Source organism: Mytilus edulis, chromosome 14 (assembly GCF_963676685.1).
Source record: "Mytilus edulis chromosome 14, xbMytEdul2.2, whole genome shotgun sequence".
In the NCBI taxonomy this organism is placed as follows: Eukaryota; Metazoa; Mollusca; class Bivalvia; order Mytilida; family Mytilidae; genus Mytilus; species Mytilus edulis.
Genome location: NC_092357.1, coordinates 33,076,324 through 33,148,412, shown reverse-complemented (window position 1 = coordinate 33,148,412; position 72,089 = coordinate 33,076,324). Strand labels below are relative to the sequence as shown.

At 32.4% G+C, this 72,089-nt stretch overlaps 4 protein-coding genes and 1 long non-coding RNA gene across 8 annotated transcripts in view; 1 reads left to right on the top strand and 4 right to left on the bottom strand.

Moving 5' to 3' along the window:
* The window catches only part of LOC139502545 (acidic skeletal organic matrix protein-like), a 16,688-nt gene extending 10,803 nt beyond the window's left edge, over nt 1-5,885 (bottom strand). For all 4 annotated transcript variants that reach the window (XR_011658877.1, XR_011658879.1, XR_011658878.1 and 1 more), the window contains exon 1: nt 5,031-5,885. Coding sequence is in view for 1 of the 4 variants with exons in the window: in XM_071292037.1 (XP_071148138.1) it covers nt 5,031-5,717 (687 nt within the window). In the remaining 3 variants the exon portion in view is untranslated. The remainder of the gene's footprint in view (nt 1-5,030) is intronic.
* A 10,966-nt stretch (nt 5,886-16,851) lies between these two features.
* On the bottom strand, nt 16,852-30,212 carry LOC139503818 (uncharacterized). The gene is made up of 3 exons (XM_071293750.1): nt 30,050-30,212; nt 23,395-23,627; nt 16,852-20,979 (listed from the first exon to the last, which is right to left on the bottom strand). Exons 1-3 carry the CDS (start codon nt 30,126-30,128, stop codon nt 17,623-17,625), a joined length of 3,669 nt encoding a protein of 1,222 aa, XP_071149851.1. The 5' UTR covers nt 30,129-30,212; the 3' UTR covers nt 16,852-17,622.
* Nucleotides 30,213-34,216: 4,004 nt separating this feature from the next.
* LOC139502954 (uncharacterized) lies at nt 34,217-36,011 on the bottom strand. Its single transcript, XR_011658984.1, has 2 exons — nt 35,921-36,011; nt 34,217-34,693 (listed from the first exon to the last, which is right to left on the bottom strand). It is a non-coding gene; the product is annotated as an uncharacterized lncRNA (long non-coding RNA).
* Nucleotides 36,012-46,766: 10,755 nt separating this feature from the next.
* LOC139504130 (uncharacterized) lies at nt 46,767-48,802 on the bottom strand. The gene is made up of 2 exons (XM_071294191.1): nt 48,670-48,802; nt 46,767-48,140 (listed from the first exon to the last, which is right to left on the bottom strand). The coding sequence occupies exon 2, from the start codon at nt 48,135-48,137 to the stop codon at nt 46,767-46,769; it is 1,371 nt and encodes a 456-aa protein (XP_071150292.1). The 5' UTR covers nt 48,138-48,140; nt 48,670-48,802.
* A 3,964-nt stretch (nt 48,803-52,766) lies between these two features.
* Nucleotides 52,767-53,832, top strand: LOC139504129 (sex peptide receptor-like). Its single transcript, XM_071294190.1, has one exon. It carries the CDS (start codon nt 52,777-52,779, stop codon nt 53,830-53,832), a length of 1,056 nt encoding a protein of 351 aa, XP_071150291.1. The 5' UTR covers nt 52,767-52,776.
* The last annotated feature ends 18,257 nt before the right edge of the window (nt 53,833-72,089 follow it).

Here is a 72,089-nt window from a genome sequence, read left to right as displayed (position 1 = left end):
TTTTTTAAAACCAAAAATGTTAAAAATAAAAATGTTAAACGAATAATAGTAATGTGAGGTTTTTTTTTTATTGAAATAGACAAATCATATTAATTTCAATGCATGGATGGTATAATTGTGAAAAATTGACAAAAATGTAAAGATATTATTTTTTTTAATACTGGACCATAGTTTTTTTAAGTAGAAAATGTGAATGACTTCACGGTTGAGTTCCTGAACGATTTAAAGTCCCATATTAGGACTGAAACCGGTCAATTATGACAACATGTTACATCCGTATGAATGAATTTCAAAGGAATGTAAATAAGTGCAGCTATCATATTTATTTTTGTTTACTTTCGTATTTAATTTTTCTATATTCCTCGTCATCATTTCATTAAAAAACACAACAAAAAAGGGGTCTGCAAGCCCCGAAGGTCACGATTATAAGTGATATGAAAACAATTTCATTTTCTTCAGAAAAATCATTCAAATTCTATTTGAACTGGGCGAGAAATTTGAAAAGAGAAGATCTGAACTGTTTCGCCCAACCGCCTTTCTCTAAGCTGAACTCAAATAAATCATGAAAATCAATGGCCTTTTTCTCACTAAATCCGGGTAACAACCTAATTTCTTTTCCGGTATCTTCTTATTACAGAAAGTGAATTGTTTACGTTCAAGCAGTATATGAAGGGGTGACACGGTGTGCTCTTTTCAAAATCCCGCTTGTTTGTTTTTTTTCCACACCCCGTCTTTCTTTTTCCTCCAGATCCCACTTTTTTACTCCATACATCGCACATCTCCACTTTTATATCCCACATTACAAAAGTAAGTCATATCTCTCGTATTTTGCTAAAGTAAAATTCACACACCTTCTTGTCGATTTTTGATCATGGCGTTATACGCCCAATATACAAAGAAAGGGCTTACGACATGTATGTATTGTTTATTTAACAACATCAACCACAATAACATCAGTTGTCAAACACAACACTTAGGACACAACATTACATCCTCAATCAATAGATAAAACTCGGAGAAGTGTGTGATCCTAGTTCCTGTGGTATAATAATAAAATCCCCGACTAAGTCACTTCCAGTCAATACGAGAAGGCTAGAGAAATGGGATTTCAAACCAATTTTGATGCAATAATTATATTGCGAGTTTTATATATATTATTTTGGTAGAATTATGCACGGTAGGCCAATATATCACAAAAACGAAATCAAAACTTTATAAACTACAAGTAACTAAAAACACGGAGGCGATGTTTTTACAGTGTGTTCATTACTTTTATATGTTTAATATACTTCAACTATGCGGTATTGGCTTTGCTCATTGTTGAAGGCCGTACGGTGACCTATAGTTGTAAATGTCTGTGTCATTTTGGTCTCTTGTGGACAGTTGTCTCATTGGCAATCATACCACATCTTCTTTTTTATATATTCAGTTATATCGTGCACATGTTCATAGTCTACAAGGTTCTCGTCTGTTTTGTCTGTCACTCTTGATTCTTGAATCTATTCTCAAGTTTGTAACAACCAGCCGCTACCCAACGCAAAATTACAACTAAAGAGAAACCAAAAAACAACAAACAACAAAAAGCGAAAAAATAATAATCAAAGGCAATTACTAGTACAAACAAAAGTAATTAAAACAAATAAGTGTTCATCACAGCATTTGTTATAAATTATAAATTGATATGAACATCTTTAAACGAGTAACGCCTACGTAATCGTGCTTAGAATTTAAACACTTGTGATACATGTTTAGATCTAAACGTGTTTAGGATTGTGTTTAATTTCTAAACACATTTTTCAGTAAGGCCATAATATTTAAACATGACGTGAATTTAAACAGTTTAAAAATGGAATTAAACACACTATTCTAAGCTAGACACGATTCTAAACACAATCATAAACACGTTTGGATCTAAACATGTAAAAAAGTGCATAAAAGATGTGCTTAGGATTGTGTTTAGGATCTAAACACCATTTTTACAGTGTAGTGACTTAAAAATTGCGTATTTATTTGTAATTTTAAAAAGATGAAACACATTTACCTTTCGAAGCGAAAAAAACATTAACCATTAAGTAAAAGTACATGTAACAATTATAATTTATGAATATAGGCTAAAGTACGGGTATCAACAAACTACAGTAACTAGTATACAGATGTGCTCTGCTTAATTTAAGTAAATAACTTTTCAAATTTGTTTTCATCCAAACACTTTGATAGCAATGTTTATTAGATTTCTTAAATGAGGATGCCGAATTATAATGGTGTACTTTTACAAATTGTGACATTGGCACTTATACCACATCTTTTTATATCTTTCTATAGTTCCCCATGCAGTTTTACTACAGCTACGAATGGACGATCACTATAGCCTATCACCGCCGTAAAGTTGTAACTTCGGTTCAAACCCTCGTGGAAAGGTGCGTTCAACTCCGATATTTAAAATTAGACTGTTAGTTTGTTTGTCGTAGAACGGTGGTTCTTATCGGGGAGTATACAGTGTAGCTTCCTCCAAATCAATCAAAAAAAGCACACCAATAACAAAATAAGGACGTAAGACTTCATGGGCAACTTACTATATAAGGACATAAATAGGTACACAGATAAATATCTTCCGTTCCAAAAATATTTAGGTGAAATGTTTCAAATTTCCTTTTTTCTATTAGGTTTTATCTTAATGCACTAGTTTTCATTCATTTGAAGAAGAAAATATACCTATCTTCCGAAATGTTCATGAAATAGTTGCCACTGGAAATAAAGCAAGCAACGACGAAAAAATCTTAATGCTATCATAAAAGGTATTTATTGTCGATTTTTGTTGTGAAACGAGACAACATTGCAGGGGGTCCCTAGATATTTATGAAGACAAATTGAACAAACTCTATTTTAAAAAAAAATGGAAAGGGAAGCAACTCTAAACATGCAGTACAGTTTTTGTAATGCCTCAGCAAAGTGCCATGTCATCCTTTACCATAGTGTTTCAATGAAGGATAAAGGAAACGGAATAAGAAATATATATGTGGCAAAACACGACACTAATTATTTTGAAATATTTAATGTATCAAATTGTAAATCAATAAAATTGTATTGTAAACAGAAATTAATGGGATCGTAAAATAGCGTATAATTTCAAATACCCATGCATGTCATAAATGTTTACTCTGGTGGATATTTGTCTCATCGGCAAATTTCATACCACATCTCCTTATATATATGATAAAGTCATTTACGCCTATTTTTAGATTTGGGTGTATTTCATCAATAAACAATGAATGTGTTTGCGTTAAAAATCCAATTAAGTTTGGGTTGAATGAAGAAAAGAAAACTTTTTCAAACCAAAAAGGTAAACAAAACAAAAAAGAATAGAAAATGTGAGTTGGTTTTTCAAATTAATTTCAATGCATGAATGGTATAAATCACAGGCACTTGTCTTAGAATTTTTTTTCCTATATACCTTTATATAACACATTAAGGTATTATTAGGAAAAAAAATTCTGAAACAAGTGCCTGTGGTATAAATGTGAAAATTTGACAAAATTGTAAAGATATTATTTTTTCCGGACCATAGTTTTTTAAGTAAAAACTTGTGAATTACTTCACGGTTGAGTTTATGAACGATTAAAATCCCATATTAGGTCTGAAACCGGTCAATTATGACAAAATATTTACATCCGTATCGATGACCTTTCAAAGGAATGTAAATTAGTGCAGCTATCATATTTATTTTTGTTTACTTTCGTATTAAATTTTTCTATATTCATCGTCATCACTTCATTAAAACACAACTTGGCCAAAATAAATGGGGTACGCAAGCGAAGGTCACGATAATAAGTGATATGAATACAACAGAAAACTAATTCAAACTCTATTTGAACTGGGTGAGAAATTTGAAAAATGAAGATCTGAACTGTTTCGCCCATCCGCCTTTCTCTAAGCTGAACTCAAATAAATCATGAAAATCAATGGCCTTTTTCTCATTAAATCCGGGTAACAACCTTTCTTTTCCGGTATTTACTTGTTACAGATGTTCATGTGTTTAAGTTCAAGCAGTATATAAAGTGGTGAAATGAGGGTGCTCTTTTAAAAATCCCTCTCGGTTTTTTTTCCAACTCCCCCATTTTCTTTTTTCCTCAGATCCCACTTTTTCACTCCATACATCGCACATCTCCACTTTACTATCCCACATTACAAAAGTAAGTCATACCTCGTATTTTGCTAAAGTAAACTTTATTCACACACCCTCTTGTCGATTTATGATGGTGTTAACATAATGTTCGCCCAATAAACAAAGAAAGGGCCTGCGACATGTATGTATCGTATATTTAACAACATAAACCACAATAACATCAGTTGTCAAACATAACACTTAGGACACAACACTATCATTTTCAATCAATAGATAAGGAATAACAATTAATTAACTTAAACATAATATATAACGCTACGAGATTTTTTTTCAGTTTGGTAAAACATTAATTATAAAAAGGATATTTGATTAGATGTACATTGTAGTATTTCTAGCTTAAATAGGAAGAAATGTTTCAGTTTATTAGCAAATAAATGTATATATAGAAAAAAAAATCTGGCGTAGAAAAAAATGTATAAAAGTATACTAAAAATTAAAAACCTCAAATTACTTGTCCAGAAGAGAAGTTGAAATACATGTTTTTAAAAATACTTTTTTACAATGGGTTGCAAGATAATTAATTTCTTAGTGAATAACTTACGAAAATGTCTGAGACGTTACATTTTTTTTTACTGTACATAATACGTTGGTGGTATTCATAATTCGGTTCAAAAGAATAATCGTTTTGAGCAGGTGCTTTGAAAAGATAAGGGTGTGGATGGGGTTTACAGAATATAGAAATATAAAGACTCGAAAAAATGGACTAAAACTTTAAAGAATAGAGAATAATGGGCAAAAAGTATAAAAAATAGAGAAAAGTTGCCTAAATAGAAAAGAATACAGAAAGGTAGTATCGCCCGTACCGACTATTATAGATAGACACAATGATTGATATCTGTAATCTCACCTTGTCTGATATTATTACACTGCTACCACTTCCAAGATCGTACTCGTCTGCTGTTGTCTTTTTCCCGCCACCAGTTTTCTTTTGCGGAGCTGCTCCTTTTCCTTTAATGGCAATTGTAAAGTCTACATATTTCCCAATTTCAGTTGTCGATCCCTTACTACATGTAACGCCGGTGTCTCCACAAAATTTCCAATTTTCAATGAAAATATTAAATTTGACAGTTCCTTCTGAAACTGTCGTGTTTTCTCCATTAAGACTATAAGTCCCATTTTCGGTAAAAATGTACACGTCAACAACAAGTTTCGCCCCATTATCTATAGTAGCAGAAAAATTGAAAGTCTTGGCTGAAATATTCTCAAATTCTCCATCTCCAACTTCACTATACTCGAATTGTTGATTGGCAAAGGTGTTGAAGCTATGTTTCGTTGCTGGAGAACCACCGGCTCCCACTGGGTTCCCGCTCAAATCCGTTTCTTTGATTTCGTCCATTTCTACAGTTACCCTATTTTCATCAGACTCAATATTCTCTGACCGGCTCATCATAATTTTCCCAGACTGACCCAATACTTTAACATATACACCTGCACCAGAGATGGTTCCATTCCCCTCATCTGCTGCTGCTGCTGATGGAAATAAAATTCCCAAAATAATCAAGAAAAAGCTACTTATTTCAAGCAATTTCGCCATGATTACAACTTTCAACTTAACTACAATTTTCTAGAATATTGATATTACTTCAATTTACGATTTATATACAAACACAATCAATACAAGTCAAACATATATTACAGGTAAGGCGTATGAATATATGACCGATTGGGCGGATGCACAAAGCTTGTGTGATAATGAGTAACTGATCTATAATACAGTTTAAGTTATGGAAGTGCGTATTTCCCTTCTATGTCCTATAATCAGTGAATTGTAAGGTAACCGACCTTGAAAACAAAATTACAAATATTCTAAAAATACACAGTGACTTAAAAACTAGTCCTTAGTTCGCTAATGCTAATGTTAATTCAAGAACTATGGTCTACTTAAATTAGTTAGATTTTCTTATAAAGTTAGCATTTTAGAGACCAAATAGTGGTATGTAAGACATTACCATTTTATAAATAAGGAAAGAGGTTTTGTGAATAACTAAATTCAGTTTTAACGGAATGGACGTACAGTATTCAGGGGCGGATCCAGCCATTTTAAAAGGGGGGAGGGGGGTCCAACTATATGTTCCCATTCAAATGCATTGATCGGCCAAAAAAAAAAAGATGGGTTCCCCCTGGATCCGTTAATGGTATGTGTGATAATAAAATAATCTGAAATTTGATTGTAATTAAACATTTGACACAAATTAAATAGCTGTAGTAAAAAAAAAACATTTGAAGAAATTTGAAATGAGAAAAAATTGTCCCCTCCGGCAATTTATTATTCACAACCCTCCCCCTTAAAAACGTTTCACCCGCTACCTTTTTCCCAAAAAGTCTGTCTCTATTAGTATGCTCATAATTTCAATTCAAAGTTCTAATGGAGTTTGCAACCACAACTACCCATTTAAATCTTAAAATGTGATTGGATTGCCTCCCTTACATTGCTTTACAATTGTCTTGTCTTTTAACTAGGAAACCCTTGTTTGCCCCCCTTTTTTGCACCATTTCCTTAATGGTTTGAGCCATGACCCCTCTCCCCCCCTTTAAGTCAATCCTAACCATCTCTATGTGGTATAGAAACTTGTGGTATTATTTCATACACTTAAACACAAGTTATTGTCTAGAAACTAATAAAATGCTTATTTGGGCCCATTTTAGATTTCTCATGGATTTCTATTTTATTAAAAAGTTATGAAAAAACTGACAAAAAACACAAAGTTGCGATCTTTCTGCTTATGTAAACATCGGCAATTGTCTCATTTGCAGTTTTACCACATCTTCATATTTTTAACTATATATGTAGTTAAAGCTCAAATTTCCGACGAGACAAATATATCCACATAATTGACAAAAGGACGAGTGTTCAAAGAATGACCTTCAGCAATGAGCAAAGCCAATACGTGTATAATATGCTACAGCATGACAAAATTTGAAACATGTAATTTTTAATGACAAAATTTGAAGCATGTAATTTTTTAAGACAAAATTTGATCTTAGAAATCACAGTGGCTTGTTTAGTGGGTCAGATGAAGTTTTGCTGCAAGTTTTGTTAATCTAAAATCGATTTTACATATATCCATATAGGTAAATCAATTTTTCCCAAATTAAGTTAAGAAGGGGGGTAGGGGGGTCAGCGAAAAAACTATGTGAATTAAGTTTTTTATCCTACATTGAACTTTTGATGTCGTCCCTAAGGGACATATCGTGCAGCTTACATTTGAGTTGCATAGTAGATCTGATAACAGAACTGCAAAAGAATCAACAATCTAATTAATGTTAATGTTTTAAAAACGAATTATCAGAAAACGTATGTTCTATTTGAAACTTTTAAAGCAGTATGAAGATACTGAGGAAGAAACCAAAGCAATAACAGACAACGCCGTGGTTAAAAGGAAAAGACAAGAAACATTCCTTTAAAAAGTTGATATTAGGCAGCAACCATTTGATTTTCTGGGGGGAGGGGGCTATGTTTTTTTTTTCTGGACAATTTATTTTTTCCGCCTGCGGCGAAAAACAATCTATTTTTTTTCGCGACAAGTCGAAAACAATTTTTTTCTTTCAATTTTAGCATAACATATAGTGGCAGCTGAGGATGAAACAAACAATTTTTTTTTCTCAGAATCAAACACAAATTATTTTTTTCTTCAAAAACTGGAAACAAACTTTTTTTTCCAAAAAAAACCATAGCCCCCCCCCCCCCCCCCCCAGAAAATCAAATGGTTGCTGCCTTAGGCAACACATTATATAAGTAAACCGACAGCGGACGACGTGTATTCCGGAAGGTCTAGTTTTCGATTCACTTAAAGCACCCGACGTGAGCCAGATCACAAATAATTGATAGAATATATATATATAGGGAATTGTTGAGGGTCCTTCATTTGTATTCTTTATATTTTTCGCTTATTGTTTCTTTTAAAATGTTGGCTATTCTGTAATTACCTGACAACTGTATTCAAAACATTATAAAATCTTGGAAGATATGGTATGATTGTCAATGAGACATCTCTCCACAAGAGACCAAATCAGCAAGAAATTAACAACAATATTGCGCTTTTCGGTAATCAGTATATTTTTACCCAGTTTCATATAATTTGTGCAGTTAATCGTTATATTTTAGCACCCAAATGTCGGTCACTAGGGGGACAGCCGGTTTGCTGGAGGACTTTTATATGCACATGATAGTTATTCGTTGTCTTACTGATCATGTTTGCTACTTTTGCTTTAACTACCATAGCTGCAATAGTGTTCACGAAAACTAGGAAAACTGCAAAAATACAAAGGGAAAGGTTGTCTAGGTTTTTATATCTATATATTATAGATTTAGGCTTATTGTTCCAGCCATTTTCACTTTTAAAGTTAACAATGTTACTGGCGGGGGTTCGAACCCTCCCCGTTTATTTTGACTATCAATGCATTTGAATTAAGACATATTATATATATAGTTGGAACCAGCACCCCTTTTTAGCCTGATTTGGGAAACTCCCTTATAAAAATGTCTGGATACGCCCCTGAATGTACATAAATCTCTAATTACTACGTTTAACGAAACGCGTGTCTGGCGTATTAGATTATAATCCTGGTACCTTTGATAACTTTTACACCACTGGGTCAATGTCAATGCTGGTGGTCGTTTCGTTCTCCGAGGGTTTCACAAGCCTAGTAGTCAGCACTTCGGTGTTGACATGAATACATGTATCAATTATATGGTCATTTTTAAAAATTTCCTGTTAGAAACTTTGCATTTCTCGAAAACTAAGGATTTTCTTATCCCAGGAATAAATAACCTAAGACGTATTTGGCACAACATTTTAGAATTTTGGGTCCTCAATGCTCCAACTTTTTACTTTTTTGGCTCTATACAGTAGTTTCAGTGGAAAATGTTAGTAAAATTTACAAATTTTATGAAAATTGTTAAAAATTAAATTGACTATAAAGGACAATAATTCCTTAGGGGGTCTATTGACCATTTCGGTCATTCTGACTTATTTGTAAATCTAACTTTGCTGAACATTATTGCTGTTTACATTTTATCTTTATCTATAATAATATTCAAGATATTAACCAAAAAACAGCAAAATTTCCTTCAGATTTGCTCTTAATGCTTTGGTTTTTGAGTTATAAGCCAAAAACTGCATTTTACCCCTATGTTCTATTTTTAGACGTGGCGGCCATCTTGGTTAGATTGCCTGGTCATCGGACACATTTTTAAACTAGATACTTCAAGGATGATTGTGGCCAAGTTTAATTTAATTTAGCCCAGGAGTTTCAGAGAAAAAGATTTTTGTAAAAGATTACTAAGATTTACGAAAAATGGTTAAAAATTGACTATAAAGGGCAATAACTCCTAAAGGGGTCAACTGACCATGTCGGACATTTGACTTATTTGTAAATCTTACTTTGCTGAACATTATTGCTGTTTACAGTTTATCTCTATCTATAATAATATTCAAGATAATAACCAACCAGGTGCTCCGCAGGGCGCAGCTTTATACGACCGCAGAGGTCGAACCCTGAACAGTTGGGGCAAGTATGGACAAAACATTCAAGCATGATACAGCTCTGAATTCGGATTGTGATCAAATTTTTGACATTACATGGTTTTTTTTTACACAAAACAAATGCCAAGATTTTACAAATCAATTAAAGATTTCTTCTTCAAACTTTTTAAATCTAAAATTAAATAGTTGACACAGCATAGGTTTCTGACACAGAATGAATGTGGTCTAATGAACTTAAAAGGTTTTTTTTGCCTTTGAGCAAATCACTATGCTGTTGAATATTAATCCTCTCAAAAAAATGTTTGAAGAAATTTTATTTTTATTTATGAAATCTGAAATGAGAAAAATTTAACCCCCCCCCCTTTTTTTTCACATCCCCGTTTCCCTTTTTCAAAACTGATATCAATTCAAATTTCTAATGGAGTTTGCAACAATAACTACTCATTTAAATACATCATAAAATATTAAGATGTAAAAAAACTGCTTGTTATCACTGAATGGTAAAGATTATTTAAATTTATCAGTTGGTAGTAAAAAGTGTATATACATTGTATATTGTATATAACAAAGATTTAAGTTGATTCTGGACAAAGAAAGATAACTCTAATTAAAAAAAATTCTTGCTATTGCACAAATAGGATATTTCTTGCTTACTATTCTGGACAAAGAAAGATAACTCTAATTAAAAAAAAATTTGCTATTTCACAATATTGTGCAATTAGATATTTCTTGCCATTGCACAATACTGTGCAATTGAAAAGACTTGCTATTGCACAATACTTAATATAATAATTTTAGATCCTGATTTGGACCAACTTGAAAACTGGGCCCATAATCAAAAATCTAAGTACATGTTTAGATTCAGCATATCAAAGAGGCCCAAGAATTCAATTTTTGTTAAAATCAAACTTAGTTTAATTTTGGACCCTTTGGACTTTAATGGAGAATTTGAAATTTGAAAACAGGACCAAAAATGAAGAATCTACATACACAGTTAGATTTGGCATATCAAAGAACACCAAGGATTCAATTTTTGATGAAATCAAACAAAGTTTAATTTTGGACCCTTTGGACCTTAATGTAGACCAATTTGAAAACTGGACCAAAAAAACTTCAATAATCAAGAATCTAAGTACATTTTTAGATTCAACATATCAAAGAACCCAACCGATTCATTTTTTGTCAAAATCAAACTAAGTTTAATTTTGGACCCTTTGGACCTTAATGTAGACCAATTTGAAAACGGGACCAAAAGTTGAGAATCTACATATACAGTTAGATTCGGCATATCAAAGAACCCCAATTATTCAATTTTGATGAAATCAAACAAAGTTTAATTTTGGACCCTTTGGGCCCCTTTTTCCTAAACTGTTGGGACCAAAACTCCCAAAATCAATACCAACCTTCCTTTTATGGTCATAAGCCTTGTGTTTAAATTTCATAGATTTGTATTTACTTATACTAACATTATAGTGCGAAAACCAAGAAAAATGCTTATTTGGGTCCTTTTTTTGGCCCCTAATTCCTAATCTGTTGGGTCCTAAACTCCCAAAATAAATACCAACCTTCCTTTTGTGGTCATAAACATTGTGTTTAAATTTCATAGATTTCCATTTACTTAACCTAAGGTTATTGTGCAAAAACCAAGAAAAATGCTTATTTGGGCCCTTTATTGGCCCCTTATTCCTAAACTATTGAAACCAAAACTCCCAAAATCAATCCCAATCTTTCTTTTGTGGTCATAAACCTTGTGTCAAAATTTCATAGATTTCTATTAACTTAAACTAAAGTTATGGTGCGAAAACCAAGAAAATGCTTATTTGGGCCCTTTTTGGCCCCTTATTCCTAAAATGTTGGGACCAAAACTCCCAAAATCAATACCAACCTTCCTTTTATGGTCATAAACCTTGTGTTAAAATTTCATAGATTTCTATTCACTTTTACTAAAGTTAGAGTGCGAAAACTAAAAGTATTCGGACGCCGGACGACGACGACGACGACGACGACGACGACGACGACGACGACGCAGACGCCAACGTGATAGCAATATACGACGAAAATTTTTTCAAAATTTGCGGTCGTATAAAAACAGTAAAATTTCCTTAAAATTACCAATTTAAGGGCAGCAACCCAACAACAGTGTTGTCCGATTGATCTGAAAATTTTCAGGTTGGTAGATCTTGACCTGATAAACAATTGCACCCTTTGTCAGATTTGCTCTAAATGCTTTGGTTTTTGGGTTATAAGCCAAAAACTGCATTTTACCCTTATGTTCTATTTTTAGCCATGGCGGCCATCTTGGTTGGTTGACTGGGTCACCGGACACATTTTTTAAACTAGATACCCCAATGATAATTATGGCCAAGTTTGGTTTAATTCGGCCCAGTAGTTTTAGAGAAGATTTTTGTAAAAGTTAACGACGACGGACGACGCCGGACGCAAAGTGATGGGAAAAGCTCACTTGGCCCTTCGGACCAGGTAAGCTAAAAACGAGAAACAAGACACGTATAAATTACATAACCAAACGACAACTAATGTACATCAGATTCCTGACTTAGGAAAGGTGCAAACATTTGCAGCGGGATTAAACGTTTTAATGGTACCAAACATTCTCTCTTTTTTCTGAAACAATAGCATAACATCACAACATAGAAAAACACATAATTTTATAACTATTTTGATCTGAGCGTCCATAATGAGTCTTATGTAGACGAAACCCGCGTTTAATATTATAATCCTGGTATCTTTGATAACTATTTACCCCATTGCTTCTAACCTGGACGAAAATCACAAACTACATTGTATATACAGGCGTATTTTGTAATCAATCTATTCAACAGTTTCAGATGTTTTAATTGCGAAGCGAGTATATTAGCATGTGGTCATATCCGTATTGTCCAAAGACTCAGACAATGTATGGCTTGGAACATAGACACTCAATCTTTGTTTCGATTACATTGTGTTAAAATACAAAATACTAAAAGGAAAGACAATTTTTTCTTTAAGTAGAATGTCACTGAATATTGCTGAATAGATTGTGTAATGGCCAGTGGCAAATACTAAAATTGAGCATGGAAATGGGGAATGTACCAAAGAGACAACAACCCGACCATAGAAAAAAACAACAGCAGAAGGTCAACAACAGGTCTTCAATGTAGCGAGAAATTCCCGCACTCGGAGGCGTCCTTTAGCTGGCCCCTGAACAAATATATACTAGTTCAGTGATAATGAACGCCATACTAATTTCCAAATTGTACACAAGAAACTAAAATTAAAATAATACAAGACTAACAAAGGCCAGAGACTCCTGACTTGGGACAGGCGCAAAAATGCGGCGGGGTTAAACATGTTTGTGAGATCTCAACCCTCCCCCTATACCTCTAGCCAATGTAGAAAAGTAAACGCATAACAATACGCACATTAAAATTCAGTCCAAGAGAAGTCCGAGTCTGATGTCAGAAGATGTAACCAAAGAAAATAAACAAAATGACAATAATACATAAATAACAACAGACTACTACTAGCAGTTAACTGACATGCCAGCTCCAGACTTCAATTAAACTGACTGATAGATTATGATTTCATCATATGAGCATCAGGCACAATCCTTCCCGTTAGGGGTTTAGTATCATACCATCATAACATATATGAGAAGAACATAACCCGTGTCATGCCAACAACTGGTTTTTGAATAAATGTGTTTAGTTCCGATGCAAAGACCCTATAAGTGAATCAATATTAACGCCAAAATATGCAATCTTTAATGACCTGACAACAGTATCGTAACTATATCCCTTCTTAATAAGTCTATTCAAAGGTTTGTTTGTTAGTTTTTGAGGTGAATACTGACACCTTTGTGCTTTATAAAGAATATTTCCATAAAAAATTGGATGTGAAATACCTGAACGTATAAGAAGTCTGCATGTTGAGCTTTATTTACGAATGATGTCCTTATACCGATGATAAAATTTAGTAAATGTTTTGACTAGTTTGTGATATCGAAAACCCTGGTGTAATAATTTTTCAGTAATACATAAATTTCTCTCGTTAAAATCTAAAACATTGTTACATACACGAACGAATCGTACAAGTTGAGATATATAAACACCGTAAGATGGTGACAAGGGAACGTCACCATCTAAAAATGGATAATTAACGATAGGAAATGAAAAATCATCTCTTTTATCATAAATTTTAGTATTCAGCTTTCTGTTAGTGATATAGATATCAAGATCGAGGAAAGGACAGTGGTCATTGTTAGTATTAGCTTTATTTAAAGTAAGTTCAGCAGGATAAATTTCTTTAATATACATACTGAAGTCGTCATTATTGAGAGCCAAAATATCATCCAAATATCTAAAAGTATTATTAAATTTGTTTATCAGATGTTGTTTCGATGGGTCTTTGCTTATTTTTGTCATAAATTGTAACTCATAGCAATACAAAAGCAGGTCCGCAATAAGTGGTGCACAGTTAGTCCTAGGCTACATGTTTACAAGAACACGTAAATATGATAGGCATGCCAACCCAGTGTGTCTATCCGAGTCGGATGTTAATTTGCTAGTTTAAATGGTAACATTCCACAGGAGGGTATGGAACAAGAAAATTTCTAAAATTTAAATAATCAGATGTATCAAATGAAGTTGTAAGAATCTCAAAGTACACAAGTGAAGCAGCAATAATAAGAATATTAGTAAAGTTGAAAAAATCTTTTGAAAATTCACGAGTGAGCATAAAACAAAGCAATTTCTCTGTTTAAAATTGTTCCGCTTTCTTTTTGATTGCACATGAACTACTTGCCACTGGTTTTTAAACAACACAACACCAATCAATTAAACATGTTGAGGTTATTAATAACATTGTTCCTTTTGAAAGATTTGATTAGTGCATTCTGGAATTCTCATCCAACATGACCAAAACCTATTTAGAAGTAAATGTAGTTCTTGAATCTTAATCAATCCATAAACACTGCCCTGTCTGGCTCTGACAGCCATCTTGGGGTTTAGATGTTAACAAACTTTTGTCCACTCCATTTTACAATCAGAGCTAGTTTTTTCTCTTTTTCATATAGATTAGACCGTTGGTTTTCCCGTTTGAACGGTTTTACTCCAGTTATTTTTAGGGCCCTTTATAGCTTGATTTTCGATGTGAGCCTAGGCTCTGTGTTGAAGGTCGTACATTGACCTATAATGGTTTACTTTCATAATGTGTGACTTGGATGGAGAGTTGTCTCATTGGCACTCATACTACATCTTCCTTTTTCTATATATAGGTTAAGATTGGCCAAAAATGTCAGTTAAATATCTGTTAATCTGAGATATCATATCAGTGTAAATGCATCAGATAAGGCCTAAATTAATATATTGTTTGTTTCCCCAATCCCAACCCTGCAAAGTCAGGTGTGGGTAGGTAGGTAGGGAAATTATTTTATTTTTCCCAAAAGCTTGAACATTATCGGACAATCAGGCAAGCCTGAAAATCCAAAATGAATAAAATATAATATTTGACTTAGTTTTGACAATAAAATTTTATGAGTAGCACCATTTTTGCAGGGTCGGTCAGGATTGGGGAAACAAACAATATTTTATTTTAGGCCTTAAATAAAGATGTTGTATGATTGCCAATAAACTTCAGGCTCCAGACATTGGACAGGCACATAATGATGGGGCCATGTAAAACATGTTTGTGAGCTTCAACCTCTCATTGTTGAACCAGTATGGTGACTTATAGTTGTTGATTTAGTGTTATTTGGTCTGGTGGAGACTTTTCACATCTGCTTATCCTTTTATATTAACTCAAAAATTAGCATGAGGCACAAAATCAACTAACATAAAACAATAAGACACAAAACACAGAAACCAGGGGGTGCTTGCAGTATCTGAATGATAGTTCAAAGCCAATTACAGTGTTTTCCCAGACTAAAATATTAATCAGTACACATCCAAGTGATTTAGTGTACAGACATCATAATCAGTATGAGAAACTCCTGACCTTGTGCCTATATACATGATATAACCACATAACTTTCAAAAGAGTACAACTGTTACAGTTTCAACTCATTGTCTGACATTTGGTCCTTTATTCATGATGTAGGGTTAGGATATCTAGAATTAAACACTAAAAGCCATACAACTTCTCCATTATTTTTTATATAAACAATAATTACAACAAAAACTTAAATGTCTTTTCTCTCTTTAGACATAACATGTTATTAACTTTAACAAATAAAAAATGTACCGGTAGCACTTGGATTCAGTCAAACTTGCATCAACATCAGTTCAGTTTTGAAAATAGAACTCCTTTAAAAATAGTTGAAGGAGGCTCGCGGGTATAAGATTTTCAGAAAAAAATTAAACATTATTTTTCATTACAAATTTTCTTTATTACCTTAAGTAGTTGTTACTTTATCATATGGTACAAAAATCATCCCAAAAAATCAATTAGTGTTGGCCCCAAGTGACTTTTAAAATGTAGATATCATTGAAAAGGCTCCAAATTATCTCCCTTTGATGCAAAAATGCCATTTTTTGGCATTAAAATTGAAATATCGAGCATAAATGAACGGTGACCCCATTTTTTTATTTCATTTTTCTATTAAGTACAAGATAAATTTCATTTATAGAAAAATATAGAGAAATCCTATATTAAATAAAAAATTTGATTTAGACCTGCGAGCCCCCTTAAATTTAAATTTTGAATACTGTGGATTGATTTGTTTATGTGGGTGTCAATTTTCATGATATTCATGAATTATATGGAAAATTTATATTTTAATGAATTTTTGATTTTGTGGTTTTACAGAAGTCTGCTTACAAGTCTAAAGAAAATGGTGAACATTTAAATTTTTGTTTCATATGCAACCACTAAATCCACAAAAAATGGTATCCCACAAATAATAATGAATCCACAGTATCCTTTAATTAGCACTTGCAAGTAAAAGCATGATATAAGGGGGATAACTCAAATAATACATAGAAAATGCATACAATGTCATGTTACAAAAAAAAATGTGTTATAAAAGTGTGGATCTATAAAGTGTTAAAATTAAAAAAAAAAACACAAAAAAAACATCAAAATAACCAAAAAGTTCTGATTTCCTTAATCATGTTAAGAAATGAATAAAAGAATCGTTTCTGTATAAACTACATATATGCATGTAGCTATAACAAACAATTTTTGTCATTTTCTTTTTATCAAAATCAATAAAAACAACATAACATTAATCATGTTAATCATCTTAAACAAATCATGAACTTGTAAAAAAATTGTATTTTCATACACTCCAACTTGAACACGTTGCCTCAATATCATACTTTATTTAAAAAATGTTAAGGGGGCTATTTAAGAACCTGCCGTATTTTAATACACATGAATATATATTATGATGTATAACATTGACATCTACTGATAAACTTATAAATAATATTTTGCTAATTTCCTACCAGCATTTTTTTCTTTATCCCCTGTTAAAGGGTCAGACCTTTGTTGGTAATAATTCATGAACATCATATCAATTTTGATGAAATGTAAATATTAAATAAAGTCTGTCTGAAAGTATGATGGCATTGAACAAAACACAAATTTCTTCAAAATTTTAGTAGAAAAACTTTGTATTTAAATGCTTAAATTTGGCCAATGTGGTACCAATCCATTCCTTCTCTCTCCTAATTCAAAATGTAAATTTTTTAATCTTTTAAAAAGCGAGTTTTAATTAAAAAGAATTTTATACTTGATCAAATCAACACAATGGAGATGATAAAAATCAAGAAACAATGTTAAAGCATGAATAAATCTTTTTAAAAAAAATGTGAATTTTGGCTCATAATTTTTCATGTAAACTGCTTTTTGAGTGGGTAGATAGGACAAATCAAAAAATCTATAAACAATTTTTGGCCCAAGTCACCTTTAACATTCTAATAAAGTACATTCTTTTAACTATTTTTTATGTTGGTTTTAATCACTGTGAGTAGTTCCCTCATACTCATCTGATTCCACATCTGAATATCTCCTCTTATATTGACTAACTGAAGAAATGTTATGCATCTGGTATGCATCTTCAACCACAACATTCGGTCTTCTCTCTTGAGACAATAAATCAAAATTGGAATGAAATGATTTATTTAAATTGGAATGAAATGATTTATTTAAATTGGAATGAAATGATTCGTCTAAGTTGGAATGAAAAGATTCGTCTAAATTGGAATGAAATGATTCGTCTAAGTTGGAATGAAAAGATTGGTCTAAATCAGAATGAAAAGATTCATTTAAAGTGTCTTCTTCATCCTCTTCAGATTGACTTTCATTCATGTCATTATGGGTTTCCGAAGGTGTAAATTGGTATGTGTAAGGATCGTCATCCTCTTGTTTTGAATCATGACTTCCAACAGCCTTAAATGACTCTGAATTATACCGAGCTGAGTATGAACCAAGCATCTCCTGTGATGATAATCTCTGATCAATTAAAGGAGGCATTTTACTAACTGGTAACTGGTGATACTGACATTGAATTGTCTCCCTTTCCATAGACTGACAACTATATGTTGCCTCCCTTTTCATAGATTGACAATGGGTTGCCTCCCTTTCCATTGGTTTATATTCAGTCTGATTTGGGATTGAATTATACAAAGGGGAATAACTCTCCAAATTTTGTGATGATGGACTTGTATTTTCAACTATGTGCATCATGACAGGATTAATTTGAGGAGAGTAAGCACTATCTGTTTCCTCCGTATCCTTACTCAAAGACGATGAACGGACATCAGTGCTATAAATAGATTCATCATCACTTACAGAATCATTGAAACTACGATTCTGGTTCCACATTTCAGAAACATTACTATGCGAAAGAAAAGAACTGCCATTATTCATATAATCGATTGAATTTTCTTTTGATTTGACCTCTAGGTCAGGTGTTTTGTCTATCATTTGTGTCGCTCTATTTCCCATCTGTGCATACAACGATAAAAGAGCATTTTTTTCACTGTAGTCTTGAGGAAGATCAGAATAGGATTTAGTAACATCAGGCTCTATTAAATCTGATGGATATAATGCTGCTTTGTTTTTATGATAATACAACTGTGATAACTCACTAATTTTAGTTTGATCATACTGTTCACGAAAAATAACTTCTTCAGTAACCTTTTTACTTGGTAGAGTGCTTTCCCCTGAGCTAGATTCTGTCAAAGTAGGCATTTTCCTTGTAGAATAATCTATTCCCACAGAACTCTCTGATTTTTCAGTGTCAGTTGCCTCATTTTGTCTCACTTGCTGAGCATGTTTCATCAATAGATCCATGTATTGACTTCTAGAAGGCCAATAACTGTCTTCATGATGAGAATGTCGAGCGTCTGTAATTCCAAGATTTTTGTTGGTATTTGACAAATCCAATGAATTTTCTGAATTGACTATATTATTATTAGAATCAAGTTCATTGTTTATTGAACATGGTAGGACACCCAATGACTTTGGTGCTTCAATTGGTCTAAAGCAATACTGACTGTCTTTTGTTGAAGGGTTTCTGACCTGAACTACATCTTTTTGGGTCCAAGGATACACATTTCCACTAACCTGCGTCAAATGGTCATTTTCAATACTTTCTCTAGAGTGCTCTTCAGAAGTTCTGGCACATCTAACAGAACTTTGGTCATTTTCATGAGTCATTATTGGCCTAATAGTTGAATTATCTGTGTGAGCTTGGTACATTTGTCCTGTATCAAATTTCGAACCTAACATAACATTTTGATCTATTGATGTACTGTTTTGTCTTTCAATAGGTAACTGTTGGTGCATTACTTTTAATGCTGCCGTTACCGGTAGATTTGATGCTGCTAGTGTCGACAGATTCGAAGCGGCTATCGTCGGTAGATTAGATGTTGGTATTAATGTCGGTAGATCTGAAGCTGCTATTGTCGGTAGTTTTGGTGCTGCTATTGTAGATAAATTTGCTGCTGCTGGTGTTGGTAGTTTTGATGACACTGTTGTTGGCCATGGTTTACTGCCAATTGCCTCTGCAAAAGTTAACTGCTTCACAACTCCAGTGTTATTCATATGACATTTCATATTGGGTAAAGCAGTTTGATTGTCCTTTTTGTTCATATTTTTGTCAATATTAAACTTACTTTTTAACAACTCCGCTTCTTGACTCATCTCCAAATTGGGTTGTGTCGGAACAATCCAATTGTGATTTACAGGCATTCTTGATTCCTGTCTTTGGAAACCTGTTTTCATTATATTATTTTTATTATTTTCTGTACCTCCTACATGTCCAACAGGGCTTGGATCTGAAATATTCCTTTGACTGACTACAGGAACTCCAGCCGCTAATCCAAATGTGTTGTTTGCATTGTTCGAGCCTCTGATTGGCTGTGATTGACATGTGACAGAACTCTGTAACAATACCTGCTGCTGATAAGCCATCAACCAACTGCTCCATGGAACATTTAATGTGTTATTATTCATATTCACCACATTTGACCAGTTGGCCGTTGGATTTGTTGGATTGAGCTGAAGCTTTGCGGACTGATACCACTGGTAATTATTTGGTACAGTGTATGGCGTCATAAAACTTAAGTTGTTTCCGCTGGCTGCATAATATTGGAGAATTGATTGATAAAGATCAACACTTGGGGATCGGAAGTTCTGGATTCCTGTTGGATGAAATGAAGAGCCTCCAGGTCTCAACATTCCAGTTAGGGGAAAACCAAACTGAGAGGTGTTCATGCTTTGTCCAGGGACTGTTAGTGGAGGAGTTATTGTTCTTTGATAATTATCAATAGGGGTCCATGTGCTTTGGTAATTTTCACCTGAATTTAATTCACTTTTCACTTTTGTTTGATACTCTGCATTTTTAGGTGTTTGAAAAACTGGACTATTATTTCTCACAAAATTAGAATTGACAAATGGGTAAACAAAATTGTCATTGGCTACGTTAAATGGTCTGACATATGCCTTCTGATGAACAGGTCTTTTACCTGGTGACTGAGATACAGTGGCTGAAGCGTTTGGTCCCACTGTATGAGAAGCAACAGACAATCGTGGATGATAAAATACATTTGAATATGTCTCTTGGCTCTCACTATTCAGAAATGTGGTCTTGTCAGTATTGCTCTGCATATTAATTGGTGTGGTATAAAAGCTGCCAGGTGCATTACCTTTAACAGTTGACAAAGATTGAGGAAGAGTTATGGGACTTGATGATGCAGGGGTCATTCCTGAAGGCTGTTGCAATGTTTGTAACATGGATTCTTGCAATTGTTGTTGCTGTTTTTTGTACATTCTTTTCAGTCGTGCTCTGCGATTTTGAAACCAATTCTGAAAAAAAAATGTATAATAGTTTTTAAAGCAAGCAGTTATTGCCCTTTATATTAATCATCATGATTATGTGCAAGATATTACTAATCACTATTTTTAATGAGGCTAAGAAATAAAGTCGGGCTTCTCACTAGTCAATACATAAGTGCAGGTTTTATCATTACTCAAATCTGTAGAATTCATTTAAGGCCAGGGTTTTTTAATTTGTTGGTTTACGGATTTTACCAATGAAAAAGTTGGGTCGGTCGGTCGGCAAAAAAAATAAAAAAAATATGCTATTTTGTCATCATTTCTTAGATTTTAGTTCGATGAAATCAGCTGTCATAAACATCGCATGACATTCTAATAATTTCCCATAAACAAAAAGTGGACGGGGACTGCTTGGATATCATCATTTCACAAACATGAAAAACAGATTCGCGTAGCTCTTAATCAATTCCCAATAACTTGGTGGGCTTGGTGAATTACGATCTTCAAGCACGAAAACTGATAAAGAAGAAAAATGTAAAAACGTCGTACGAAAATAAGTTTCAACACACATGTCAACAAACATAATGGACTCGTCCACTGGAAAAACGAGATTATCGGATTAATCTGTTGTCATGCATTCCCGTTTTTTTTGGCCAAATGGACGATATTTTTTTATGATCTATGAAGCAAGAAAATTTCAAATGATTTTTTAATATTTAGTACTTTAACTTGACGTCTTCTACCTGTCCACATTTGGACAAGTCTATTTCTATCAGATGATGCATCTTACGGACTGATGACAAATACGGTAAACGAATTGATTTTGTAATTGGTTTTAAACACAGGTTTTGTTTCGCAAAATTATTTGCGCAAACCACATTTCAAGGTCAGTTATAATTGATTTGTCTATTTTTAGAAACGTAAAATGGAAGTTTTATTTTTTTCACTACAGAAAGTGTTATCAATTTTAATAGTGATTAATGCATTTCATTTCATAAAAAAACTAGTATTTTAATTATTTTTTAGGGATAATGCATTTGTTACGGTCGGCTGGAATAAAAAAGCATGAAAAGTGAATTTTATTTTTATTCTGGAAATCGGCAAAATCGGATCGGCGGATCTGTAAACCAACAAATTAAAAAATTCTGGCCTAAGGTTTAAATATATAATACAATGTATGTTTTTCTTTTTTAACATAAAATCACATTCACTATCAACATGATCAATTGTAGTTATTGACCTGTAACTGAAAGTAAGAATCACTCCTCTGACAAACATGCCTTGTTGATATTCATTTCACTATAATTTTTTGAAAGTGTCTTTTTTTAGTTTCTTTTCAAATTATTTACACAGCTAAAACATGTTAAACAATATGAAATAGGCTGTTTCAAAAAAATTCAATCTAGTGTACTCAAGTAAGCTAGCTAGTGCACATGTAAAAACTATCTCCAAAAATCTTAAAGGGACACTAGCTGCCAAATTCATATTCACCGATTTGACTCAAATTCTCATATTTTATTTATAACACTATAAAACGCTTTTCCAAACTATCAAAAATATAAAATAAACAATTTACAGGACATGGTCTCAATAAGATGTAGCTTCGTTTCTTGTGAATTTTAGCCAAGACGCCATCTAATTAACTATCAAGTTGACCTTATATGACCATATAAGCAATGTAAACATAAACATAGATATAAATAGATTAAGCAACTCGTGGAATTGGGGTTTCATATGTCTGTTAAATTTTGTATTGTAGATGTTTACCGCTGTATTTATCTTTATAAGAATGATATTGAAAAAAAGTACCTCAACAAAAATGCATGCTGCTTTAGAAGGCAGATTGTGAGCTTAAATAAACGGTGATTCCATTTCTTAAATTATATTGTCTCTTTAAGTGACATATCTCTATTTTCTTAAAACAAAATAATTTATTTACAAATGTACTCCCCCTTTTTCTCCACTATTTTAACACCAACAAACAGCTAAAACATCATAAAATTATATGAGGACACCAACCTATATATAAGAGGTCATTTGACAATTTAAAGGAGGCTCGGGGGTATAAGATTTTCAGAAAAAAATTAAACATTTATTTTTCATTACAAATTTTATTAATTAACAAAAATCATTCCAAAAAATCAATTCGTGTTGGCCCCAGGTGACTTTTACAATGTTACTATCAATGAAAAAGCTCCAAATTATCTCCCTTTGGTGCAAAAATGCCATTTTTTGGTATTAAAATTGAAATATCTTTTTTAACTCATCATTTTTTTATTTCATTTTTCTATTAAATATAAGACAAAGTTCATTTTATATAGAAAAATATATCAAAATCCTATATTAAATAAAAAAATCGATTTAGACCCGCGAGCCCCCTTAACGTGGAAATTCCTATTTAAAGATCCAACTGTGCTGATCATTTTGCTCTAAAATAATCCTTACCCTCACTCGATCTTCTGGTAGATTTAATCTCAATGCAATGGCTTCTAATTTCTTCTTGCAAGGATAATTTGAGATGATAAATACTTGTTCAAGGAACTCCACTTGTTCAGCTGAGTAGTTCGTCTTTTTTCTTCTTTTAGGCATGGAGTAATAGCTTGAGTCTTGAACATCACAGGCTTTAACAGGAATGTTTGGAATGTGTGATGGCTGGTGCAACTGCATATTTCTGGGTGCTAAAAAAATAATTTATATGGGGACGAAGTCCCCAATAACAGTAGAAAATTCAATAAAAAAAAAAATTCGGGAAAATTTCCCGAATTTTTCATTGTACTAATGAACTCAAAATCGTTCAATTTTTTTTATGTCATGTTTTGAAATCCCGGACCTGCGCAGAAATGTACAATATACTTCCTTTTTCCGGTCTCGTTTGTATGAAACTTTGAGTAAAATATATATTTATCAGTCTAGTATAAAATAGGAAGAAACGCGCAATACCAATTCCATTTTTAATAATTCCTTGATATGAAAAAACGTTACCTAATGATAGCGTTTCTTTGTTTACATTGCATATGACGTCATAATTTAAATAACGTCACAACTAAAATCCCTAACAACAGAACCAAACTCGGAAACGTTGCGGTATTTCCGTTTCTTTTTTTTTGACAAATAATTAAGTTACAAAGAATAATTCATACAGACTTCGTCCCCATTTACAGGTAATGCCTGCCTCATATTATATATATATGTAAGGCCAACTAAATCTAATTAGTAGATTTTCATCCTAATTTTTTTTTTAAAATGGGGCTGATTGGAGGATTTTATTTTCTAAATCTTATTTCATATGAAACCTTCTTATCATGTGTTATTCATATATGCAAGTGTAATTTTAAGCTTACATCATGTAATAAGGTATTGTGTATAAGACAATAACAATCAAAACCAAAGAGTAACCAAAGACTCATAAAACCAAAAGACATTTACATAAACAGTTACAAATAATTAGTAGGAAACAACACAAACTCCACTAAAAACCAGGAGTGAAATCAGGTGCTCTGGAAGGGTAAGCATTTCCTGCACCGTATACGGCACCCATCATGTTATTTCTTTGTTCAGTTCAGTAATGATGGAAGATTGTTATGACTAAGGAAGAATATCATGGAGATATGATTTCTGACACACTTTTGTCATAATGACCAATCAGCTCATGATGGGACCATAAAATTGATTGAGTGATGACCTCAATTTGATTGATTCATAGCCCTCGTCTTAGCAACTTTTTAGAAAGCACTGCAGTATTCCTCGTTCAACAAAATCAACATACTTTGAGCTAGCTCTAGAATAACGTATCAATTGAGACACATATACTCCATATGCTGGTGCCGCTTTTTCAAATTCGTAAATGTATATCTCTGATTGGCAACCACTGTTTTACATGTAATTGCCGCTTTAGAAACCTATTTTATAGTAAACAGCAGAAATAGGGAGAAATGCTCTCTTCAGTTGGACTACCTACATCAAATACATTTGGCTTTCTTGTGTTGAAACAATAGGGTTGGTCCTGAATATACAAGATGCAAATATAATGATTACAATGTAGAACATGCTGTTTTTCTACAAAAAACGAAAGGCATGGCTAAATCTAAATTTAAGAGCTTGCTATAAATTAATAAATTAAAAATGCGTATGTTTGTCGATTTTCTGAATTCAATATACAGATACCAATCTAAAAAGTTCATGATTGTGTCAATTTCTTTATTCCAGTCAAATGTGTTCCACGATTCTTACGCTTTTGTGTTTTTAACAGTCCAAATTTCTTGACATGTTGACACAAAGTCATTGCATTTATTTATCAGTCAGGGGACTTACTGAAATAAGTGATTTTTAACTCACTTATTTAAGTAGCAAAATCAAAGTTTTGTCACAAATTGGGATTTTGTATTTTTTTCAATTTTAAACACATAGGTTTAAATAATATCTTTTAATTAGTAAAATTGAAAAAAAATGAACTTTTTGCTTCTTTTAAGTAGCAAGGTTTATGCCTTTGATGCTATCATTTAGCTGAAAATTCTATTTTAGTTGAAAAAATGCTATAATAATGGCTTTACATAATGAACTGATACTTTCTTCACAGATTTTTCACAGCAGTGGAAGTATTTTTCCTGTAAAGTAATCAAGGTTTCATCTTTCAGATTATGTAATAAAATTCTACTGTTCATGATAAAAATTTCACTGTTCAGGGGTGTTGAAATTAGTTGGGGTTATTAAAATAATTATACTTAAATAAGTGATTTTTGGGAAGGAAATTGAGGTATGATACTAAAACAAGTGATTTTAATGTCATTATCCTAGATTCAGTACAAGGTCATAAACTAAAATGACCTGGTCATTCTAGACAACACAGATGTTGGTTCTGATAAGTTTAGAAACATAATTAGTCCCTGGATCATTTGTATTCTATATTTAAAGCTACAATAAGATTAAATCACTTCTATTGATTAATTTGTACTACTTGAATAGGTGATTATTAAAGAAAGACAACTCTTACTTCCAACTTTTATGGAAATAATGTTATTTAAACCAGTGATTTAGAAAATTACTCATTTAAGTAAGTCCCCTGACTGTTTATTAAATAAAATAAATCCAAGGTGTTTTACTCACAAACATTTGTGTCATTTGTGACACAGGGCGATAAATTTTTCACGCCCTTCTGGTAATCAATCTCTATTCTCGGTAAATGATGTTATCATCATAGATCAGCAGAATATATCGAGGTAATCATTCAGTAAGAATACTCTAAGAAATACCAAGGATTTGTATAGTAAGACTTACTATATATATACAAATCCTTGGAAATACGAAAATCGAAATTTGAAACAGGAAGTTTTACATGAAATGAAATTATCGACGATTACCAGTAACGGAAATGAACAAAATCCGGAAATCGTATTTTTTTTCAAAAATAAAAAAAATCAGGGCGGGCGGGGATGAAAATCTATCAATAAATTTTAATTGGCCTAATGACATACAAAAAATATATCAATAAATTAAGTGTCAGCAACATGGGGAATATTAACGAGTAGTCTACTTTTAAAAGATAAAAGACATCGATGGCTTATTTGCATATATATATATTATGTCTTGCTAGGTCATATAATCATGATAATTATCAAATTTATTTCCTATTTTTCAGGTGAAAGCCTTTTATAGAAAATTATCTGGGTTGAATTTTTCTCAGTGTTCAAGGTTGTACAGTTGCCTGTAATTACATGTATTTACCTAATACAGTAGACTCCGGCCAATCGGATACCCAAAATGTCAGCTAAAAATATCCGATTGTCCGATATATTCAATTAGCCGATGAACTATATTCCTCCAAGTTTTTTTTTCAAAATTGACAGACACAACCCTAAGATATCAATAGCTATTATAGCTGCTTTATTAATGGAAATTTGTAACTAATCTCATTGTTTTTTCAGGTACAAGTTCGGATAATTCGGTTGATTGAGCAACAGATCGATCAGTTGATAATAATGTATTTTGTTTATCTGTCAGTCTATTGATTATTAATTATTAATTATGTGTTGATTATCTGAATAAAATATGTACCATTTAAATAATGTGACTTGTTGTTTTTGCGTGATTTGTTTCATTTGTGTGTTAAAACAGGTAAAAGCTAAAAATAGCTATGAATTTTCGGAAGTAGGCCACAGGTAAATTCTATTAATAGGTACAAATTCATGCCGACTATAAACTTCAACTGTAATCGTACTCAGATCTGGTGGAAAGTTGTTTAGTGGACTATAATCTACCGCATCTTTGATTAATTTTTATATTTATCATGTTTATATTTTTCATTTTTGCTATTTACCATAAGACCCACCTGCTTTTACATGGCCTTTTTAATTAAAAAAAAAGTTAAGGACAAAATGCAACAACATATATATGGTAAGTGATGGCCCCTGTGAGGAGGTATACTGCATCAATGTAAAAGTTGATAGATGCATGTTTGAATTTGACTTAAAAACATATTAGAATTTTCAATACATAATATCAAAATGTGGTTAATATTAAGCATAAAAGAAGCATAAAAAAGTTATTTGTCAAAGAGCTTAATTCAGGTTGAAAATCAATGAAGTTAGTGCAAAATTATGAGAGTTTATTGAAAATCCATATTTTTGTGTGAATAGAAATAAAGGAATTTCAACTAATATGCAGAATCTTAAATTCAAATATGAGCTCTTATACTGTAAAAATAAAATTAAAATTGGGGTCACCGGGTGAGTGAGGCACACTTTTTCTTAAATTAACTGTACAATCCTTATCAAATCAATTTATGGATTATCTCCCCTTATATAAATAATTTAAGTTCAAAAATAATGAAACAAACAAAAAACTATTCAGTTGCTTTTAATGATACATGTACACTCTTATTTTCAAAACTGACTTGATAAATTTTTTTTTTACAGAAGACACACTGATAATGGAAATAAAAAGGTCAGATGAACTTTATCAGAGCAACATGAACACAAGCAATCATTCTGTACAAATAAAACATCCAAAAATATCCATATTTTTACTTGTCATGCTTGTAGCATTTTTTCTAGAATTTTACAATTGACATTTTGTCCCATATTCTTTATATTAAACAATTTCAACACAAATTATACCTATTTAAAGTAAAATACTTTGGGTCGTCAACTTTCAAGCATTTTAAAAAAGAGTTAACAAAAAATATTGTAAAGTTTTGACAGCAGTTTAATAATAAAATTTCTTTTGATACAGTATGTTAATGTAAGTAATTTAGTGACAAATATATTTATTTTACTATGTTTAACTATCCCTTACAAAGTACACCATTATACATCTGATTGTATTGCACATTAGTTGAAAAACTATATTCCCATTAGGGAGCTACCATTTGATTTTTATGGGGGGGCTAGGATGAAAATTTTTGTCCTGCATTTTATTTAAGCTGTAATTTCTGTCCTGCCTTTTTATTTTTCACTCTGTTCGGTCCTGTCTTTTTTTTTAGTTTATCCTGACTTTTTTTTACCTAAATTGTCGTTCTGACTTTTTTTTTTTGCAAGTGTCTCATCCTGCCTTTTTTTTTTACTCAAACCTGCCTATTTTTTCAAATTTCATCTTAGCCCCCCCATAAAAATCAAATGGTAGCTCCCTTAGGGATCAACCATTTAACTTCAAAAAGAGGAGGTGGTGTATGATTTGTCCAGTCAGAATTTGTTTCTGTTCTATCAAGCGGCAATTTATTTTTCTAGTTTTTCATGGCTATCAATCAAATATTATTTTCAACATAAACCATATTTTGGTTGGTGAAAATCTGGATTCAGAATATTTTTGTTAAATGGCATGAGGAACAGAATATTAAAAAAAAACAAAAAAAAAACATTCAAACCCACCCTACCCCTTTCCACATACATGTATATGCAAGTTGATTCACTTAGGCCAAATAAAATACTGAAAATTTTAATTTGCAAAATACTGCATGCTTAATTCATTATTGTGATTTTGCAGTTTTAGACTAAAATGCGATTTAAATTTTTGCGATAATGTGAAAATTTCCTGTTGAACTCGTATAAAAAAATTTCAAAATGCAAGTTCAAATTATTGCAATACACCTTATTGCTATTTAGTCCAATCCGAGAATTTACACAACTTCCTGTTTGGGTCATGCTGCCGAAAATAGAGGTCATCAGTAGTGAGCTGAGGGAGGAAAAACTTTAGAAAATGGACCATTAAGAAACTTTGATAGAGTATGATCCACACTTTTTCAAAATTAAAATAGAAGTAAAAAATATTTTGGTTTTAAGTTTTTACGGTAGTTTAAACAGGTCTCATTAAAAAGTATCATGCATGGTGCATTGTTTAAACAGGGTCCCAGATAAGCTTCAACTGGATGAAAAAGTTGTGTAATTTTAGAACTTATCCTGAGTGGAATAAATAGCGATTAGGTGTATTATAAACCTGTCACATTTTTCACAATAATTAAAAATATCGCAATAATTTCTTAATTTACAGTAAATAATATGTGTGTTCCTTTTAACATTTTTGATAAAAAAAAAATAAGGGTAGGTAGGAAGGGATTTTTTTTCATTTTACAATCTTTTTTTTACATGGAGTCTATGGGTGAGAAATTCTGACTTTAACAGAAAAATTACCATAAAACTTTAAGGTGGCGGCTATTCCTGAGGGTTTGGATGGGGTTAATTGATTAAAGAATAATGCCCTTAAAAAAATGAAGATTAGAGAATAACAGGCCAAAAAAATTAAGATTAGAGAAAAAAGGGGTTAATTTTTTGAAGATTAGAGAAAAAAGGGGTTATTTTTTTTAAAGATTAGAAAAAAAAGGCGTGAAAATTAAATGTTTACAGAATAACAGACCCCCATCCAGCCAGACCCTCATTCTTAAACTTAAAATATATGGTAGGTGGGGAAATAGAATATACATGTATATTTATTAGTGCGACAGTTGAAAGAAATGAAAATATTTCCAGCTGAAATAACTAGGACTAATTTTGTCTCAAGCAATACACAGGCATGACATTGCACGACAGGGTCAACTGGGAGTAAACTTCTAAATAAACACATATCATACATCGATGATGATGCTGTATTCGTGCAGGATTTATAAACCTACCGGTAACCTGTAGTTGGTTGTCATGTTCATTTTTGTTTGTATCAACCGTTCTGGTGTGTAAATTATCTCTGTCTGTCATACTCGTCGATAATAAACCAATTAATTAACATCAAATGATAAATGATGGGGCACCTGCTGAAGCACGTGGTCAATTACCTCTCAATTAACCAATCGGATGACGATACTTTAATAACCTTATCTAGGTTACCGGACAGTAAATGCTTGCATTCCGTAATACTGTCATCTGCCAAAATGTAATCTTTAATTTTTAAGGCCACTTTTTCTTTTTCTTTTTTAAATTTTCGCACTTTGTAAACAATGGTAAATTGTTATATAGTCTCTTTTTCCGTATAAATTTTATTCATAATCCAGCATCACATAAAAAAAGAAGGAAAGTTTTCTCCATGACGATGCCCTTTACCTAGTGATCCCATGTTGCTTGTCTTTTATCTATTGGTCTATTGGTCTCATGTTTCATTTGAACTACAATGTATCTATGATAATCCATTTGTCCAGGTTTCAGGCCACGTCATCTATTGGTTTCATGTTTCCTTTGCCCTTATCTATTGGTCCCAAGTTTCATGTCTCTTTATATATAATTAGTAAAGGATGCAGTTGCCTTTATCTCATATAGACACAGGATCCATGCGCCTACTTTTATTGGTCCTTGGTGACGGTCATATATACATTTTTGTACTTAATCTGTTAGAACGATGCATGTTTCATGCCCCTTTATCATGGGTCCAAGGTTTTTTGTTCTGAGGTCATGTCAGTGTGCATAATTTATTTACCAAAAAATAAATAAATTCATTGATGCTCATTTAAAATTATTTATACTTTCATTTTTTATTCCTAACTCATTTGACGAAAAAAATATTTCTATCTAAAGAACTGGTGATGGAACATTTTTAATGATCAAATTTGAACCTTGATTTACATAATATAAGATAAGGTAAATTTTATTTTCCAAATTAGGTCCCCAGGGGGGCATATACACATAACATATATAATTGATAAAACAGACAGTATAAAGTCATACAGGTATTATTTGTTAAATAAAAAAGTATTTAAGAGTTGCCTGAGATGTGGCAAACTTTTTTTTATTTTTTTTATTTTTTTCCCTCATTTGATTTTAGAATATTTTGCTGGAAATGTATACATATAAATGATTGTTTAGCTGTAACAGACACCAAAGGACGATGCTCTATATAGATTATATAGTATAGCAGATATATCCCATATTTTTTGATAATGAAGTACCTTTCTAGGAATTGTGAAAACACAATCCCAATCCTTCAATGTTTTTCAATTGGTGGCGTGCTTAATAGTAAATGTCTGAAGTGCCATTGAAAAATAAATAGCAAAGCATTAACGAACAGTAACTGTTGAAGTAATACCAATGACCAAGAAGCAAATATAATACGATACATAATGTACTATACACTGTACATCAAAATAAACAGCACCAAACCCTAGATGTGCATGAAATGTTTTTTTTCTTTTTTTCTGCAAGGAACAATCATACGTGCATGACATGTACTGTGTGCTAGACTCATGATAGAAGCTAGTCAGTTTCAGATTTATTTATAAACTGTAGTTTTAACAATGTCATGTTTTTATATGGTTTGAAAATTTCATCTTTCCAATGACCACTTTCCATGTAAATAAAGCCAAGTTCTAGTTACACTGCAAATGGTAAACCGTATATAAATCTCGCAAATAATCCCATATTCCAGCGGTTTTCTTTCCAGTCAGAATGTCCTTCATATTGTAGAATGGTGAGTGGCTAGTACATTTGATAGTTTCAGTATCAAATCTATTACATATTCCTCAAGATACCGCTGATTTATATTAAAATGAAAAAATAGGTCTTAAAATTTTATCACAAAGTGACAAAGGTATCACCAAAATCCTGTATATCGACACTATATTTTCAGTCCAAAATTTAGTCTGATTATCCAAATAATATGTATTTAAAATATGCACATTATCAATCTGCATATTCTGTATAGAATAATAGATGTGAAATATAACTTTAGCCTCGTAAATATTTAGTGTGTTAAGAGGAATAACTCTTCCTTCTTTTTCTTGACTGTTAGCGTTGTAATTTAAATATAACAGATTTTATTCATCTATTTGCAATTAAGTCACAACTTGGACGAAGACATAGTGACAGATCTAGGGGCGGGGCGGGGGGGGGGGGGGGGGGGGGGGTGTTGAGGGGTCCGGGATTTGCAAACCCATTTTTTAGGACGATCAATGCATTTGAATCTGGACATGGAGTTGGAGCCCTACCCCCTTTTTGTCCTCGGTTGGGAACCCTCCTTTTGAAAATGGCTGTAACCGCTCCTGAAGGCGGTTGTGACAAGTAGAGCAGGGAAACTTCAAGTCCTGCTCTTCAGCAGCACTAGGTGCACCCTGTTTTTCGATGGGTTTTATGTTGCTTAGTATTTAGATTTCTGTGTAATGTTTTGTGGACGGTTGCCTGTCTATCCACAGGTACTTGGGGACATGGTAATGCTTGTAAGACCCCCCTCCTCTTTCCCCCAAAAATCTGTTATTTGTTTGTTTTCCATCAATTCAATTATTTTTGTGTTTTACTGTATAATATGAACATAAATATATATACTAGAATGAACTCGAATGTATTTCCTATTTACTATTTACTACCAATTCCAAGTTTATAATTATAATTATCAATGAACACTGTGGATAGTTAACTTGGAGTTGGTCATCTTTGTCTTTAAAATTTCATTAAATGTTCTGGGTGTCATAATCACCCAGGAACACATTATGTACTACACGAAATAAATTCATTTATTGATCGAGGTTTCATCCGCTTGAGCAAATAAGTTAAAAAAAAAATCAGAATGATGGTGTCAGTGTTCAACTTGACATATTGTTATTAAGAAGCATAAATGAAAAGTTTTTAGTATCAAATAGCACTGAGAAAAGAAACAGGGAATGTGTCAAAGCGACAACAACCCGACCATAGAGCAGACAACAGCCGAAGGCCACCAATGGGTCTTCAATGCAGCGAGAAACTCCCGCACCTGGAGGCGGTCTTGAGTTCAATGCAGCGAGAAACTCCCGCACCTGGAGGCGGTCTTGAGCTGGCCCCTTAAAATATGTATGAAACGTCGCACGATACTGGTGTCACCTAACGTTGCAGACTCAAAGACGTAAGCCAAAATAAATTGGAATGCATGTTGTTCAGATGGCTTTCAACAATAAATTTTAAAGCATATTTTTTAAGGGCTTTAGATTCGTGTTTTTCTTAAATAAAAGATGTTCAGTGTACAGTGATAATGGACATCAAACTAAACTCCGAATTATACACAAGAAACTAAAATTAGACAAGACTAACAAGGGCCAGAGGCTCCTGGCTTGGAACAGGCGCAAAAATGCGGCGGGTTAAACATGTTTATGAGATCTCAAACCTCCCTCTATACCTCTAGCCAATGTAGAAAAGTAAACGCATAACAATACGCACATAAAAATTCAGTTCAAAAGAAGAAGAAGCCGGAGTTTGATGTGAGAAGATGTAACAAAAGAAAATAAATAAAATGACAATAATACATAAATAGCAATAGACTACTAGCAGGTAACTGACATGCCAGCTCCAGACCTCAATTAAACTGATTGAAAGATTATGTCTTCATCATATGAATATCAGGCACAATCCCTCCCGTTAGGGGTTTGGTATCATACTATCATAAAATATATGAGAAGAACATAACCCGTGTCATGTGTTTATTACCGATGCAACGACCCTATAAGTGAATCAATATTAAAGCCAAAAAAATGCAATCTTTAATGACTAGCTGACAACAATATCTTAACTATATCTCTTCTTTAAAATAAGTCTGTTTAAAGGTTTTGTACGCTTTTGAGGTGAATACTGACATTTTTGTGCTTTGTAAAGAATATTACCATAAAAGAAATGTATTATTTTAGTATCACTTGGAAAGAAAAGCAAACATATTAGCATCTCGCTGTACTTTCTAACCAAATCAATCATTACGCGTTGTTAAAAATGGGGACGCAGATGGTATTGTATTATTTCCGATTGCTTTTTTATCTTGTTCAGAACATGCAAGAAATGTTTGCCACTGGACGTTGAGCAACCAGCAATCAATCAATCAATAATAATTAAAGCTTAAAAAATTTTATTCTAGATTTTAATTTTTTATTACTATATACAATGTACATTTGTAAAGAATTTAAAAAGGACATACATTTGTACATGCAGTGATATAGTTTCTGGAAATGGCATGATATCTGAACTTATGAATCATATAAGCTGCATTTTGTAACTCAGTATGAAGTAGCCAGTTGTGTGGGGATTTTTTGTCTACTCTTGATGCCAGTCTCTTTATACTTGTTTTTTGTCAGGACGTAATTCACCATCGTCAGTAGTAAATCTATCATTAGTCGTGGTTTGTTCTTTAGTCGTGGCTTGTTCTTTAGTCGTGGCTTGTTCTTTAGTCGTGACTTGTTCTTTAGTCATGGCTGGTTCTTTTTTCGTGGACTTGTTGGATTCCTCACCACTGCTTTGATCGGTATTAATATTAACGTTAGGTTCGGGGCCAACTTGAGTTCCCTCTTCACGACAACAGCAACAAAAGCGTGAACAATATTTGTCTAAAATAGAAATCTCATTTGTTCTGACATGAAAGCATGTTTACCCATATACATTTGTACAATCAAAAGTTGTATGTTTAACTGCATGTATAAAGTTTTCCCTATTGATATTTATAGAAGGAAGTTTCCAGGAAGGTCCCCCTTAGAGAAGTTCTAGAGTGTCATTCAACACTAAGATTCGTCCATAAAAACTTGCCTTGAATAAAATAAATATACGTGAAACCTGACTAAACCGAAAACCTGTATAAACCAAACATGTTCGTAAGCACCGTAATATCAAATTATGTGCGTTGTGAACCTGATAAAAGCAAACATCGGACAAAACCGAACAAAATCGTAAGTCCCGAACAGGTTCGGTTTAAAAAGGTTTCACTGTATCTATAGACATAGAAAATTCTTCCATCCCTCATCTTTATTGGTTAAAATGCCATGCTTACCACAACGAAGATGCCAGTATGAAAATTGTGTAAGCATAATTATAGTAGTTGCTTGTGCTTTGTATCGATCTGATGAGATACACCCTCGTGTCCCAGGTTAGAGAGGGCTGGGCGCCTACAAACACCGTTAAACCCGTCACATTCTGTGTCCAAACCTAGGAACCTATAATTCAGTGGTTGTCGATTATCATATTTTTTTCGTTTATTGTTTCGGACATCAATCACGCCGTTAGTATTCTTGGTTTATTTTTTCGTAACTTTGTCATTTCGGGGCCTTTTTATAGCTTGCAGCGCATGTGTTTTCTTATTGTTGAAGGCCTACTTCATTTGGTCTCTGGTGGAGAGTTGTCTCATTGACAATTATACCACATCTCCTTATCTTAATATTGTACATGAACATATTTTGTTATACACAATATCACTATAATAAATATATTTGTATTGTATTGTATTGTATTAGATGAAATTTGTCAACTAACGTTTTTAAAGTTTCATCATGTTCGCTTTCTTTAATGTTTTTACTCTTGGTGATTTTAAATCATTTTGGTTTTTCATAAAATATTTTATTGATAGATCTAAAAGTTACAGATGTAATGGGAAATTGCGATTGAAAAGGTAAATCGAAATTATTGGGGACCTAGCTATCACCTCAACAAACCATGACTCTGCCCATGCATGTTGTTTGAATGTTGAATCATTGACGATTAAACTACATCGCCTTTTGATGAATTATTCTCTAATTTAAAAACCTAACCCTCGTATACATATTAATAAAATACTAGTTAAATACTTTTATAGCATGCCATGCAGCATCCTCCACATTGTAAAAGCAGACTTAAACCTTTCAAAACTACCTCCACAATTTCGGCCATGATAGCACTAAAAAAAGAATACAATATGAAGTTCATAATTTGCAAAAGAGAATTTCTGTTAATATAGAGAATTTATGAGAAGAAAAAAAATCAAATGTTAATGTTAACTACGGAACCAAGACTTGCTGCAATTCCATTTCTTTCTTTCTTTTTTTCTTACTAATTTCTATATTTACTGAAAACTTCCAGTATACTGATTGCCCTTCGAGAAAGGCTCTTCAGATGTCAGTATAATGGTATTATCTTAGTTATATAGCAGTAAAATTATTAAAGGGGCAAACTTGAAAAAATAAATAACAAGGAAGGGACATTTAGCAAATCTATACGGAACTGTATTAGCGCCACATATTTTGTTTATATTTCTCCTACGTCTATGTTTTATGATATAACGCAAAAGGTTGGATACGCTTGTTGAAGACAACAGTTTTTGCTTAGATAATTATGTGGTATATGTTGGTTTTGTAATTTAGAGAATAATGGGCTAATAGTTCAGAAACACAGGCCGAATATGAAATAGAGAATAAATAATATATATATATATATATATATATATGAAATAGAGAATAAATAATATATATATATATTTAAAAAAGGTGCTGAAATATAAAGAACTAAAAAGAATGACCTAAAAATTTAAAGAATGCAGAAATGAAGGTAAGGACCCCATCCTATAGTACGTTCTAATGCCGAACCTACACATTTGATGTTAGACATTCAGATACTTTCTGTTTCTCTATTATGAGAATTTTATATAATATGCTTTAATAATGAACTACCTGAGAATTGCTTCGAAAAGAGAAAAATAAATAAACAAACAAACGAAAACAATCTTCGACCTACCTGTTTAATAAATTTTCCAGAATGTGGTACTACCTTTATAAAAAATTATTGTTTTATAAATTGATGTACGGAAATACACTTTATTACAAAAGACTAAAGACAAACAAACGAAAAGAATCTTCGACCTACCTGTTTAATAAATTTTCCAGAATGTGGTACTAACTTTATATACAATTATTGTTTTATAAATTGATGTACGGAAATACACTTTATTACAAAAGACTAAAGACAATAGATAATCTCTTATCTGATTAATTAGTAAATTGAGTTGAACTCTAGCCAAAAAATAAAATAAAAATGCTGTAGATGACAACTGACAGTAAATTAAAAAGTTCCCTATATATAATCAACCTATTTTTCCCACGAAAGGGGGCCCCAGGCCCCTGCTCACTGGATCCGCCTATGTAAATCAGGCAGCTTAGACATTGTTTTAGAGGGGGAACAGCCTTATATTGCAACTGAAAAAAATAGGATAAATCTTGCAAATAATCCACATGTCGGAAATAGTTGTACTTGAAAACTTTTAATCTAAATTACCAATCATGTAATGAACATGTACAACATTGCTGTAAGCTTTTACGTTTGGCGTGGTTTTCAAATTGTATATCTTCCGTTCATGCACAACCGATCTACATCAGTTTCACAAAAAAAAATGATAAAACCCGTAGGTCCTTCTTTACAATTTTAACCCCCCCCCCCCCAACTGTAAGTACTATATTTTTTTTTTATATTTAAATAAGCCAGGTATTTATGTTTTACAGGGATCATTTAAACAATGAATATACTAGTAGCCAATAATGATTAGTAAATTACATTTCATAGGTAAATATGAATTAAAGTGTTATCTGCACATCACTTCCGCATTGTTGTATTTAGATACGACATGTGGAATCTTTCTTATAGAATATCTTACTTCAGTGTTTAAATGTTTTATATATATGTTTAGTGTTTATAAACCTTTGTGGCGTTTAGGGAACAACAATTTAACTTCAAAGGGGGTATGATTTTTTTCTAAAAAATATTTGTATTCCAAATTAATTTAATGAAAAAAATATTGTGGTCAAGCAGATGACAAATACTATTTATTCTGAATACGGATTTTCCAATATATCTATTAGTGTTAAATTTTGTAAAAAAAAATATTTGATCGATAGCGTCGAGAAACTAGGAAAAAAATGCTCCCTTAGAGTTATTATAAGATGGTAACAAATTCAGGTCAAACAGTTTTATTCTGTTGTCCGAAGTGTGTTTAAAACTTTTAGTTTATATACCAAATGAAAAAAAAAAAAAAAAAAAACGACACTGAAAAACAAAATATTCATATAGGTAGCAAATATTTTATAAAAATGCAAAATTCATTTTTATCACTCAAACTGATTTAACCTGTAAACGAGTTCATGAACCCCTCTTTTTTAAAATGACATTTGGTTTGATAACGTATGAAAATTATACGTGTATCAGTTTTCAATACTGCAGTTTTTTTTTTAAATTTTACAAATATACAGCAAATTATTACGTTTGTATTCTACGTTCATTTGATAAAATGAGTTATTTGTAAAAATAAAATGCACAAAATCACATGACATTTATATAAAACAGAATTTACAAAACAATTAAACAAAAAACAGCTTTGTGTTTATTTTGTGTTTAAAACTAAAAAGTTATGTAATTCTGTCGAAAGGAAAAAGACGCCCACAAATCCGAATTTTGAGCAAATATCCCAAATTTCTACCTCAATTTATTCAAAAAGTAGCATATGGTGGTATATTTGTTTTTATTACATAATTGATTTCAGCCTATATACAAATTTTATCAAATTTTCTACATAGAATCAACTTTATCGTATGCCCTTATTACATCATTTAAAAATACAACAAAGCTGACAATGGTAAACGTAAACCGAAGCAGAACACTTGATATTTTGAACAAAACAATACAGGATAAATGTTATATAACTTTTTATAGTATAAAAATGCATGTATGTGTTGTATTAAACAGAAAGGGACAACACTGCCTCCTCTTTACTGATCTCTTCCTTTAAATTGGTCAGAAGGTCAGCTCTCTAATAGCCTGTTCTTCGGCTGTTAAAACTTCTGCAGGATTAGATGGTAGTTTTGTAGGATTAGATGGTAGCTTTGTAGGATTAGATGGTAGCTTTGTAGACTTAAATGGTAGCTTTGCAGGATTAGGTGGTATTTTTGCAGGCATAAATTGCAGCTTTTCAGGCTTAGATGGTAGCTTTTTACTTAAAGCCATTAGAACATTGGATCTACCGCCATCTTTATCTATTTTTGTTACATTATTATCGCTGTGATTGACTGTATTATTTCCTCCGCACGAACAGGAGCAACAGCATGAACAATCTATGTCTGCAATAGAAAATAAGCAGATGCTCGTTTTGACATTAAAAGTCAAGGTTGATTACCAATCAAAAGATGTTCTAACAGTTTTGTGTATTTGGTTGTACACAAAATCTAGCGATTCATGAAAGACCCCCATAAAAGAGTGAGACAATTTGATCATAAAACTAAACTCAGTACTCAAAGAACAAAATATGTAACAAAGTCTATAAAAAAACAGTTGTGCAAAGAATTCGGATCAAGCGGTCTGTCTTAGATTTTGAGTGAGTTCAGAATTTTTTTGTCTGTTTGAAGGCCAGTTTGATAAAGAATAGCATTAACAGCTCTATTTCTTTGCTTTTTGTGTACATGTTTTTGTTGCTGTGCATGAACTGGTTTTGGGTAATGATGGATTGTTAAATGTACCTCATATCCTTTGTTTTTCTATTATATGGACTGTAAATACAAAAACAAGTTTTTTGATTGGTTGATTTCTGAGAATAAATTCGGTATACGTAGTTACTCAGTTCTCAGAATACAGCATTTGTGCACGAAACATACATCACGTATTTTGATTGGTTAATTGATTTAGCCTAAGTCATAAACAGAAAAATAAACCAGCTTAAAGTCAGTTTGAATGAGAGAGTTGCAAGCATGATTAAAATTAATAACTTTTATGATATTTTTACCAACTGGAATAGGGTAACACAACTCGCGTTTTATTTGGCTCAATGCAAATACCAAAAAGATCACTACTCTATCCTTTAAAAAAATAAACGATATGTGGTATGATTGCCAATGAGACATCTTTCCACCACAGGTCAAGCTGACAATACCCTACTTAAAAACAAATATATATAAAAAGAGCACGGAGCCTTCAGTTGGCTCACACCGTAAGCTATAAAGGGCCCAAAACATGACTAGTGTTAAAGCCATTCAAATGAAAAAGCATATTTTTGCAACATGACTGCATGATAATGTTGTCAGAGAAGTTCATCTAGTACTTGATACTTAACTGAAATTACTATCAAATTTCCATAAGCAAACAGATAATACCATATTTACAACAAAAAGAAGTACAAAGTCAACATGTTGTTTTCAATGCAACTTGCCTATTATTACATGTATGTCAGCCTAGCTCAAATATGTGTCCTATCCTCAGATCGATTTCATAGTCTATATTGCGTCATAGCTGTCACAGATCTATGTCGTTTTTTTCCCGCTCGTGTCATCATGAATGTTATATTAGGTTAATTTCAGAAGGACGCGAGATTGCTGTTACCCAAATTAAAATAATGTATCAAAATGAAAAAAACACATCTTTTGGAATTATTTGTTATTAATATTTTTACCGCATAGCTCGGTCCGCTTGCAACACCTGCCACATTTATAAATTAAACTCAACCCTTGGTAAACATAGCAGCATATTTCAACCATGGTTGCCCTGAAACAAATATAAAAAAAAATGCTAATTGAACGAAATTAAAAGAGCCTTTACGTCTAAATCTGGGCAGACTCTGAGAGAAACTTGAAGGAACAACTATTTAAAGGGGCACTAGCTACGAATTAAAAAAAAAAAGGTTTTTTTTTTGTTCTTTTGTTGAATCACATTTGAAACTGTAATAGTGAAATGAAAAGTCGTATTTAGCAGACAAATTGGTTCAGTTTTGTTAAAAAAAAAAGCAAAGAAACATTGCTTATCAATAAATTATTCACTTCCAAGTGAACAATTCGACCTTATTAACTTTCAAGTGAACAATTCGACCTTATTAAATCCGTCTTAATGGGAACTTCAATTGAACCTTTTAGCTACAGATATGTTACGAATGAACTAGGCATGTTCAGCTAGGGTAAACCATTTGATTGACTGATTCATTCTAAAAAAACAACCTCATTCTTATCAGGTAAAAACGATTGTCAACTTATTGTTGAATACACCCGATTCTCTTTTCTAATATATTTATGTTTACCCATATACCATGTTCTATAATTTTTATCGAATGTCGGTGGTTTTCTCCGGGCACACCGGCTTCCTCCACCAATAAAAACTGGCCGCCACGAAGTAGTCTAAATGCGGTTCTTAAAAGTGGCGTTAAAACACCAACAAATCAAATCAAATCTATAATTTTTCGACAGGTGACATACTCTGTGGGTTAGACATCTATCTGGTACACGGCCAATTACGAGCAACCAAAAGAAGTAAAATCAAAGTAAAATCAAATACATTATTGGTGCAAATTTGGGGGGGGGGGGGTATTGTTTTCTGATGATTTAGTCATGTAAAAGACCATTCAACAGTAAACTTTCAATGAAAATTGTATCGATTTAAATCTTGAGTTTACTTACTTACTTTGCTCTTGCTTGACCGAGTAGCAGAGATTGTAACCTGTCGAAAACATATGAATTCCGTAGTCAAAAGACGGTTATATGAAAATGGTCTACTGATGAAGTATAATAATTTGTAATAGACAGATGTCTCTTATTGTCTCTCGCTCTCTTTTATTTTATTGTTACATTAGCTTCACAATTGAAAGACACAGTTAAATTAATAAAAAATAATTAGCCAACATTGATCCTACCTCAATTTTATGTTCCTTATGTTCTAACCTTACAATTTATTATTTAATTATTATTATACATCACTAAAAGAATATGTAGGCTATGTATATCAATTTACTATAGATCATAACAAAAAGGCAACATTTAAATTCCATACTTATCTGACTTTTGTTTTGTTTAAGTCTCTATGTTTCATCTGTACACGCATTGGTTCAGTGAATCTAGTATAGACTCGTTACAACAATTTTTAAAAAGTTGCGCGGAATATCATATATAGATATAGGAAGATGTGGTATGAGTGACAATGAGACAACTCTCCATCCAAGGAACAATTTATAAAAGTAAACCATTATAGGTCAAGGTATGGCCTTCAACACGAAGCCTTGACTCATACCAAACAGCAAGCTATAAAGGGCCCAAAAATTACTAGTGTCAAACCATTTAAACGGGAAAACCAACGGTCTTATCTATATAAAAAGAAAAAACGAGAAACACTTACGAACCACAAAAACAGACGACACCCACTTAACACCAGATTCCTGACTAAGGACAGATGCAAATAATTCCAGCGGGATTAAATCATGTCTTTTTCTTTGTATTAAGCATGTAAAAACAAGAATGTGTCCACTAATAGAACACGGATGTCCCACTCGCACTATTTTTCTATGTTCAATGGACCGTAAAATTGGAGTAAAAAATCTAATTTGGCATTTAAATTAGAAAGATCGTGTCAAATGGAACATGTATACTAAGTTTCAAGTTGATCTGACTTCAACTTCATCAAAAACTACCTGGACCAAAAACTTTAACCTGCAACTTGCACTATCATTTTCTATGTTCAGTGGACCGTGAATTGGGGTCAACGAAAGAACGGATGGACGAACGGACGGACGCACAGACCACAAACCATATTGCCCCTTTACTATCGTAGGTGGGGCTTAAAATATTTTTTTAAATAAATTTATGCGTATGACCAGACCATACACAAATACGCATAAAATCACGAGCATACAAAAATCGGAGTTTGTATATACATCATTAAATTATTTTTGAAATTATAGTATTATATGACTTATATACCGTTTGATGTATTTTCTCTCATTCGTCGAATGGAAAATTTGTTCTATTGCCGCAAACGGCACTACGTACGGCATTACAAATGTATAAATTGTGAAAGAAAAATGGTCTTCTGTTACACGAAAAGGAAAACGGACAAATTGTTACCCCCACTATTTTCATTTTACGTTTTAACTTAACATACAAAGAATACAGCAAAAACATTCTGGTATACCAGTAAATCAAATCTACTCATTTCCTTACCAGATGACAGTAGTTAAATTGAGATAGAATTTCGGAGACACAAGGTAATGATTTTCATTGGTTGCAGCCTATTATAACATGATCATGTAAATGTAGAAGGTGTATGCTCACAATTGCCACGTGCTTATTGTACAACAAAGTCTTTACATCCTTAAACATACATGTACGACTATAATTAGTGACAATTTTTAATTATAAAAAAAACTTCCCATTAAGAAAAACATATCTCCTACTAAACAATGAACTGAGTTATCAAGTTTTTTTTATAATTAAATCTGTCCAATAAATAAGTAATCATAGAGGTCACTTTTATTCAGCGAACACGGGTCTTGTGAAAGTGGCAAAAAATACCGAAAGAACATTCGAATTCACAAGTCGAATACAAGCCGACAACGCCATGACATAAAAAAACAACCACGAAAAAAGTTTAAGACAAACAGCAGTCTACAAAACAAAACACAACACAGTAAACACAAGATTAAGCAAAACGAACATCACCAAGGAAGGTGATCTTAGGTGTTCCTGAAGGGTAAACAGTTCCTGCTGCAAATGCTGCACAAGCCTTGTGGCTCATGTTAGTACAAACCCGATGTTTTTATGTAGTCACATTTGGGCAAAGGAGGACGGGATGGACTTGGTTGTAATTGATTGGAACATATCCGCTATCATATGTGAGGTAGATATTTCATTATCGTCAGATCCTGCTATTATAGTTCGTATAGCTCATATAGGTACAACCTGCGGGATACGTCTATTTGGTGATGTAAGATACGATGTAAAACAGGATCGGAAAATGGATTATTCGGTAATTGGAATATACATGCATCCGTCGTTATTGTTATCTGTGAAACAGATATTCCATATATTTCAGCTCCATGTAGCTCGTGATGGCGTCAAAACGATACGTTAATTTAATCAAACACATTGTCATTTGTTTCATTATTTGGAATGTCTCCTTCCAGCTTTGATTTATATGTCAATAGATTCTACCACTTGGACTGTGTTGGAGATACTTTATTCATTTTATTGTTTCTCAAATGATAGAAAGAATTTTTCTTTTATAAAATGACTATTATAAGTTTTAAAAAAGGACGTCATAAGGTGATGAATTGATGTCAACACACGTTCGCGACCCAATCGTAACTACTTGGCCATTCTCGATATGCAGTACTATTTGTTTGTGCAACCAGTAAGGCCGAGTAGTTCCGATTGGTTCACGACCGCGAATCTTCCTGCAACACCTTCAATTTACAGACAAGTGAGCTGTTTCCTATCTTATGAGAATTAAATAAAACGGAGATTTTACAGATATTTTCCTGCTGATACCAACTGTTCGTATCTTTTAAACATCGCTTACTGTTAATATTGAGTAATATAACAGGTGACGAAAATTGGTTTTCACTAGTAGTACCTATACATTTCGAAGTACTACCTTAAGTCATTCTGGTTTACAGCATTTTTTTTATGGTCCGATTGTAACATCCATTTATAAGTTTGAACAATCGTCGTATCAATTCAAACTATCAGTAGCATTATATATGCCAAATATGTTTTATAAAGGGACAATTCACCCAATTACTAAATTAAATGCGTTTAAATGCATTCGTTATCTTCACATCACTTCCGCGTTGTAGTTTTAAAAGGCGATATTGACCAATCAAACGATACTAGAATCATGACAACATTTATATTTTATTTTATTAAATACAAAATTCAACTTGGTGAAACACGAATGTATGTTTTATGAGTGCTATTGATGAGGTTAAGAGTGACGAAACACTCGTCTGATGCATCATATATTAAGCCTGGTAACTTTGATGGGTTCTTAGTAAAAAATGTTCAAGTCATCAAACGTTTTCTAAAGATAAAAGATGAACATACCTAGAAATTTTCATTCCTTTTAATCATAATTTTTATGTTAAATGTCAAATAATTTATGTTATAGTTCTTTCATTTAAAATTGTTACAATGATATACGTACAATGTACTAAGTAAAATACACAACTCTTTTTTTCTATGGTGATGTCAGTAACATCGGCAGTATTTGGTGGTTGATTATGTACCATAGCCATACCAGGCTGAATAGGTTGCTCAAAGATAATTTGCTGGCCGGTTTTCAGTTCAGTGTAATACATCTACTAAAAACACGGGTGTCTTTCGGTTTATCGAGAGAAATGGGCGTGAAAGAATATCTAACGGCGGTCAAGTATTGAGAGACGATCGTGAAAGTTCTGGTAACGGATCGTGAAAGGCATTTAATGTACATTTTAGTTCAGAATCTTTGAAAAAATCGCTAAATTTTCAAAACCCGGAACAAATCCGAACAAAAAAATATGTCTGTCAAAATGGTATAACTTTTTCAACATAGCTGTGAAAGAAGATAAAGAAAATATGAAGTACTTTTTGAAAAAAACACAACAGGCGCAATGCGTGTCTATGAAATTAATTACAAATAACACGCTTTGTGTACCTATAATGGTCATATTTCAGAATATCATGATATATTTGAAATTTAATCTTTGGTCTATCTGATAGTACAGTAAAATTAAAGTATGTTCTTCCATTAAAAGCGTTAATTTGTTTATGAAAACCTTGAATTTCTTGAATTTCCATCAAACTTGATCGTGAAAGATCAGGCAACGTATTTTTTCGATCGTGAAAGAAAATGCGTGACCAAACTTTATACTAGTAATCAGAAATCAGTATTTCTTTTACCATTTAATAAATCTGCAAGTGGTTGAAGCCTGTAACTATTTTGATAAGGATGAACATTAAAGCTATTATCTTTTTTTTCTATTCAACACTTAACCTCGAAAGTTAAAAAAACCCAACTAATAACGTGTCTAAATAAGTGTGAACGATTCAGCTCTTTGAATCGGTCTAGTGCACTTCACGCACACAAACACTAGTTAGCCAATAATATGGATATGCAACGTTTAAACCAAAGTGTTATCAATCAAACAAAAAATCATAGCAAAAACAGCACATTTCATGTGTAATATTGGATTGAACGATAACCAACATTTTGTGCAACAGAACTTTTTAAGTTCTTTATAAACAACGCAGATAAGGATTGATTTAACTTTATAGTACATATTATAGAATACCAAGCGCAAATGCTGTAATGTCTTGATTGCTTTACTTATGATAGTATATTTGTTGAACGTCTATAAAATAAAGGGATTTACTAGAAGTGTCAAATGCGCTTAAGATTATCAATGTTTCATAAAAAAGGTCAAGGTCAGATGAACCATGCCATACAGATCTCTACAAATATCCCGTACACCAAATTAATGTGTTCCGATCTTTACAGTGCCTTAGAAACTGACAAATGTAAAAGTTGTGCTTGGCCAATTAATTCGAAACATAAGGTCAAAAGTATATGAACCCTGACCGACAGCCAGACATAGACATCTTTCTATCATTTAATAAATCAAACAAAATTGAAGTCATCATGGTCATATAAGAAACATGAAGACAGACATGTACACCATACACGAAACATATTGTCGCTATTGCATACATGTATATATTCAAAAGGCCAAACAACATAAAACAAACATTGCCGAATGATGCATGATAATGAGTTCAATGTTAGTTGAAACCTTGCACAAGTCGAAAATATACACCTTACAATCATAAAAACAGACAGTTATCCTAAAGCTTAACGAATCCTCGATACGGACTTGACCACTAAAATGAATCTTCATCCATGAAATGAGGCAAAATCTGGTTCTGGTTGTCTTTGCTGACCTATTGCTTCCTGAAAAAATGCTTTCTGTTTTTTTAATCCATCAAGACCAAGTGCTTGGTGTGCTTTGCTTCCTGTCACTTTAAATGCGGCTCTGATTTCTTCCCATTTCTTGGTTCTTTGTTTTATAAGGTGTGTAGGGGTCTCTTCGTCTTCATTTATAATTTCTTTCAACGAATTGTGATCTTTTAAATTGAAAAACGATGGTGATGCAGACAAATCAACTTTATTGCAAAAGTCCATGACATATTCGTTAGATTTGTTAAAGTGTGAAATAGCATTTAGGATAAAATTGTGTGCTTTAAGCGCATCTGAAATTACAGCCTTTGCCCTGTATATATTTGTTTTAATCACATCAATAACGTAGGAGTAGTTTTTGCCAATTTCCTTTTCATCTTTCAGTATAAATTTATCGAGTGCGTAAGTTTGTTTGCTAATTAGTTGGCGCATGTCTTTAGTCGCAAGACTGAGATTGAAAGATACATATCTTAGGCTTGTAACAAATTCATTCTTGTCTAGTTGGCTCAGAACTGAGCCTTCGAAATGTTTTAGTCGATCATATAAATCCATTATCTGTTTATACATGGTTTGAAATTGGTCCTGTTTAATTTTCAGTGGTATTTCTTCGTATCCAAGTAAATCGACGTCACCAGAATCAGTTGTCAAACCTGGTGCCATTTTTTTACCATCAAATGTTAGTGCAAAAGAATTGGATGGATTCGTTGAAACAACTTTCTTAACCATGAAATCAAATTTACCGGGTCCTTTGATATCGGGTAGATTCAGATCTGTGTTAAAAGTCTCAATATGAATATGACTGGGAACGGCAAAATTGATGAGAGCGTTGTCGGGATCATAAAATCCTTTGCTTGTATCACATGATTGGCCAGTGTTCTTATATCCAGTCATAAACCTTTGAAAACGTCCATGAAATAGAATTTTACCAATGTACCAGAACTGCTTGGTTTCTTTAAACGGATACCGCATTAATATTGTTGTGGGTGTACTCCAAAACCTTAAAATGTCACAAAACAATAAAAAGCAAATATTTGAAAAGTCGAATTTCTTATTTGCTATTAGATTGAAGAACATTAAAAGATACTGTAGGAATCCAAACCTTGCTATTTCTTTGATAACAGTTGGTAATAAGTTTACTATCTCATTCATTTCCACATCATCTTCACAATATTCGTGTGTTGCTTCTGTAATAATATTTTCATCTTCAACCTCTTCCATTGGCTCACCTTCACTGGATTGTTTTTTTCGGCGTTTTGTCACCCACTGTCTTTTCTTATTGCCATAGTTGTAATTTCTTTTTCTTTTCATTTTCTGAAAATATTAATACTTTGAAATGCTTAAACCTATGGAGGATATTGACCTATCTAGTAAGTCTCAATACCAATAACAAATATCAATCATCATTTAAAGGAAGAATAATGTGAACGTCTTCGTAGCATCAGATCTTTCACGATCCTTTTCACGATCTTCAAAAATGCGGTACGTGATCTTTCACGATCCAAAAAATCAATTTTGTGTGAATAGTTCTTTATTAACCAAGTTTCAGATTATATTTATACAAAATAACTATGAGAACTGTTTAATTAATTCAAATACAATGCCCTTATTTTGATAAAGGTAGTTTATCTAGTCGAATTTGTGAAAAAATCGTGTTTGTTTACATTTTTTATGTTATTGAAATGTCGAGAAGCAATCTGCCTTTTGTCGTTTTGTAATAACTGTGTACTTTTGAAACTGGATATTCTGACATACTGATCATAATGTTGAACCATTTTGAAAGACAGTTTTATTTTGTCGTAAATGTGTCTGTGTAATTAATTAAATTAGAATATTTACTGACCTTTCATATGTCTTCTCGATTAAATTTCTTTCACGATCCGTTACCAGAACTTTCACGATCGTCTCTCAATACTTGACCGCCGTTAGATATTCTTTCACGCCCATTTCTCTCGATAAACCGAATGACACCCGTGAAAAAGAGAATTATAATTTCATTCGTTTAAACGGGCAGTGCATTAGAATGAAATTAATTTCTCCTGGGTGTTTCATCATATGTAGCATAGAGGGCGTAATGTTTTCCCGCTTCAAAATTATTTTCGCGGTATTTTATTGCCTATGTAATCATTCAGCACGACATCGTCAATCTGAGCATTCGAATTTTCTTGGTAAATTTTAATTCTGGTTAAAGTTTATTAAGCTTTTTATTTGGAGACTTTTTGTTTGATACTGATGTTTGAATTATATATTATATGTGTAGATATATATGTATGAATTGAGTTTATTTCTTATTAAATATAGAGCATCGGCGTTGTCGTGCGACTATCCACTTTACAAAGTCTTTGGTATTTATTATAGCCTTTTATGGCGTGTTTATTCAGTGTATATGTGTACTTGGATATTTAGTACAAGTATTGGTTATACTTGGATATTTGGTACAAGTATTGATTATACTTGGTTATTTGGTGCAAGTATTGGTTTTATGTCTACATTGATGGTTGGTTTATACCAGGAGAATAAGTATTATACATTATACTTTTAATGTTTCCTGGATATAAAGGCTATACAGGTTGATATTCCGATGTTATGAAAGGAACCCCGATGAAAATTTCCTGTGAAAGCTGTTCCCTATCTGACGATATTGCTGGTTGTTTGATTATAGGGGCAAAAGACAAGGATCTGTGCTGAAAACTGTAGGAGGTGTTATTTACAAGAAACACGTTCCGACATATGATAGCAATTCGAAAAGAAAACCAATCGCAGTTATCACCCATTAATATGGTTATTTGCAATTTTCTCAATTATTCGTCAATTAAAACTTATTTAGACAATTATAACAATAAAGTAAATAGATTGACAATCAATTATCATGCAATTGATAGCAAAATGATATGGATTTCCTTCAGGAAGATTAAAATGAAAGAAATAATTTTCCAAAATACCACTGCATACACAATTTCTATTAAAATTAAATGTTTCGAGTGAAATGTCGGCTAATGCTCCTCATCTAATGAAGTTTAACTGAAGGTGAAGATGCCAACCTTTCCAAGTTACTGGAAGGCAGTGGTGTTCTCCTGGATATACTGTGATTAATCATAGCGGAGTAGAGCATAAGCACTGCCTTATTCAGATAACGTTTGAGTGGTGTACCTTCTGCTGGTCTTTAAATAGCAGTGGAGGAATTCCACGGAAAGGCGTATGAGCTTGCATGAGTGAGTGAACAAGCAAGAGTGAGTGAACAAGCAAGAGTGAGTGAACCAGCAAAAGTGAGTGAACGAGCAAAAGTGAGTGAACGAGCAAGTCAGAGAGAACGAGCAAGTCAGAGAGAACGAGCAAGTCAGAGAACTAAGAGAACTTGCAAGAATGAGTGACTGAATGAGCGAGTAAGGGACAGTGAATGAGCGAGAGAGAGTGAAGGAGCGAGAAAGAGAGAGTGAAGCAGCGAATGAGCGAGAAAGAGAGTGAAGGAGCGAATGAGCGAAAAAGAGAGTGAAGGAGCGAATGAGCGAGAAAGAGATAGAGACAGAGTGAATAAGCGAGTCAATGAGCGAGAAAAAGTAGCTTAGCAAATGAGTAGTAAACGAGTACAAATGATTGAATTAGCGAATGTGAGTGAACGAGCGAGTATGAATGAGTGAACGAACGCAAGTGAATGAGTGCTAGTGTAGGAGTGAGTGAGTGAACGAACATTAGTGAAATAATGGATGAATGTGCGTGAATGAGCAATGGGACAAATAGTGAATGAATACGTGTGATTAATGAGCTGCTGCTGATTAAATTATAAATAATTCAAACTAATCAACTGATTTTCTTCCCACATCTGAATGAATATATTCGTATGTGTTTTGATTTGTGTAAAATAGCGTTATTTGTAATGGTTTTGGTGGAATACTTGTCCCAGATGCAAAACACAATAATACAAATATTGAAGTCCGTCATAGAAGACAATCTGTGTCATCTGTTCCCGTGGAGTCAGTACTTTGTTTTAGTTCGACTTATCCATTAATTTGTTAAACAAAAATATTAGACTTCAAACAATTGGAGCATAACGTTTAAAGTCAAGTTGATAACTAGGTATATAAAATCTTGACCCGATTCATCCGAAAGATCAATATGCACCGTAGTAATTGGATACTCATTTAATGTTTACCTGTCAAACTTTCAGACCGTTCCATTTTTTTCAGACGTCTTTTTATAATATAATGAGAACTCTCACGACAGAATATTCTGCGGTAATCAGAAGAGAAAGACACATTACTAAATCAAACTACTGAAGAACTGATTATCAGATTACTGCACGTTCCTTTGGATGGTCACACGTATGCAATTACCTTTGAATATAATGATGAAAATAAGGGGATGTTATTACTTACAGATAAAAGGACATTTATTCCTATTTCAAATGCCTATAGTTAATCGTACGGCCTTAACAGATATACAAACTCATACCGTTACAGAAAGCAATGATTTGCATATCAGGCAAGATACTATTTTTACGATAAAAACCTACGGGTTGTGGTTTTTTGAAATACTAAGAAAAACCAAAGAGGATAGGAAACAACCAACGACAACCACTGAATTGCAGTGATTATTTTTATTATTGTTATGTCAGATTTTTTCAATAAAATTGAGAATGGAAATGGGGAATGTGCCAAAGAGACAACAACCCGACTTCTATATTAGACCAGGTCAAATGCTTCATCCTAATAAGATACCAGAAGATATGGTTTGAGTGCAAATGAGACAGCTCTCCATCAAAGTCACAATTTTTAAAAGTAAATCGATATAGGTAAAAGTATGGCCTCCAACACGGAGCCTTGGTTCACACAAAATAGCAATCTATTAGAGGCCTCAAAAATGAATAGTGTCAAACCATTCCAACGGTGAAATTAACGGTCTAATCAATCTATACATAAAAAACGAGAAACACTTATGCACCGCATTAACAAACAACTACTGAAAATAAGATTCCTGACTTAGAACAGGTTCAAACAATAGCAGCGGGTTTAAACGTTTTAGTTTTATCTGAAACAATAGTGTAACATGAAAACATAGAAAGCCACAACTTAAAATACCAATTGAAATAACTTAACTTAATCAAAAGACATATTAGTATTTCATGTAACACAAGTCATGCAAGTGAGCATACAATAATCATATAAATTTGATATTTGATACAATGTGAATACAAACTCATAAAAGGGGTGACAAAATAGTACTATAACACTTTGAGATGTTTTATAACTTCAGAAACAACCAACAATAACCTTGAACAAAAATCCACATATTACAATAATATACACAGTTGAATGAAAGTAATTTTGTTTTCAGGTATACAGTTTGATTGAAACACCGTACGATAGAGCTAAAGAACCATCGCCGTCTAAAAAAGTACAATTAACAATAGGGAATGACAAATCGACCCTTTTGTCGTAAATTTTAGTATGGGCTTTCTCTTTAGAAATTCTAAATCTAGGAAAGGACAGCTTCTACTGTTTATGTTAGTTTATGTAGAGAACTCTTGATTATTTAACGAAGAAATAGCATCCAGATAACGGTAGTATTGTTGATTGTAGAAACTAAATGTTACAATGACGTGTCTTTACTGACATAATTATGATATTACGAATGAGAGAAATATAATGTAAAAAAACCCCCATAATTTAACGCATTAAAAATGTACACACTTCTGGTGAGATAAATCAATATCATGGGACTAACCATCATTAGTATAAAACTGACAATATTAGATTTGTAATTTAGATTTGTTCTAAATATTGGCGTATAAATAATTTACAGATATCCTATATAATATTATTAATATCAAAGTGAAACATCATAAATTGTAAACACATTTCAGCATTTGGTGTTAACTCACCAGAGTTAATCTGGAAATAATTAATTGATTTGATAATGAAACTTTGTAAATGCATTCAAATTTGATATTGCAATGATGGTGGAAAATATAACAAGTGACCATTTAAATAGAAGACTACCAATTTTGGATCTTAGAAACTTAGAATCAATTGACTTCGCCGTACCTGTATATGGATATTTATCACCAATTATTATTTGTTTGACTGTGTTTACCAAGTCGTTTGCTTGTGTTGTTCTTTTGCAGAAAAACATGCGCTCTCCAACAAATTTACTCCTCGCTGGAATGGCTATTTCGGACATGTGCACCGGTTTATGTCCCTTGCCATTGTACATTTATTTTTACTCCTTTGGAAATTTCATGGAAAAGGTACCGATAAACTGGTGTGGTGTACATTTCTATTTTGGACAGTGTATTCCAACAATTTTCCATACCATTTCTATTTGGCTGACAACGACACTGGCTATTCAAAGATATAAACATGTGTGTAGACCTTTAAATGTCCGAGTCCGAGAAAATAATACGATGCGTAAAACTGTCTTTTGTATAGTCATAATCTTTATTATGGCTGTTATTAGCCATTTGGCATGTTTCATAGATATAGACATTACTGAGGTAGATGTTCCGTCTAATATTCACCTGAACAGTACTATCAAAACGTGTAGCGTAGCTATAAACCAATGGTTGTTGGATTATCAAGACATTTACTATAACGTATATTTTTGGTTTCGGGCTATATTCATCCAGATAACTCCATGTATTGTTTTAATTGTATTGAATATTCTACTTATAACCAAAATCAAAAAGTCTAATAACAGAAGAAGACAAATGACATCACAACACAGAAGCAATGGGTCCAATACTGGTACAAGAACAAACATAATGCTTGTTATCATTGTAGGAATATTTCTTGTGACTGAACTACCAATGTCTATAGTCATGATAATGAATACTTTTGACAATACATTCGAACATATTTCAATTTTGAGTAAAAGGGAATATGCTGTTATTATTTTGTTATCAAACTTCTTTATTCGTTTAAGTTTTCCAGTTAACTTTTTCATTTACTGCGGAATGAGCAAACAATTTCGGGAAACGTTTGAAAAAACAATCAAATGCCATGTAGATTGAACAGATACTGTAGGTAAAAAGCCATTCCAGCGAAGGCCGTATGGTGACCTATAGTTTTTAATGTTTGTGTCATTTTGGTCTCTTGTGGAGAGTTGTCTCATTGGTAATCATACCACAAGAACATATTTTTATTTTAAAGCCCATTATCTTATCATGGACAAGTTATGTCGCTAAGTCAAAATCTGATAATACGAGTCATTGAATAATACTCTGATAATACAATGACAATGGATGCAAATTTTAAAGAATTTTATTACTGCTGAATGTGAACATTAGAGGTCAATGTATAATACAATAGCATTGGATGAAAACTTTAAAGAAATGTATCAACTAATGTCAACATTAGAAGTCACCGAATCAGTATGACAATGCACGTTAATATATACACTTTATGTAAACTTGAAAATTGTGTCATGTGTAGTAATCATGTACAGTAAAGGTTTGTCGTAAACTATGTAATTACATGCACTTTATGCGAATAAACTTTAAAATTATGCCATCTATAGTGATCATGTACAACAAATTTATGTCATAAACTATGTAAATACATGCACTTAATGCGAATAAACTTGAAAATTAAGTCATCTATATTAATCATGTACAGTAAAATTATGTCGTAAACTATGTAATTACATGCACTTTATTTAAATAAACCTGAAAATGATGTCATCTGTAGTAATCACGTACAGTCAAGTTTTGTCGTACATTGTAAACTATGTAATTACATGCACTTTATGTGGAAAAAATTGAAATTGTGTCATGTGTAGTCATCATGAACAGTCGAGTTTTGTCGACAACTATGTAATGACATGCAAGTCATGCATGAGAAGTATGTCATTTGTAGTAATCATGTACAGCAAAATTATGTCGTGTACTTAATCGAACCTAAAACTGTAACATTCAACAACATAAAAATAATTGAATCATTATAATACGTTTTGAATAAAAGAATGCTGATAATCATTAACGTAAACTAAAGCACAAACTCAACATTTTGAACTAAGAAAATACAGAAAAAAATATATTACTCCGTAAAAGTATGTTTGTTAAACTAGGAGCAAAACTTCCTACTCTTTCTGTTGTCTAACCTCTCTCATTGGTGGATTGCATGTTAGAACTTATACAGGCTTAGATGGTTGATTTTTACCTGAAGCCATTTGAACGCGTGATCTGCAGCCATCTTTATCTGTTATTTTTCACTTATATCGTTGTGATAAAATATTATTTTCTTGACACGAACGATAGCTACAGCATGAACAATCTATGTCATTAGCAATAGTAAAATAAACATATGGTTGATTTGATATTGAAACTTAATGATAAACTTCCAATTTAACAAATTTAAAAACTTGATTGTACTTAAAATCTAGCGATTCTTGAAAAGACCCCAAAATTTAGAGTGAGATATTTTGGTCATAAATCTTAACCCAGTAATCAGAGAACAATATTTGTAAAAATGTCTATCAAAATCATTTAGCAAAGAATTCTAATCAAGTTGGTGATAAGAGCTGTAAATTGCAGTGTACATGTGTCATGCACACACTGTTTGTTTGATCTGTGTAGAAGGCCAATAGAATGACAAACAGTTTTTGTTGGGTTTTTTTTGCTGTGCCTGAATTGGTGATACCTCTCATTTTTTGGTTTTCTTTTATTCTTATATATAAGTGAGAAATTTTGAATCTCGATACACAAATTTGTAGATTAGCAACAACAAACGAACATTTACACATTTATGTTTATTTAAAATTTTAGTTCCAGTCGCCATATTTTGTCTGTACCCGAACATGTAATTGGATGTTTTCAAATTCTAAGTAATCTGACAGTATGTTGAAAGCCAATTACAACAAAACAATAAACAATCATGCATATAACATCCAATGGATTTAGTTTAAAGATGTCATAAACAGTCTAAACACATGATCTTATTCAATGAAAAGAAACGGGTATCGACAAATTGTAGATCCAAGAATGTGCATTATACACAACAATAAAATTTAGTTTGCTTTTAATTAACTGATAACAAATCAATAAAAATACAAATAACAACAATATTGATGGATTAAAGTGATTACTGTGTTGAATAGGTAACATTTTAACATTAGTTTATGTAAAGGACCTATAAAATTACCATAATAGTTTATACAATTTATACAATGGTAAACAATATCTACGGTAAAAAGATGTGCTATCCCGTTTAGAATAAAAATGTTTACAGATACAACTAAACTTCAAAACCAAATCTTCACATCTCTGAAATAACTTAGTAAAAGTGTAAAGTCTGTTGAAATAACATAAAATACTTTACCGTTAACATATATATTACGTTCAAGAAAACCAAAAAACGTCACAACAGACACGGGCATAGCGAACAACATGATCAAGGTGTGATATATAAACACCGTTTAGTGTGTAGTTTCTATGTACAAACAAGCTATCTAAATCTAGAGAGTCTTTCGCTACTTCCAGGTCGGAAATTGAAATTCATATCAATTGAAATGTTCCACTCACACTGTATTAAAGAGACTTTATTCTTTGTTGTTTAATTTCAATTTGTGTTAGCAACTATTCATTTATCTACTAAATACGAGAAATTTCAAAGCTATGAAACACATCATATGTAATTCTTCCCATTACGCGCTCATATTACAAAACATCGAGCTATTCCCTATCTATAGGATTAAACAAAACGGAGTGTTTACAAATAAAGTAGCCGTATGTTCCTCCTGACATCTACACGTACAGTAATTATACTCATCGCTTATTTCTTTTAGTAAAATGGCAGGTGACGAAAACTTAATTTCAGAGAACAGTTCATATACATATTGTGCCACTATTCCAAAGTCATCCTCGTTTAAAGCAATTTTCTATGGTCCGATTGTAACCTTCATTTACAAGATTGACTGTATTAAACAATATTCGTATCAATTCAAACCATCAGTAATATTATATGTGCCAAATATATTTTATAAAGGGACAATTCACCCGATTACTAATGCGTTTAATTGGCAATGGTTCGTTATCTTCACATCACTTCCGCGTTGTAGTCTTAAAATGACCAATCAAAAGATACTGGAATGACAATATTCTATTCCGTTTTAATGACACATAAAATTAAACTTGGTTAAACATGAATGTGTGTTTTATGAGTGCTATTGAGGAGTTTTCGATAGACGAAACACTCGTCTGATGTATCATATATCATAATATAAGCCTGGTAACTTTGATGGGTTCTTAGCAAAAAATGTTCAAGTCATCAAATGTTTTCTAAAGATGAAAGATAAACAAACAGTATGATAGCATCTATTTTTGCTAAAAGTTCAAAATACATGGAAGTCATCATATCTTTTAAATATTATTTTGATGCGATTGCAAAATAACACAGTGATGGCTGCTGTACCCATATTTTGACTATTTTTCCTATTGTGTCTGTTTTCTTCAGGCATCGTTATAAATGTGATAGAATTTGATGCGACTGACATACAAGTGAGAGATTTAGCGCTATAAAACCAGGTTCAATCCACCAAGTCAGGAATATGACAGCTGTCCATTCGTTTGATGTGTTTTATCGTTTGATTATCCATTTGATAAGGGACTTTCTGTTTTGAATTTTCTTCGGAATACTTTTGTGATTTTACGTTTTTTGGGGGTAAAACTGACACAATGGCTCTACCTGGACATAAGATGTATCGTTCTGTAATACCAGATGTTCGAGTAAAAATGATTAAAATGTTAACTTCACTATGTGTAAAAAGTAAAATCACAAAAATACTGAACTCAGAGGAAAATCAAATCGGAAGTTTCCTGAACTTGTGGTCCCTATTAAAACTTCCACGGATAGTTGCTACAGCTATTCACACGGAAGCCACGAACCTAATGTTAACGTGCTTGTTTTTTTTACTTTCATGATTGCATCACAAAGATCGGCGTTCAAGTCTGACAGAGTAGATTTACAAATAGATTAACGAGGTTGAACTGCATACAAATACTCCAAACGTCCTACATTTGCATGCAATCTTTATAGACAAATATTGGTAAACTATTAAATAAAACGTTTAGGTAACTACGTACTCAGCATGTGTATTTTGAAATACTGTTTCTATTTTAAGTTACATGGTTTGTTATGGAACTTTTTTTTTTGTTATCAACATTCTCATTATACATTTTTTTTAAGACAGTAATAGTTTTGCTCTCTTGCTCATCAAACATAAGATAACAAGACACATTCACATCTGTATTTGATAGATGACTTAAATAATCAATTCAATAACTATAAATAAACTCAGCTTCACTATATTTGTCTACAACATATGGAAGACATATTATGTCACTTTTTAGTGACAAGTTTTCTTTTCGGACCTGGAATCTCTTTCTTATTTGATTCTTTAGCTGTTATCCGCTTATTTTGTCCTGTGATGGTTTCTTGTTTCTGTGATACAATCTTGGAATCATTTGAAGATAGATCTATATTTTCGCCTTGCGACTTAACAGTTGAAATTGTTTTTGAAGACTGCGATGTTTTGCTGTCTGCGGCTGTTTTAATTTCGGTATCATTTGTAATATTAACTGAGGTAGATGGCGCTTGCTGTTCTGTTTCTAATGTGATTTCAGTAATATCGGCAGTGTTTGGTTGTTGTTGAGGCACCATAGCCATACCTGGTTGAATATGTTGCTCAACGATAATTTGATGGCCGGTATTCAGGTCAGTGTAATGCATGTACCGAAAAGGAGAATAAAACATATACTGTCCAGCGGGGTGCCCTGGATAAAAATGCTGTACAGGTTGATGTTCTGATGTTATGAAAGGAACCCCGATGAACATTTCTTGTGAAAGCTGTTCCCTATCTGACGATATTGCCGGTTGTATGGTTACAGGGGTTGATATTTGTGGTCCATTGATTAGTGATTGTTGGGGTGCTCTAGGTACAGATTCTGTATTATATATCACAGTTGTCGTTTTATCAGAGTTTCTACCTGAATTGCACAAAATATATCTGTATAACAGTATTGAAATTATCATGAATTACATCACAAGCTCTAAAACATAATAACTATAGTCATTTTGTCGGTATATTTTTATCAGAATTACAAGTGTGTTATAATGAATGCATATCATATATTGGTAGGCGTTATCAGTTTATAGTAAGCTATGAAACCAATTATTAGAGGCCAGTCATTAAAAAAAGACTATTTGGTAATTTTTTGTATCAAATCAAAGCTCAATGATTGAAATCGTTGTAAAATAATGTTGAGAGTGAACTCTTTTCAGAAATAACTTTGTCAGTATTTGGGTAATAGATACATGTGGCTATTTCAATAATGAGTTAATTTAAAGCGGATGTCACGGTTTGTGGAGTTTTATTCTCTGAGGATATCACCAGGTCAGTGGTACATTAATTGTTCTTGATATGATCATAATTATTAATTATCTGTTTTTAAAACTAAAAATTGTTCAAAAGAGAAGGATAGTCTACCTTACACTATACACTACCATAACTAGATTTCTCAATAACAGTCGGCATTTGGATTAGCCAAAGCTCTTCAACTTCTTGATTTTAGGTATTTTGTTTACTTTTTAGTTTCGGCGTCATTGGTGAGATTTTGGTTGAAGAAATGTTTAATATATGGTATCTGTTGTGATTTTGATATAAGATATATGATCGTTATTAGTATAAGAGTTCCATTATTTGTGTTATCGCCCATTATACTACAATAAGAGGACAACAATGAGTTATGAAAATTCATGTGATATAAAGCTGTTGTGCCCATAAAACATAACGAAACAAAATTTTACATCGATCAATAATTTTTTTTTTAAATCAATTTTGTTTGTATTATCCACGTTCAAGTGCATAACAATTCGCAAGCTCGTATTCACACATTTTTTTTTGTAATTCCCAGCACTGAAGTTTAAAGATTAATTACGTATGATGATAATGATACATGTAAGTTACAGTTATATTTGTGTAACACAAATATAACTGCCGTTAAAATTCATATATATATAATACATACAACAACCAACAAGAATATCGAAACAATCTATCAGCAAGCTAACATCGTCCATCGGGACACTGTAAAATACAGGTTCATTTATAGAAATTTAAATCACACTTTTTACAAACACAACTATATAGATGCATAAGAGGTTAAAGGGGCACTAGCTGTCAAATTCATGTTCACCGACTCTAATAAAATTCTCATATTTGATTTATAACTATGTAAAACATTTATCCAAACTATTAAAAGTCTAAATAAAACAATAAACAAGGCACAGACATGAACATACGTAGCTTCGTTGACCTCTATAGTCATCCGATGACCATATAAGCGATGTAGACATAAATATAGATATAGATAGATTAAGCAAACACGTGCTGTTGAATTATTTTAGATCTATTTAATTTCATATTACAGATAAAAAATAACTGTTTATCATCGTTTTTACCTGTATTAGAATGTTTATTTGTTGATCGAATCAGTCAATCAAATGATTGACCTTTGTTTCACTCTCATTGTTGAAATTTTCTTCCTTTAAATAACTTTCCACATTCAATTCACGTGTTATCAATCTCAAGTTAAGAGGTTGAATTAAAGTTCACATGAATACAGATGCAAGTAAATAATTCATAATCAACGATGTTTTTTTTGTTTATTTTGACAAAATTGAACCTTATTGGCTACTAAAAAGAAATATTATTTCACTGTTTGTATTGCATTTAATTTAGTGATTGAGCCAAGAATAATAATTTATTAGGTTTTTCGTATATCTCGTATATCTCGTAGCTAGTGTCCCTTTAAATCTCTAACCTCTTATCATAGCGTTCCGTTCATTAATGAGAGTAACATCGTTTGGTTCCATGTAAACTGTGAAAACTTCCCTAATTTATTATTTGTTTAGTCTCGGAAGACATATATAAACGAGATACAATTCTGACATGAATGTAAGTTGTTCTCAACGTTTGTTTTACATTTGAGTGGTGAATTCGTAATTTTCCGTTGTATTTTTTAATGCTTTTTTTCAAATCATACACAACAAATTTCATGAAAAAAACTAAAACCAAAATATTTCACAACAATAAAGAAAAGAGAATAATGGGGTGTAACAATAAAAAAATAGAGAATAGCGGGATGTAAAAACAATATAGAATATTGCGCCGAAAAAGTAAAAATAAAAGTAATAAATTACCAACAATTTTAAGATTCACAAACACATGTGCATCAGTATACTATATGGAAGTTCCCAGTCGACTCACATAAAATTGTTTCAAAGTGGAACGAAGGTGTGAAAAAATCATGAATCTAAGAAATTGATTATCCACTGCAAGCTCAAAAACCAAAACAAGTGGAAATTGTTTCGTTGTATGCTTGGAACTGTAAAAATCCCTCCTACCAAACTACAGCTACATGTATCAAAAACATGCTCATGGATAAAAGGGCAAATCATCTTAACAGTCCTTTAATTGTTCTGTCAATAAGTAAACAACATTTTAATGAGTGCTTACATCTCATATGTCTCAGTGAACTTTGATAAAAATGGCATCACCGAATGAAGGTGGGTTATCCACCAAATAAGCAATGAATGTTTGCCTGTATTCGTCCATTCATTTTATATATATGTTGATATTCTATTCCTTCTATATAGACTCACTATTGTGTACGTACGGATTATCAATAAGTTTTATTGTAGTAAAGATATGTTTTACTTTACAGTTTTGTAAAAAGAGAACGGTACAAAATACGGATATCATAATAAGAACATACAGACTCAGGGTTCTTTAAGACCCTATAATTTGACAAAAACAAAATATAGAAAACATATCAACATATTCTGAAATTGAAATAAAAAAATCTAAATAAAAACGATTGTTTTAATTCTGTTTATGTAGCAATTTTGAACCTACCTATTTCGTCGATTTCCCCAAGAAGACTGGAAATCATCAAGCATTTTTTATGCTTAAAAACATAATTGAAAAGTTCCAACATTAGTTGTGACATGTTGATATTTATATATTTACTGATATATAATTAGACGATTTTATTTTGGCTATCTATGTATTTGAATTTGATAATTGAAATAATTTGGCTCCAATTAAAAATTTACTATTATAGTACATCTATAAAGATAAGATCGGGCATGCTTAATATTTCAGTTGGTTTTTCCAAGTCATAAATACTCCATACTTTGTGTACTATTTCCAGCCTGGAAATTCCTTTCCGAAATTTATTTTTTGGAATATTATCAAGACGTTTTTCCAAATCGTCAGTGACTTATAATCATTTTATTACTTATTACATTTGGAATAGTTTGTGATGTTTTTAACCTTATCGGGAATCATTTTTCTTCCTTTGTACTGTATTTAGCTCCTTTTATTCTATACTGTGGGGGTGTTGATGGCCGTACTTTGGCCTTTAATGGTTTAAGGACAAGGTACGATAAGGCCCGTTTTTGGACTCCCTATTTTCTCAATTTCTAAATCTTGTTTTGGAAAGCTACTTATCACATTAAAATATTCCCTTAGGTTTGAAGTTTGATTAGATGGGCTTCAAAACCACCAAAAACGTCAAAAGAACAAAATCTACGTTTTGTTTTGCTATTGTTTCTTAAAATCTAATAGCGTGCGCCTAAGTGACTCGGAAAAAATTATGGCGATTTAGACACCAAAAACAGTTCTCATGATATCGGAATAAAACAATTCCTGGGTCACATTGACGCAGACACTAAGAAAATAAAAAAAATGTTGAAAAATCACCTGCAAAATGAATAATAATTACAATATTTAAATAATAACAGAAAGTTAAGCCCCCTAACCTCACCCAGTTGCGAGAATTAGTTGTTTTGAAGTTCATACAAACAAACTTCAAACCTCAGGGAATGTTTTAACATAACAAATAGCTTTCAAAAACAGAATTTGAAAAAATGAGAAAATACTAATTGTGACTTGGATGAAGAGTTATCTCATTTTCACTCATACCACATCTTCCTATATCTATCTAAAAAAAACAATAGTACAATGGAATAGTCGTTATCATATTTATAACATATGTATAATGTCAAATCTTTCCTCCATGCTATAGATTATTAATTGACGGTATAATTAACGCTATAAATGTTTAAAGTGTAATTTGCTGATCTTCATATACACAAAAGGAGGTATGGAATTTGACAATACGACCTAAAAGGAACGATACTTGATGATTAAAATATTCAAAATACTTATCTGTGTAAAAAGTTAAATTACAAAAATACCGAGCGCCATGAAAAATTCAAAAAAGAAAGTCCCTTATCAAATGGCAAACTTAAAAGCCCACACACATCAAACTAAATGATATCAACTGTTACAGTCGATCAGGTTTACCGACAACAGGATCGCGGAGAACATTAAAAAAAAAAATTTCACGAAAAGGGTATTAAAAGGCAACACCAAAACGACCGTAGTAATGTAATCAGCACTTTTATTCCAGCAAAACATACGAAAAAAAACCCGAAAAGCAATCGGTCTGTTCAGAGGAGGAAGGAAATTTTATGGGTTCATGTAAATTTAACCACTTGAATAAAATCGAAGTAGATATTTCATTGGCACGGATGATATATGTTTTCATAGATGTTTTTTTTTGCTGTCTGACGTCATATTTATGAATGCAAAGTGTCTCGTAAGTCAGATAAAGGAACTCATAGCAAAAAACTCTTGGTCTTAATCACTTGCTGTGCAGTACAAAGGATCTCAAAGCAAAATAAAACTTAGTCTCTATCATCTATGGTTTACAAGTTACAAATATATATTACTTATATGAAATGCATTATAGAAATATACACTGATATAACGACGATGGTTAAAACTGTAGGAGAAGTTGAAAAGCTTAAAATTGATACTGTGTATTGAAGATTTAGCTTACAAATGACTGCTGCCGAATACGGAAAATGGATGGAAACACAAAACATTGCAAAAGCAAATTCCTTATTGCAATTGGAAAATTTGTGTATATTTGTGTTTAATGTGTATGTAACGTATTGTAGATTAAGGTTTAAAAAGTAAATTTGATTACATTTTCTTCTTAATTGTGCTGAATATTCCTCATTTCCCTATCCTGAAGGAATACATAAAAGCGTATCCAAATGCTTAAATTTAAAGTATGATAGTTTTCTGCGAAAAACTAAGAATCTAGGGTGAACAATGTATCAGGTTTTGTTTACACAAAACATGTACCGACACATGATAGCAATTCAGATGAAAACCAATCGCAGTTACCACCCATTAAATTATGGTTATTTGTAATTTTCTCAATTATTTGTCGATTAAAACATATTTAGCAAATTATATTAATAAAGTACATATATTTACAATCAATTATCATGCAATTGACAGCAACATAATATGAATTTCCTTCAGAAAGATTAAAATAAAAGAACTAATTTTCAAAAATACCACTGCATACAAAACTTTCTATTTAAATTAAATGTTTCGAGTGAAATAAATTCTGGTGCTCCTCACCTAATGAAGTTTAACTGAAGGTGAGAATGCCAACCTTTCTAAGTTACTGGAAGGCAGTGGTGTTCTCCTGGATATACTGTGATTAATCATAGCGGAGTAGAACATAAGCACTGCCTTAGCCAGTCAACGTATGAGTGGTGTACCTCCTGCTGGTCTCCAAACAGCATTAGAGGATGTCCACGGAAAGGAGAATGAGCTTGCACGAGTGGATGAACGAACAAGTAAGAGTTAGTAAACGGGTCACTGAGCGAGTTAAAGTGAGTGAGTGAGTGAACGAGTAAGCGAGCGATTGGGACTGATTGAACGAGCGAATCACTTTAAGTGAACGAGCCAGTATTATGTGAGTGAGCAAGTACGAGTGAACGAGCGAGTAAGTGAGTGAACGAGTGGGTAAATGAGCGAATGAGTGGGTAAATGAGCGAGATAAAGTGAGTGAACGAGTAAGTAAGAATGAGTAAATAGGCGAATAAAAGTGAGTGATCGAGCAAGAGTGAGGGAACGAGCAAGAGTGAGTGATCGAGCAAGAGTGAGGGAACGAGCAAGAGTGAGTGAACGAGTGAATAAAAGTGAGTAAACGAGCGAGTATAATATGAGTGAGTGAACGAGTGGGTGAATGAGCGAGTTAAAGTGAGAGAGTGAGTGAACGAGCGAATAGGTGTTAGTGAACGAGCGAGAACGAGTGGGTGAATAAGCGAGAACGAGTGGGTGAATAAGCGTGTACGAGTGAACGAGTGGTTGTATGAGTGAGTTAGTGAACGAGTTAGAGTGAGTGAGTGAAGGAGCGAGTAAAACTGACCGAACGAGTGACTATTGCAATTTTCATTGTTATTAAATGTAATATCAGTCAGTACAAATACATCTTAAATCAATCCTAATTATATCTTATTTTTGATTGATAGTTTTATTCATTCGAATGTGACGTCATTTTTTGTGTGCTGTTTTACAAATACAAATGTGACGTCATTTTTTTGTCCTTTTTACAATTTCAAATGTGACGTTACTTTGCGTTGAGGCTTTGACTAATTCGAGTGTGTCTATTTTTTGTGTTGGATTTTGTCGGGTTATGTAATGTATCTGGTTGTTTTCTGTAATTAGTTAATACTTCAGTTTTATCATGTATATCTTTTATATAGTCATTTTATATAATTAACTGTTTGCAAAAGTATAAATTATTCTAAATAATAGGGATGTTCTGGTCCAAAACAGAAAATCCTGGCCGTTTTTGGTACAACTTTTTTCAACTTTTGGTCCTCGATGCTGTTCAATTTTGTACTTGTTTTGGCTTTCAAACTTTTGTATCTGGGCCTCACTAGTAAGTCTTGTGTGGACGAGACACACTTCTGGCGTATTAAATCATAAACCTGGTGCCTTTTATTAGCTATTATTCGTGTGTTTCTTTGCAAAATATGTCCTCCTATTTTTTTGCATTGTAGTCCTGTAATGTTGTATTGTCATCTTAATGTTATATTTAACATGGTCTTTAAAGCGGGAGGTTTGACATGCCAGAAACCAGATTCAACCCACCATTTTTCGATTTAAAAAATGTCCTGTACCAAGTCAGGAACATGGTCATCGTTATATTATAGTTGGTTTCTGTGTGTGATACATTTTAACGGTGTGTTACTTTTGTGTCGTGTGTTTCCTCTTATATTTGAGTGTAAATTCACATTATTATAAGACAGGTCACGGTACTTTTCTATCGCTAATTCATGTATGTAGTTGTGATGTTATATTTGTTATTGTCATCAGATTTTGTCTAATGCTTAGTTCGTTTCTGTGTGTGTTACATTTTAATGTTGTGTCGTCATTCTCTTCTTATTTTTAATGCGTTTTCCTCGGTTTTGGTTTGTGACTCGAATTTTTTTCTTTCTATCGATTTATAAGTTTTAAACATTGGTATACTACTGTTGCCTTTATTTATTAGACATAGTGAACGATTGAGTTATAATGATTCAGTATTTGTGGATGAACGAGCGAGTAAGATTGATTGAGCGTTTGTGAGTAAACGAATGAGAGTGAGTACACGAGTAATAGGGAGTGTAGGAGTAAGACTGACTAGCTAACGAAGCTGGTTGTGGGTGAATGAGTGAGATTAATTGACAGTGAGTGATATCCAGGTTAAAACGTTGATTAGCATATTTTTTTAATCTATATGTATATAATATAAAGTTAAACAAACCTGGAAAAATCAAGTTATCTATTTACATCTTTATTTATGCTAATATCGGATTATATGACTGTCAGAAGTCTTCGAACGTCACCTCGATAATTAATGAGATGGATTCTAGACTAAAACAACGCACGAAAGGCTTATACATTTTATCGTATCTTTGCATTGTAAATTGACTATTTCATATGTTGTTTTAGTTTGGATAAACGTTTCAGTATGTTATAAAGCAAATATGAAAATTTGATTAAAAATATGATAACAAGACATTTGACAGTTACTGTCCCTTTGAATGATGATACATAAGTTTTATGGTTTAAAAGCGATACTATATAAATCACTTTCATGTCAAGCTTGATAATTTTAATAGGGCCCTGAATATGTATAGGAAGACTTATAAACTAAGGATTTGATTGACCTGTTAACAAAAATAGAACAATTTTTGCTATAGCAAATATATTTTATGCAACTCACATAAAGCTTTCTTCTGAACTAAAACAAGTTGTATAAACATGTATATGATAGATATTAACTGAGTTTTTTTTAATGCGACTGAGGATATTGATTTGTTCATATCAATGTAATATTCCCCATGGATTGCCCTTTTATAGTTTCAAAGTTTTAATTTATATCTAAAGTAAACACAACATATCAATATATTAAGAGGATAGGGAAACATGTACGGATTGATATTTTGCCTTAGAGACATTATGTTAATTAGTTGCAATGGTTCTGAACTAGATAATAGTAACGACGAGTACACTCAGACCTGTTATTTGAGTCTTTTGTGATTTTGTTGTGTTTGTATTTTTTATTAATCTCACGAGGCAAATCTTTTTAAAAAACTTACTTTGTTTGAATAACTGAATTATTCAATTGTCTATGTAAAGTTATTTAAGCTCATGCATGTATGGGCAAAGTCTGTTGTGTTAGTCCATGTAAGTATGTACTAAGATAACATTAGTTGCCTTCGTCCATGCCTGCATGTAATACGCTTAGTTATCAAGTTTTTATGTTAACATGATATGAAAGGTTCAGTCATACTATCAAGGTTTGTTATGCATTGAATAAGGTACGTAATAATGCCTTTAAATCATAAATTTTACGTTTAATATGAAAAACAAAATCAACTAAGAAGAATAAAATGATATTAACATCAAATAAAAGCATAATCAAACTAAAATTATCATAAAATAAAGCGGTAAGGAGTTATACATGTTTTCTACTCGATGTTGATATATTGTTATCATATTTCATATAATACAAATTCTTTTGTTAACATCTTACCTGACAGCGTTTTCAAATTCACATTCAAAGACATTTAGCATAGTGTTTAATGATAACATTTAACAGCACTTTGTTGTCATGTTTATATCCAATGACACAGAGTTTTTGGAAATAGCGACATTGAACAACCAAATATAAATTTTTTCCCGGCTATAATAATGACATAGTGTTTTCAAGATCACAACCAAGTGCAAATTGTTTTTATTCTTATATCCAAAAACAGCGTGTGCTCGACTTAGCATCTAATAACACCTTTTTTCATGCTTATATCCAATCGCATAGTGTTTTCAGGATAACAACCAATTACATATTGTTTTTATTTTTATTTCCAAAGATAGAGTGTTTTCTAGTAATCAATATACATTTTGCATGTTATGTTCATGCTTATATTCAATGGTATTGTGTTTTCAAGATGATGCCCAATTACACATTGTTTTCAGGTTTATATCGAATGACATAGTGATTTTAAAAAAATTGGCCAATTAAGAATTGTTTTTCTGTTTATATACAATGACATAGTGTTTGTAAAATCGACGTCCAATTACACATAGTTTTTATGTTAATATCTAACGAAATAGTTTGAAAAATCAACGTCCTATCACACATTGTTTTCAGGTTTACATGCAGTAACATAGTGTTTTATTAAATGTACATTCAAGAACATATACTGTATCAAAGTTAAAATTGAATGTCGTTTAGATAAATGTGAAACTCTCAGTAAGTGACATTTCTTTTCTAGCGATTTCACTCCCGGACTTGCAGTATCGGATCCAGAAATTGTCATGATGGTGATTGGCACGGACTGCCCAAGAGGGGTCCCATTTATTCCGTGATTCCCTACATAATCGACAACATGTTCCGCCTCCTTTCAACTAACGATGATGGTCTTAAGACGTGTACTGTCAGTATCATTTCCTGTTTGATCTTGTCGGTCTTTTCGACTGTAATTACATTTAATAATCTTCTCAAACGTTTCACGAAATTGTTTGCTCATTCCGCAGTAAATAAAAAGTTAAGGGGGAAACTTAAAAGAAGAAAAGAAATTGTTAGCAAAGAAATAACAGCATATTCCTTGTTACTCAAAAAGGAAATATGATCCAATGAATTTTGAAAAACATGCAAAATTATTATTATAAAAAATGGTAATTCAGCTACAAGGAATATTCCTACAACAATAACAAGCATAAGGTTTGTTCTGCTATTGAGATCCTTGATTCTGTGCTGTGATGTCATTTGTATCCTTCTGCTATTAGCCTTTCGGATTTTTATTATAAGTAGAAAATTTATATAAAGTAGAATTAAACATGGAATTAAATGAATACATATAGCTCGAAACCAAAAATATAAATTATAGTACATTTTAAAATTATCCAACAGCCATGGGTTTACGGTTATTGCACAGGTTTTAATAGTATCATTCGGGTGTATATTAGACGGAACATTAACCGGGCTAAAGTCGTTTTCTAGGAAACGTGGGAAATGGCTCAAAATAGCCATAAAAAAGATTATGACTATCACAATGACAATTTTACGCATAGTACACTTTTCTCGGATTCGATCATTTAAAGATCTATATACAAACATATATCTTTGAATAGCCAGTGTAGTTGTCAGCCAAATGGAAGTTGTATGAAAAATTGCTGGTATATATTCTCCAAAGTAAACATAGATAACACACCAGTTTACCGATACCTTCTCGAGAAAATTTTCGAACGAGAAGAAATAAATGTACAATGGCAATTGAAATATACCAGTGCACATATCAGCAATAGCCATTCCAGTGAAAAGTATATTTGTTGAAGAAAGCATGTTTTTCTGCAGGAGAACAGCACAGGCAAAAATGTTTGTAAACACAGTTAAGCAAATAACAATTGGAAACAAATATCCGTATACAGGGACGGCGTAGTCAATCGGTACGAAGTGTGTCAGATCCAGAAATGGTAGCCTTATATTGTCAATGTTGCTCGTTGTATTTTCCTCTGCCATTGTCAAACACACAGATATGAATACCTTCTAAAATGTCTGAGTTGAACCGTTTCATAAACTGTTTTGATTCAAACCTCTTGAGCTGCACTCAAAGCTATAAATGACTACAATAACATTAAAGGTTCCAATTGTTCTGCATCACTTCAGCATTTCGACTTCAATTAAACGCTATTTTTTTATGCTCGAAGCCAAAATATTTGGAAATTGAAAAATTATTTAAGGCAAAAAATGGAAGGCAGTTTTTACATATCACTTGAGATTACATTATTTATTCGACTTATACGATATCACGATTTGATGTACGGACAATAATAAATTATTCATAATTTAATACTTTTAAACAGAAGTTCTAATTGTGAAATGGATATAGTGAGTATAATAACATTTATTAATTGTCCCATGACAATTATTAACCAGTATTAAAAATTCGTTCATTTAAAAATATTTTTCTCTTCTTTCAAAATAAAACAAATTATGAAAATGGTCGGTTGAGTAAGGGCCTTATTTTGTCTATGATCTATGAATAACATCAGAGAAAAAAAAATGAACAAAATTAGTGAAAACCTACATTAACTTATGTGTTATACCTTTCATTTCTGGATTTTAACACACCATATATAGATATAAGAAGATGAGGCATGAGTGCCAATGACACAGCTCTCCATCCAATTCACAATTTGTAAAAGCAACACATTATAGGTCAAATGATGGTCTTCGACACGGAGCCATGGCTCACACCAAAAATCAACAGATAAAGGGCCCCAAAAATGTAAAACCATTTAAACGAGAATATCTTTCTATATAAAGTAAAAGAGATACTATAAACAGTTTTAAACCACATCAACACACAACAACTACTAAACATCAGGTTCCTTCGGAGAGATGCAAACAAATACAGCGGGGTTAAACATTTTAATAGATACAAAAATCCACCCTTCCAAGAAACAATAGTTGAATATCACAACATTGACAGACACAACGTTATAGTTGATATGACATATACATTTGCACTGAAAAAAGTAAAACAAATCAGTAGAAAGTATGTCTTTTTTTCAGGAACAAAGCAAATCAATATAGATATATTCACACCAATGAATTCAAATTATTGTAATTAAGTTTTTGTCCGATTTGTTGTACGTACATGGTTACTGATTTGGACCGGCATTGTCGTTAAACCTTGTATTTTTTCCAACGTTTCGTTCTAGAGTGGAACCAATTTACTACCGACTCGTACCTTTACAAAGTGGTACTTTTATTAAATCGAACACAGTTTGCTAATCATGAGCACCATACCATTCTATCTAATTTAAAACGCTATACAACCAGGTTTAATCACCCATTTTGTACATTTGTGATTACCTGTACCGAATCAGTAAAATGACAGTTGTTGTCAATTCGTTTGATGTGTTTTATCATTTGATTTTGCAACTGGATTAATAGAAACTTTCCGTTTTGAAATTTCCTCGGAGTTCAGAATTTGTTGTTGATTTTTTTTCGTGGGTACTATTTTTCGTTGATTGAGACAAACTTGCATTTTCATGGGTATTTGATTTCGTGGTTTTTGCCAATGTCTGCATAATACCTTATAGAAAATTTATAATTCGTTGAACGTTTTAATTCGTGGTTTATCTGTACCCACGAAACATACGAAAATTGATGAATCTAATGTAATTTTACTTTTTTTGTATACCTGTCAACCAAAATTCTAATGCAGTGTTTACGTTTTTCTTAATTCTCATTGGTTAATGCCATAATTTGCATAGCATCAATTCCACGGTTGAAATGTCATCGGGTATTTGAAGCCGTATCACATATATTCCTACGTGTTTATTTACAAACAAAATGGAAGACGAAACGGAGTATATTTACGATAGCGAGGAAATTGAACTTTTAGGGCAATTAATTATGCCAGACTTTCAGCTTAGATCAGATGTGTTGGTAGATATGGAAACAGGAGCATCCCAAAGCGATGAGGAACTCGCCGAGGCAATTCATGCCATTGAGGAGACGGAAAGTCATGAAATACTCCAATCTCCTGAAACAACAGCAGACGACGTACATGTTTCTGAACCAGCCGTGGAAATGGAACAAGAAATACCAAGCAGATTCGCAAAACTGTACGATGATGCGTTAGAGAAAATCATTGGTGAAACAGAGAGTGCTTCTACAAAAAGACAGACAAAATACGGGGTCAATATATTCAAGCCTAGGTGTCAATTCTAAAAAAAAAAAAAGCAGAATCGTACAGTGTATGATCTGCACAGCTCTACCCCACTACCATATACTATATCTTTCTCTGTTATAGCAAACACCTTTCTTTCCAGTCC

Bases quoted from the DNA above. Each gene is read 5' to 3' on its own strand.
- LOC139503818 (XM_071293750.1), bottom strand. From the start codon at position 30,128: ATGACAGACAGAGATAATTTACACACCAGAACGGTTGATACAAACAAA. The intron at 23,628-30,049 runs GTAGGTTTATAA...TTATTTTTTTAG, and splicing joins CAACCAACTACAGGTTACCG to CACCCAGAAATATGCAGTTG. The intron at 20,980-23,394 runs GTAAGGATTATT...TTTTTTTTTCAG, and splicing joins TACCAGAAGATCGAGTGAGG to AATTGGTTTCAAAATCGCAG.
- LOC139504130 (XM_071294191.1), bottom strand. From the start codon at position 48,137: ATGAAAAGAAAAAGAAATTACAACTATGGCAATAAGAAAAGACAGTGG.
- LOC139504129 (XM_071294190.1), top strand. From the start codon at position 52,777: ATGATGGTGGAAAATATAACAAGTGACCATTTAAATAGAAGACTACCA.